Raw genomic sequence first — 60,948 nt, 5'->3', positions numbered from 1 at the left:
GTGCTGGTCAACATCACTTTCATTCCTCCTCCTGGTAGGAGTCATACCTTTCGGTCCTGGGGCCAGAAAATGACACAAGAATTCTAAAGCATAATTTCAAAGAATACTAAAGATCTGGTTCACTTTCTTGCAGTTCTAGTAAGGATTAATGTTAAATCAGAAAAGAAACATAAGAACATCCATATTCTTCCCTCTTGGTCCAAATCCACATAAGAACACAGGCAGGACTGCATGTGAGATTTTCCGACCTTTTATTTATATAATTGTATCAAGAACGTAGCCACTGGTGTCTTCAGGCTTTGCATCTCTAGCACAAGCGGTCTCTTTGCCCTGAGCAGTGATCTTCATTCCCAGGACAGAAAGTATACATTGCCCTGCGTGTCTCCCACTGCGAGCTGCAGGGTAGAGTTAGGACCCAGCCAAGGTTCCAGGCAGCTCACTGCCCCTTCACATCGGAACAGGCCCAGCTACGATGGGAACAAAAACGGGAGATGTGGGCTACAAGCCTAGGGCCTCCTTACTAACTTATTTGTCTCACACCAATGACTTTTGTTTAGAAACAGGTTAGTTGCACATTATTGCAAGAAGGACAGAAGAAAACAATCTTGATCTTTTGCCCTTTCTTACCCCAAGTTTGCTCTATGACATCCCTTTAGCCCTCCTTACACACACACACACACACACACACACACACACACACACACACTTACGAGCTGCATACTGGGTCTCTCCCACAGTTTAACATCTCTGTCCTTTGAAGCTGTCACCAGCAACTCAGGCAGCACGTGGAGGGCTGTGACAGAGCCCGTGTGAATCTTAGGGAGGGAGGGGAAGAGGTGTGGTGAGTTCTCAGTGGACCCTCCTCAGACAAGGAAGCAGAGAAGTCCGCTGGGTCAGACCTAGAGCCTCCTCCCCAACGTCTGTGACCTTTCCCTCAAACTCACCTTTCTACGCTGCCGTGTCTTTAGCTGTGGCACTGCTGGACGGGTATACGTGTCAGCACATACACATGCGTCTGTCTCTGGAGTTCGGGTTTCAGGCATTTCTACTTTTTCCTGCCAGATATTATCTGTGGTCCATTCTCCTTCAACGTTGCATCTAGCTAGGTTCCACAGCGTCCCATCAGAGCTGGCACACAAAAATGAGGACTCTGCCATTTCAAGGGCAGAGTTTGAGCCAGGTCTTAGACTTTGAAGGATCCACCATCCTCCCCTAGGCCACCTCTGGATTCCTTGGGCCCTCCCATCACCACTCACCAGATTCAGGTTTGGCCTGAGTTACCAATATGAGGGTCTTATTAGGATTCTCTAAGCTCAGATCAAATTCCGGGCACTCTTCAAACTCTCCTAATTCCTTTTGGCTCTGTGAAAGGATAGATCATTTTGATTAGCCTACTTGTATCACTTACTGCTGCCCAGACAAAGCAACTCTTTTCTGCTCTGGGCTGGTCAAGATTTTTTAAAATCGTATCCTAAATACAGTAAAGTACTGATACACAAATCTTAAATGGACATCTTGATAAAATTTTACACGTGTATACATCCATGTAATCCCTGCCCAGATCAAGATGTAGAACATTTCCGTCACCCTGGAGAGTTGCCTTGATGCCCCTTCCCAGTCAATACCAGAGTATCACCACCCCCAGAGCTAACAATATTCTGACTTCTGTCACTATAAATTAGTTTTGCTTGTTCTTGAACTTCATTTAGGTGAAATCATGTAATATGTACTCTTTTGTGTCTGGCTTCTCTCGCCCCACATAATGGCTATGAGATATATCCGTACTGTTCCAGACACTGCTAATACTCACAGTGGCAAGACAAGACAGACATGAAGAAAATGCAATTAAAAAAACTAGGTTTATGGTTTCCCACGATTCTTTTAAACACTAGAATCCTTTTTAGTATCAGTGAAATCTTACAGGGAAACCCAATATAAAATGCTCTTAAGTAGAGCTACAGTTGAAGGAAGAGAAGGGGATTTGGAACCAACTGCTTTTCCCTTCCTTCCTCTTATCCTCCATCATGGCCCCAAGGCTTTAAAACATTGGTCCTGGGCAAATGTTTGTTTTAACACATACCCAGACAGAACTTACTGAGAAAGAAAGAACTCTAAGTTTCATTGACTGCAGGACAAACACACCATAGTCCTGGTGGGTGGACAACATTATAGGATCTTCTGAATAGCTTCTCCTGGTTTATAAGAAAGAAAGAGGCTAAGCCCAGGAACACCTCTCCGTTAGACCCCGATGTTTGTTCTAGTTAGACCCAAACTCAGGGTAGCCACTAACCCACTTTTCCTCTTTCTCCAGCCCAAGAGAAAACATTTTGGATCTTACCAGATTACAGAGGGCTCATCACCTGGCTTCATGTGCAGTAACTGCAAATCTGCTTTGGCCAAGATGAGGGAGTGACCGTCAGGGACCAGACTTACACCTGTCAGGAACCCTAAGTCCTCCTGCAGAACTCGGTTCAGGCGAAGACTATAGCGCAGAAAAGGATACATGGACAGAGAAAGATTCTACTTTAGTCCACCTCTCTCAGTTCCCCATGAATTCCTCAGGAGTAAAGTGTAAAACAAAATGCATCACCGTCCCTGCACATTTTGTTCCTCTTTCTGTTTTTGTTATATTAGTATTCATCATGCCATCATCACCTTATCTGCTCAAACCAGGAATCTCTAACATTCCTGTCCTTTCCTTCCCTCCTGACCTCCAACTGACTGATAAGCACTGTGGAGTCTACTGGCAACACATGCCGAAATCTTTATCTCTCCTTTTCATCCCCACTGCCCAGGTCAGGGCTCACGTTCTGTCTTCCCTGGACTAGAGCATCAGCTGTAAATGTGGTCGCCCTACGTTTAGTATCTCTCTACTACTAACCATCCTCCATGTGGCCACTAGAGTTCTCTTTCTAAAATTCAGATAATTATTCTGCTCAAAATTCTTAGCACTGTGCCCTCTACAGCCTGGCCCCAGTTTATTTTTTCAATCCAATTCCCCACCACCACTCGCACCAAGAACCCAAAGACTGAGCTATACTCAGAACACACCATGCACTCTCATGCCTCCATGCCTTTTGTTAATGCTACCTCCTCTTCCTAAAAACACCATTCCCTTCCCTTACTGATTCAGAAAACTCCTACTCATCCTCTAAGCCCAATCTCAAATAGCAACTCTTTTGTAAACAGTAAATTTCTTAAATTCTGCAGCCCCAGGAATTTTACATATATGTATATAAAATATATACATATAAAAATATATATATAAAAATATATATATATCTTTATTATAGCAGTAATCACTCTGCATATTGTTGGCAGTTTACTTATCTGCACATTCCTGTACTTCGAGCTCCCTTAGTTAAAAATTAATTTCAATCTGGTTCATACTGCCTGGCCCAGAGCTTAGCATAAAGTAGGCACTTGATAATTATTACTTAAATTCACATGATAAGGAGCAGAAAACAATTTCCCAGTGACTTTTTCCTGCTTACTAACATCCTATTGACCTAGTTCAGAAGTAGAAGGGAGTGATTTGAGCAAAATCCCAGATGTAACTGTATTCATTAACCCAGCCACCTCATTTCACCTGAAATTTCTGGGTGCTGAACCCTTCTGCAGTTCCACTTGCCACTCGCTGACTTTTTCATCAGCACTGACAACAATCAAGGTGTGTGCTGAGTACCAGATCAGAGCACTGATGCGGCCTGGAGCCTAGTGAATACAAGTTTATTTCAGTATTTCTGAGGAACCAGGATTAACCTTCTTCCCCATCCCAGGCATCTACGCAACCTCTAACCCCGGCACATACCATCAGATATACAGCCAGAGCAGAATTCACATAAACAAAGAACTGAAGTTGACCCAACTCACCTGTGCTGTGGCCACAGCCTTAGCTTCCTGCCACAAGGTGAGTTCCCCAGCTTGATTCCCAGACACTGCTATAGAACCGTCTGGGGCCCAGGCCACAGCAGTGATGGCTGCATGACTCCTGGGTATATATGTGTCATCTGGAGAAGAAAGGAAATGATTCATTAGGAGCTGGACCACTGTTGGGATACAAGAGGAGATAGCAGGCTACCCTTGACCTTCTGCGTCCGACTAACACACCCCCCTTTCACACCTTGCGTCTCTCCACACCTCACTCACCTGCTTCTTCAGGTACCTGCCAGAGCTGTATGGAACCATCCTCTGAGGCGGTCAGCAGGAGGCCTGAGGTTTCTGAAACAGCAGCTGCACTGACTGGGCCACTGTGTCCCAGGAGGGTGTGTGTTTGAAACACCTAGGAGGAAAGGATGGAGATGGAACAGTGGGGAGGTGACACAACAGGATGTGGTTCCATCATACCCTCTCCACTGCCCCCACCCAAGGCCTTTCAGGGAACTCACCAAGAGTGGATGCCACAACCGTGTGGCCCCATCCAATCCCACAGTTACCACCAGAAGCTCTGACCCCAGCTGGCCAGCTGATAAGACACAGAAACTGAGTCAGGAGAAGGGGAGAAGGGAACAGGCAGCGGGGACGGGAAGGTGGCTGACATTTCGTTACCTGCACTGGGCTCCAGGGCAGCTGCACAGTGGCTGATGGGTCCTGAGTGAGCAGCGATGCTGGTCATCTCCACACCCTGATGGTCCCACACTTTCAAGGTCCCATCTCGGCCCACAGATACCACGTGCTCCTCCTGCCCCAGAGCACAGGATCAGAGAAGAGTCACACTGAGCGGGACATGGGAATTACAACTCCCGCCACAGAGGTGTGGGCTCAGCATTAAGAGCCTAGAAGATGTCAAAGAATGAGGACACCCCGGAGAGTGGGGCTGGGAGGCTCACGAGGTCCTGATACTGAGATGCTGTGTTGTCACGCTCTCCCTACCCTCACACCAACCCTCAGCCTCAACACCCTAATCCTGCTCTAATCCAGGCCCAAGCATCTCACTCTTTATACTCCTTTTGCCTTTGGGATTAGATACGCAATGCATCCAGTCTCCCAAAGCCCCCTTAACCTTCCCAGGGACCCCCAGTGAGCTCTCCACTGCCTTCTCACCACGGCCAGCACGGCGCTCACGGCACTCTGGTGACCCAGGAACTGACCAAGCTGCTGTCTCGACTCTGGGTCCCACAGCCCTACAGAGCCATCACTGGAGCAGGAGACCTGCAGAGTCAGAGGGCAGAGGAGTGGAATAATCAGCATCCCTCCAGCATTTCTCTGTACTTGTAACGTAGGGTGGAGGGCTGTAAGCCTGGTGATGAACGGCAAGGGCTGTCCTGGGCTCAAATCCTAGTTCCACCATTCATTGCTTGGTGACCTGGGGCAAGTTCATCTCTCTGGGCCTCAGGCTTCTCATCTTTTCAACTAGGATAATGACAGCGTACCTACTGATATGGGGCTGAAGCATCTACGTAAAGGACTTAGCAGGATACCTGGTACATAGTGAGCATTGAATAAATAGTAGCTATTGTCCTTGTTATTAACATAATGTCAGTCAACAACAACTTTGTGTCACCCCGACAGAGGTGAGACGTCTCCAACGCTCAGGAGAGATCTGGCTGCCTAGAAGTCAGGGGTAGGACAGACTATGACAAGTCTATTCAATTGCTACTCATTTCTTTTTGAGAACAACAGGGACTCTGCGTTGGAAAACTAGGCTTTACCAACGCCGAGTGCATAATTTGAGACCCATTTTTCACTCAGGACCAAAGAAATCATAGCAGTACCTTTACCTGCAGGGACAGGGCATCCTCAGCCCTTGGGGAGACAGTTCTGTGTTCTTGTTAAGAGCATGGGCTTTCTTATCATAAAGTTTACTGGCTCAGCTTCTTCACTTACATGACCTTGGAAATGGTCTTTAATCTAGCTGAGCTCAATATCCTTGTCTATGAAATAGAGAGAATAGTAGTATCTTCTTTATGGGGTGTTGTAAAGACTAAATGAGGCCATATATGCGAAGGGCTTAATCCAATGTCTGGCACATACTAAGTGCTCAATAAACGTGAGCTATTATACTGAGTGTTAGAAAATTATATTAACACTATAATACTATATTATAACTGGGTATTAGGAACAGGATGAGGTGGGACGTGTTGTCTTCCCCCAGGAGCCCTGCTGAGCTTTGTGCCACCGCCCACCCCTTCACTCACCACGAGGTTGTCTTTGGTCCAGGCACAGCCAGTGACCCAGTCTCGGTGACAGGCAGAGAAGGAGCAAATCAGAACAGGGGCTTTGGGTGTCCTCACATCCCAGCAGAGCAGACTCTGGACAGGCCCCAAGAGAGGAAGCCATCAGGACCATAGGACAGAGGTAGGAACACCAGGGCCATCTCAGGCAAAAAATTTCAAGGAAAGGGGGAATATCAAAGGAGGACGGGTGGACAGATCCCATACAGGCCACTGAGCAAAGCAAAAAGCTGGAGGAAGCAGTGGGAAGTGAGCTGCTCAGGAATCCAGGACCAGAGGGGCTGGGGGCCCATGGGGAGGAGGGCCCTGCAGCTCACCCGATCCCTGCCCCCGGTGGCCAGGCTGCATCCATCAGTGCTGAAGCTACAGCAGCTTACGGGGCCCTCGTGTCCCCGGAGCTCAGTGCCACAGGGAAAGTCTTCTGTCTTTTGTGGCAAAGCCAGCAACTGCCTTGGCCACAGCCGTACTGTGAAGTCCTCTGCATTAGAAATGGGAGAGAGGAAGATTTTCTAAAAGAGGAAGTGACACAGGCCTGGGAGGCCAAAGACAAAGGCAATCATGGGGGCTGAAGGTGATGTCTGAGGGCACAGCTCCAAGGGAGGGACGCCGTGAGTCCCACCCAGGCCCTGGACGAGGACCAGTCACCATGTGAGGGCACAGGACAGGAATGCCAGGCACTCCCAGCTCCGGCTCTGCGGCTGTCTCCTTCTAACTCCCGACTGCACCTCCGCAGCCTCCTCTTCTAAAGTGCACAGTGTCACTTTGAACAAGCCTCTTACCTAGAGAGGACTAAGGCCATTTTCACCTTAATGTCTCTCTCTTCTCCTAAGGGAAACCCATCCCTTCTACACAGCAAAATCCCCCACTAGGCAGAAACTCAAAGGGTGACAGGAATTACAAAGAGGTCCCAGAATCAGGGTTAGGGAACAAGAAGAAACAGTCTAGACTGATTATGCAAGATAAATGCATTTAAAAGCACTTTGCAAGTTGTAAAAAAAAGTTAGATAGGTGTGTGTATTTTCATGCATACATATACATACAAATTGAAGAAAGGTGTCAGCATATTTGAAAGGAACAGTGATTCACGACCCTGCCCATTGCCCAGCCGTACCTGAGGCAGCAGCCAAGAGTTCCTGGGACGTGGCCAGTGCCAGCACAGGCTTCCGGTGTCTGGACAAGCGCCAGAGGGACTGAAGGGAGCCTCCCTGGAGCATCCAGCCCTGCAGGGCCCCATCTTCTGCACCGCTCGCCAACACCTTAGGGCTGAGCCAGGCCAGTGCAGACACTGCCACATCTAGCGCTTGACACTGAGCCCCCTGGGAACCTAGAGAATGAGGGACAACAACAGAGTAAGATGCTTGGAAAGGGGGCCAGAGTTGGGGGAGAGGGGCCCTTTCCAGGCTCAGACACTCCAACCCTTCTCCCTCCAGTACCTGAAGAGATTGTGTAGATCCGAATGCCATCTGCTCGGTACCCAACAGCCACCTGATCACCATCTGGGCTGAGGGCCACGGAGAGGGCAGAAGAGAGAGAGGGGGAACCTAGGCGCCCACGGGGACGACCCAGAGACCCGGACCACACCTGAACCTGAGGGCCAAGAAAGGGGCTTAAAGATAACCCACCCCCCATTAAAGTCCTCCTTCCAGAGACTCGTCTCCGAGAGCTACTGTGCACACACCGCACCCCCTCCCTGTAGCACAAGCTCCTCCAGACTCCTCGGCAAAGGCGCCACCCTCCCCCAAATAGTCCCACACCTTTGCACCCCCCTCCTCATAGCCCACCACCAGCCCTCTGTAACCTGACCTTGCCATCCTCTCCAGCCGTCAGTAACTGGCACCCAGCACGCAGGAAAAGGGCAGCAGTAACAAAGCCATGGTGCGCAGGGAAGGCAGCCAGCCGTGTCCCCTCCTGCCAGACCCAGAGCTCCACCATCCCGTCCAGCCGGCCCACAGCTACAGCCCGCCCAGACACACTGAAGGCCAAGGCACGGACAGAGGCTCCTGGGGCCCCCAGTTCCTGCGTGGAGAGGTAGAAACTGGAACGTCAGGGCCCTGCTCTCAAGCCAAACCAAGAGTGACCCAGGATGCAGGTGTCCGCCATTTCCCACCCTCCACTCCCACCCTCCCGCGCTTCCTTCCCCAGGGCCAGCCGGCTCCTCTCACCTTGGTGACTTTGAGCCCATCCACCTGGAAGAAGCTGAAAGTGCCAGCCCAGCTGCCAACGGCTATCACCTGCCCCTCTGGGTGGAAAGCGATGCAGTTGAGGGGCTTGGGACAGGTGTGCTGGGAGGCCAGCTGCCCGCGGACTGTGTCCCACAGCTGGAGGAGAGAGAAGGGGAGGAGGACTCAGGGTGCTGAACACAGATGCCTGAGCTGCTCAGTCCCAGAGCTCCAGGGGCCACCTTGTCCAATCCCCTGCCCTCAGCAGGCCAGGCAGCCAGAGCCTCTGCCGCGCTGAGGAGAACAACCTCACAGGGCTGACTCCGAGTTCAGGGCCGCTTTCACCACCACAGCCCCCTGGTCGTTACCTTCAGGCCTCCCCCCAGGCACACGGTGGCCAGAAGCCGGCCGTCTGGGCCCAGGCAGCAGCCGGTGATCTGGTGCTGGTGAGCCTTGATCTGGAGCACCCTATCCCAGGGAGACAAGGTCAGGGGCCCCGGGCCACAGGCTCCCTCCTCATCCCCCTCCCGCCCTGGGCTTCCAACAAACAGGGACGGCCCTCACGCTGAGACGTGAGGAGCCCCTTACCGACAACCGTGCTGCAGGTCCCAGAGCTCCAGGAGCCCGTCAAAGCCAGTAAGAAAGAGGGCGTTGTCGGAGAGGAACGAACAAGAGGAGACCCCATCACAGCCACTCACCACAGACCTCTCCTCCTGTGACAGTGAGCGGGCAAGCGCCCTCAGGACACTCCCCTGACCACTCCATGTCCAGCCCCTCCGAGCCCCAACCAGGAAGGAGGCAATGGCTAGAAGGGCTGGAGCCCTTAGCTCTCCACACTCCCTGCTAAGTCTCAAACTCTGGCCCTCTGGCCCCACAGCAGGAGCCCCTGTGAAAAGTGCAAAGCTTTGGGCCCTACTCCAGACCTAGGCCAAGCTCGAACAGCTTCAAGTGGGACCTCACGATCCAAGTGAGGTCACATCGTCCCCCTCACTTCAAACCCCATACGTAACCCCGAGTCACAGAAGGTTTGGTGCTTCTGAGGCGGGAATGACGTCACACACACGCCTGTGGGGGGCGGGGGGCACTGACATGGGCGGAAGAGGAGACGGCGGCTGTGGCTGCAGAACCCACCTCTCCAGCCTAACCTACTACCGCCCTGTCTCACACACACTCTGCTGCCACTGCTCTCAGCAACTTAGAGGGAACATCCCCCCAGCGTCTTCGCCCGGGCTCCTCGCTCAACCCGGAACCCCTCCCCCTCTCCATCCTATGTCCTCCAGTAACTGCACAACTCACTTAGCTCTTACCTATGCCACATGGCTATGTTTTGGTTCCCTTTTTACCTTGTATGCCTTGTTTTTCAACAAAACTGACCACCTGGTGGGCAAAGACAATGTCCTAAGCCCTGCGTTCCCTGCAGTGCTTAGTACGGTGCCTTGGAAAGCAGGTATACAGCAAGCATTTGCTGTGGGATTGGTTTTTTTGACCAAGCCCTTGTGATCTGATGTGAGGAAAGTAAAGTTGCTGAAACAAATAGGGTGATAACAGGTGGGTTTGGCTTGCCTCGGGCTTGGGGCGGGACGTGAGGCTTTTCTGAAGGTAAATCCCACCCCGCCTTGCCTGTCGTACCGGCCAGGTTCTCAGGTCCAACAGGTAAACCGTCCCACTGGCAGTGCCCACAGCTGCTCTTTGCCCACTGGGGGAGAAGGCCACAGCTGTGGGGGATGAGGAAACTGCCAGGGACAGGCTGGAGCTAGAGGAAGAACAGCAAGAAAGGGAGGAGATGAGGAATGAGGGGAAGGAAGAGGATGGGAATTCGTTTCTGCATTTCTGGGCCTGAATCCCCCTCTCCATGGTGACTGCGGTCTGTTCTTTACTCTCCAGTTTCAGAGAGGGCTGCAGCTTGCTCTCTGGCAGGTTTGCCAGCATCTGGGGTCAAGGGTTTTACCTTTGCTGGCCCCTCATGGTCTGGGGTTTATTAAGCCAACGTAGCATGTGCTGGAGGTGCCATCGCTGGGAGAGCTGGGGGGCCTGGAGGCAAAGGGGCGAGTCCAGAGGCTGGTTGGCTGCCTGCTGGTGCAGGAGCAGTGGGTACTGGCTGAGGACTGAAGCCTGCTGCCTCAGGAAGGTGTGAAATACAGCAACATCAGCCTCAGGAAGCTTCTGTTCCTCGTCAGGGACTGAGGAAGCTATAGAAGAGATGTGGGGTGTCATTGGAGAGCCAGCCTGGACCCCCATTCACCCCAGCACCAAGTCAATCATATGATGTGTCTAAAATGCTAAGTCTCAAAGTGTGGCCCTCTGGTCCCACATCAGGAACATCTGTTAAAAGGACAAAGCTTTGGGTCCCACTCCAGACCTAGGAAACCAGAATCTGGGGATGCAGGGATCAGCAGTTTCAACAAGTTTCCCAGGTAATTGTAGGCCCACTAAATAAAGTGTGAGAGCCTCTGGTTTAAGAGACCTAAGCAAAAGGTCTCCCAAGAATCACTTGCTTACCCTCTTGGCCTCTTCACCTTGGAACAGAAATTCAACTGTTCTTTCCATTACACCTCCCTCTGAGCAGGCCCTCCCATGAACACACCCAGGAGCCACAGCTTGGAGAAGACTCCACCCAGTAACTCATCTCACCATAGAGGGCATGGGCCTCCAGGAGCTGAGAGATCAGACCCAGTTCCAGGTGTGCGGCCACCACGTGGAGACTGGTAAGGAACTTTGCAAGAAAGCCACGGTTCCCGCTCTGGAGCTGGGAAAAGTCAGACTGGATTCATGAGGGATGTGATGAGGCTGGTGAGGAGGGACAGTCTAGTCTTGGACCCTGCCTGTGCAGCTAAGACCTAGACTTAGGAGCTGGGACAAAGGACCTGAAGGACGAGGGCAGGAAAACTGAAAGGAGAAAGGTACACGGTGTTTGGGAAGGGGGTGGGGGTGATAACGGCAGTGGGGATGATGGTGGCGGTCACGGGGGAGAGGGGTCTCAGAAGAGCCAAAGAAGTTCCTTGGGAGAGGGTGCCTGTAGGGTCTGGGGACTAACCAGGTGATACGGCAGGTCTCCCAGAGCTTCAGGAGGGCAACTTCGGAAGGTACCTGAGGCATCAGGGTCACACGTCTTCCAGAGCTGAGCTGCAGGTGTGGGTCACAGGAACAGACACTGAGACAGGCTTGGCCCTGAAGTATCTCCAAAGATCACATCCCTCAGGCTACAGCAATAGCCATCCACCCCCTGGGGTAGCAGGTGAGAGGGCCAGCCGATGTGGAGCGCCAGGTCCCACGGTCAGTGTCCCGGGGGTTAACTGGGCTACAGTCACCTGCGATGAGGATGTGTGCCGTCTTCTCCAGCTCTGGCCTCTTCCCATAGCGGCATTTAGCGGCTGTTCTCAGGGGCCCATCACGGAGGCAAAGCCGGGCACCAGGGCGCTCCAGGGGTCCCTCCCCTAGCAAACTGATCCCGTGTGAGGGAGAGAAGGCAGGACAAGAGGGAGGAGGCCTGTAAGTGAGTGTCTGGCACAGCTGTGGGTTCCCATTCCCACCTCAAACAGTGGTAACTTGAGTGACAGCCATTCAGCGTCTGGGAGACAAGTGTCAGGGGCTATACGGAGGGAAGGGTAGGATGAAGAGAGGATCACATGGGGCCCTGGCTCAAAGACAGGGAGGTACAGAAGTTAGTGGGAGCTCAGCTGGGGGCACCTATACCTGCGCAGACTCTGGACGAGGTAGGCCAACGAACCCATGGGGTAGGGGTCCCTGCTGTTACCAGCAGCCACTGCTTCTTCCCAGGTCTTGGTCCCCCTGGGAAGTATCCGCCATGCGCTCAACACTCCATGCAACTGGTCCACAGTCAGACCTAAAAACCCAAGCTCTCTGAGGCCCTAAACCACGCAATGTACCCATCCCCATGACACCTAGTCCCTCCTTGCACCGCTTGCTGAGGCCCCAGCTGAACTGAAGGTCATCCGACCCCTGAGCCCACTCCAAGTACTGACCGCTGCGTGTGACCTCAAGAGTGGCCAAGGCCTGGGGAAAGACATCAGGGCCATGCTCTTGTTCCAAGGTGCCCAGGATGTGCTGCAGCAGCAGAGGGACAGTAGCGGGCAGGGTCCGGAGTCTCTCAGACACCTGGGAGGGGACAGGGAGGGGCCTGAGTCAGTCAGGGGAGGGGGAGAAGCAGCTTTGGTTGTGTAGGGGAGGGGACAGCAGAAAAAACCGTGGGAAGGGATGACAAGGAAAGAGCGACACTGGTGGGAGAGAAGCAGGGCTGGGGGGTGTGGACGAGGAATGGGTGATCACACGATGGCAAAGGATGAGGGTGGGAGAAGGGGAGGGATGGGGATGCAAGGGGCTGAGTGGAGACTGGGAAGTGGGATTAGGACTTAGAAGATGAAGAGTGAGCGTTCACATCCTCCACTGACCTGCTCAAAGAGCGTGAAGAGCCTCAGGTGATCAGTGACCAAGCGCAGGTAGAAGGGCAGGGCTGACCCTCGCTTCACCAGCAGCAGCTGCATCTGAAGACTCAGAGGACTCAGCACAAGGACCAGAGAGCCTGCCCACAGCCCGCCCTCCACCCGCTGCCCTCCGTCCTGGCACCAAGCCCAGTGCGGGGCAGCTTCTCCTCTAAGAGCCCCCACCGGGGAAGAGACCCGTGGCATCACCGCAGGACACAGCCATCCCTGCCCTGCACTGCTCTAGCCAGCCAGCTCCACTTTCAGAAAACCCCCCGTGGTTCAGCCTACCCCATTCGACAGCCACAGCTTTCTCCTGCCCTCGCCCGGACAGGCCCTGGAGAGGCCATTCACCAGGAGAAAAGGAATGGGTGACATTATAAGGAATCGCAGTTATCTTACTGACAACTTCCCTCGGCTGAGAAAATGAAGGGGCTGGTCTGCGTGGGCAGCTGCTAGCTTCAGCACCCAGGGTTCTCCCAGCTCCCAGATTCACCCCACACACCCACCCGCCCTGGCCTACACCCAACCTGGTTGTTAAAAGGTGACTCTTCCAGCCGCTTCCCGTACAGGGCCAGCTCCTCTCGCACCAGCCGGGCCCGGGCAGATGGCTCCAGAGGCCCCAGGGCCACCACATGGGCACCTCGGCTCTGCTCGAGTGTCTCCCCCAGGGCGGAATCACTGGACACACTCAGCACCAGGTGCACCCACTGTGGGATTTGGGCAAAGGGGTAAAAGCGTTGAAGGAAAAGGAGGAGAAGGCTGTTGGAGAGGTCCCTCTCCCTACTGCGTCCCACCTCACCTCCTTCTCACACTTACCCGGGGCAGGGTCTTAGGGATCCAGTCCGAGATCAGCCGCCCATGCTTGTCCACCAACCTGTCGGCCCCATCAATGATCAGCACCAGAGGCTGGCCAGTTTTCAGGGACTGAGCAGACTTGGGCAGCAGCCTCTGCTGCAGCTCCCACACCAGGCCCCTGTGTATGGAGGAGGAGGACCAAGGTCGGTAGGGGTGGTGTCACGTGCTATCAACAAGGCTGGGCTAAGTGGGGGAGAAACACACCGGTACGTGCTGGGGAGGGCACTTGGCTCTTGCAGCTGGCTATGCAGATAGGCACAGAGGCGTCTGAGCAAGATGAGGACAAGACCCTGGTCAGGGCGGGCCCCTGCAAAGTGGAAGAAGACTAAGGGGGCCACCGGGGCCCCAGCAGGAGCTTGCAGGGCTGACACAAGGGATGCCTGCATGGGAAGAGACCAGAAAACACGGTCACATTTCACATGCACAAGCTCCCTGTTTCCCACCTCCTTAGCCCTCCTGAGCTCACACAGCCCTCCCTCCTGTCCAGGCCTCTGAGACTCTGTACCAGGAAGGTGGTCTTGCCCTGTCCCGACTGCCCGGTCACCAGGCTCAGCCTCCCCTGGTGCCGCATCAGCTTCTGCACTGTGTCCTGAAGCAGGCGTGGTCGGGCAGGGCTCGGTGGGTTCTGCAGCTGCTGAAAGGCGGCCTGGACCAAGTCATCATCCTGGATGGGCACTGGCTGCTCCGGCTGGGCCGCAGGCTGAGAACACGTGGGGCAGTGACTATCTACACTTCCATGCTCCTCAGGACCCCAGGCCTGAAACTCACTGTGTCCCCACCAAGTTACCTCCCACCCAGGACTACCCGGCCCACCCTACCCCCTCTCCACTCCCCTGGCCACCAGAGCTCCTGCTGACCTGTAGATAAAGCTTCTGGATCACGTTCCACACATCCCGCAGAACCAGCTGCCCAAACTCCTCCAGCTCCCCAACATAGGGCCGGCCAGCCGCTACACCACCCCACTCACAGCGGTATCTGTAGGCAAAGCGAGCACAAGTGGGGTCACAGCAGGCCGGGCCCCCCTCACCACCTCGCTCCGTGCAGGTGCTCCCTACCTCTCCCAGCTCACCTGCGACAGGTGATCCCTTCCTGTCTGCTCAGGTAGCTCTTCAGTTCTGAGAGCCGATGGGCAGCCTCTTCAGACTCAGAAATAAAGTCAGACTTCCAGGCATCTGGCACAGAGCTGACCACCAAAGATACCCCAAGAGTGGGGCTGGATTCAGACCCCAGCCTCTCTCCATCCCCAACCACCAGACCTGGCTGTGGTTCCCTGAAACCCCTCAAGTGGAGATCTCCTGCAAGGCTGCTTTGGTGCTGCAAGGCAAGCCCTCTGGTCCCCGTTTCTCCATTCTAGGTCCCCCTCTTGTACTCTGAATGTTATGGACAGAAGACACGTCCACTGAGCCTGTCTGGCCTTCTTTGGAAACTGAGGCCTGGAGGCAACAGAAGGTACCTGAGGAAGCTAGAATCCCGGAAGTAGATGAGAGGCTGGGCAGAGGGCTGCAGGCGGAGGCCCCGATTCAGGAACTGCATCACCTCCATCTCCGTCACAGAGCGACCTGAAGGGTACTGCCGGGCCTGCAGGCAGAGGTCAGAGAGCAGGAAGGTTCAGTCCTGGTCACACGAACCCCTCCTCTGAGACCTGCCAAGACCCCAGGGCCCCTTCATCTCAGTAATGTTCCTCTCTCCCTCCAGATACAAGCCAATAAAATATAGCTAATAGCTAACGTTGATTGAATGCCTTTCACATGTTGAGCATTTTTTTTGAGCATTTAAAAAATAGATTTCTAATTCTTATAATAACCCTGCAATGTAGACATCACTGTTTCTCTTTAATATATGAAGAAGTTGAGGCTAGATTAAGATAAACCGTTTTCCATAAAGCCGCACAATGACAGAAGGGAGATCAGAACCCAGCTCTGTCTGACGGCAAAGCCTAATCAGCCCTACCACTTACCTCTCGCACCCCATGGCCAACCCAGAGGTATTTCCCAAAGGAATTCCCTCATCTAGGACTTGATCACTCGCAGAACCTCCTACCTGTGTTTCACTTCAAGTCTCAAGGATCTGCCTGTGCAGAGTCCCAGGGTTCTAGACATACCGAGGCTTCTCGCATCCCTGCCCCAACCTTGTCTGCCTTACCCAGAGGAAGTGAGGATGGTCAGGGAGGCTGTAGTTGGGGGGAACATAGCCATAGCGGGAGCCCAGGATGCCCACAAACAGCTGCGAGTTCTCCACCTCCCCCAGGCACACTTCCAGCTGCCTGCAGGATGGTCATGGGGGCGTCGTGTCAGGGAGACGGGGCTCTGGCTCACAACCGATGGCATCCAAAGAGCACCCCGTACCCTTGGCACTCAGCCACCCTGCAGCCCCAGCCCTGCCCAGGTCAGCTCCCCAACTCAAGCCCCTCATCGCCGACCCAGCCCCTCTTCTCTGTGGTCCCCATACCTGTTCCGACGGGTCTCCTCCTCGGTGACGCCCCAGCGCAGGTCGATGGCATGAAGGCTGATGCAGTGGGGGGCCGCTCGGGCCTGCAGTGCTGGCAGCAGGGACCTCAGCAGCAGGTCCCGCTCCCCATTCATGTCCCGGAAAGTGGAGGAAATGAAAAGCCGGACGCTGCGCCATCTGCAGGAAAGCCAGGGATCAGCCCACAGCCCAGCTCCACACACAGGGCTGTGACCTCTCCTCAGCACTGACAAGCCAGTTACAGCAGACTGCAGGGGGGGAGTCCAGCAGGCCTCCAGAGAATAACCTGCTTGTAACCTCAACTGCAGAGCCTAGAAATTAAACCCCACCTGGCGACTGCCAGTGCGAGGGGCGCAGGTTCGGAGAACTAAGATCCCACGTGCCACGCGGCGTGGCCAAACATAAATAAATAAATAAACCCACTTGCCATTTCTCGGGCACCCCTCCCGTGTCAGCAATAATTATTACGCACCTACACTCTGCCCATGAAATGCTCATGACAGCACTGTGAGGTAAGCACAAGCATTACCTCCATTGTACTGATCAAGAAACTACAGCTTAAGACATCAAGCAACTAGCCCAAGTTTCAAGCTACTATGTGGCAAAGCCAGGATGGAAAAGCCAGAGCCTGCGCCCCGAGCCCTCTGCCTGAGCCCTGGTGCCTGCCACGCGCCTCGCATCCTAACCCCTTTCCCTAGTAGAGAAATGGGCATGCTCACCGTCTGTGTTAGAGACACCCCTACCTGGGAAAGAGGAGGCATTCCTCAGCGAATAGAACAAGCAGCATCCCTACAGTCAGAATTTCAGTCACCTGAGTTTCTCTAGGTTTCGACTGAAGCCCCTCCCAATTCACAAAGGCATAAAACACAGACTGACCCAAGCTGGAAAACAGGAGCCAAGGGGCTTGGAGTATTCTCTTCCAGTGGCCGGAGAGACTGGACCTCTGTCTTCCCTGGGGGCGGTGGAATCTTGAATATTTTGTCCATTTGGCCTACATGTTCTAGAAGGCGGGAGGCCCCACGCTCTGCAATGAACCTGACATAAAGAGTGACAAAATAAATGAGAGCGAAATAGCAGAGTGAGAATCAGGAAGATCTTCCAAGGGGGCAGGGGACAAAGATATGGCTAGATTAGGTTCACCCAGTTAACTGGAGCTCCTTAAGAAGATGACCATAAACAGTAAATGTAGACTTAAAATAAGCGAGGCAGCAGAACCACAGGAATGAAAGAACAAAGAAGAAACCCAGTTATAGCCTCTTCTGCTGTGTGCATGGTTATCAGAGGCTTTCTGTTGAGCCAGGGGCGACTGGGCTGAATGAAGATGTAAAGATTAAGGTTATTCCAGTCTGGGCTTGATCAGCTCTGTACCAGCCATGAAAGCTCCCTGGAGAGGGAGGGAAGTGTATGAGGCTTCCTAACAGGAGTAGGGGGCAATGGGTGGCATCCAAAGGAAAAGGCAGGGGAAAAAACCAAATAAATGGGAATCCTAGTAGCGCAGAGAAAAACAAAGTTAAAAGATTTCTGGATCTGGCATAAATAAATAAAGTTAACATGGAATTTCCTCTGAAACGGAATGGAACAGAGGCCACAGAGAATGAATAGAAGTGACGTGACCAACTCTTGAGTTGTTCCCTTAAAAGCAAACAGCACAATCTCCCTTGTCCCCTTTTCTCCTTTCCTGCTAGATGTAATACAAAAATAATGGCTGGAGCTGGAGCAGCCATCATGAACTATGAGGTGGAAGCAGAGTATTTGAGGACGGTAGAGCAACAGATAGAAGATGCCCAGGTCCCTGTAATACTGTGCTGTTGCCATGCCTTTTACAGCTGTAAAAGAGGAATAAACTTTTATCTTGCTTTAAAAAGGAAGTGGGGACTTCCCTGGTGGTGCAGTGGTTACGAATCTGCCTGCCAATGCAGGGGACATGGGTTCGATCCCTGGTCCAGGAATTCCTGATCCCACATGCTGCGGAGCAACTAAGCCCGTGTGCCACAACTACTGAAGCCCATGCGCCTAGAGCCCATGCTCCACAACAAGAGAAGCCACCGCAATGAGAAGCCCGCACACCGCAACGAAGAGTAGCCCCCGCTCGATGCAACTAAAGAAAGCCCGCACGCAGCAATGAAGACCCAACGCAGCCAAAAATAAAATAAATAAATTTATTTTAAAAAAAGGAAGTGAACAGAGCAGAGGCCACAGATAATCTCTAAAAGATGTTCTAACAAAGCCCCCAACCTCTCCAGTGTCCATCCTGTACTCACTTCAGTATCCCGTCAGTGCAGCCTGAGAGTGTCACGTCATTGGGATTCAAATCTGTGTATCTGGTAAAGGAAGAGTAGTCACTACCAGTCAGAAACAGTGCCAAGAACACAGAGTCACTGCCCCTAACATCCTAGGATGGACACCCTACCTGTGCACTTTTAATAGGGTTCTGTGCTAGGCTGGGACTGGGGTGGACCATCACGAAGGGGTATGGAGCCAGCCTGAAGACTTCAGAGAAGGTTCTAGCACTTGAAGTGCGATAGAGGTAAGAGACAGAAATGGGGAGGGGTCTGGTGAGTGGGAGTGTCCCACGCTTTAGTAGAGGTAGACGGGAAATATGGATCTCTATCTGCTGGCACTGGGCAAGGAATGTGAGCGCCCTTACAGGTAACCTGTCCTTCTTAGGAGAACACCAACAAAGAGGCACTTGGGATTCACGTGCTGCCAGAAAAGCTGTTTGGCTGCATTTATCAGTTTCTCATTTGTAGTTTGGCCAAAGACGATGACCCTGTCCACCTGTAAGATGAAAAGGGAGGGGCTAAGATGAGGAACAGAGGGATAGTAGAGGTACTAAAGAGCTCAGGACATCAAGAGACAGGTCTCTGAGGACTGGGGAATTAGGAGAACTCTGAGGTGGGGGGAAAATGGCCTTTTCTGAGAGCACTCAGGGTGGGAAAGCCCACTCCACCCTGACTTGAGGGGCATCAAAGTAGAGTTTGGGGTTGGCAAGACATGGAAGCAACCTAAGTGTCCATCAACAGATAAATGGATAAGGAAAATGTGGTATATGGGATTCCCTGGCGGTCCAGTGGTTAGAATACCGTGCTCTCACTGCTGAGGGGCTGGGTTCAATCCCTGGTTGGGAAACTAAGATCCCACAAGCCACATGGTACAGCCAAAAAAAAAAAGGAAATATGGTGTGTGTATGTGTGTGTGTATATATATATATATATACACATACATTATATATAAATGTGGTGTATGTATATACATTTAGTGTGTATATACATGTATACATACACACATACACACACACACACAATGGAATACTACTCAGCCATAAAAAAGAACAAAATTTTGCCATTTGCAGCAACATGGGTGGACTTGGAGGGCATTATGCTAAGTGAAATAAGTCAGACAGAGAAAGACAAATACTGTATGATATCAGTTATATGTGGAATCTGAAAAATACAACAAACTAGTGAATAAAACAAAACAGAAGCAGAGTCACAGATACAGAGAACAAACTAGAGGTTACCAGTGGCAGGGGGATAATATGGGGTGGGGGGGGGGAGGTACAAACTACTGGGTATAAGATAGCTCAAGGACGTATTGTACAACAGGCGGAATATAGTCAATATTTTGTAATAACTGCACATGGAAAGTAGCCTTAAAAATTGTATTACAATTTTTTTAATTTTTAATAAAAATAATAAAAATTTAACATAAAGTGGAGTTTGGGGTGGGGCAGTGTGTAGCTGGTCATTCAGGCTGACAAGAGCTGACTGTCAAACTTTTAGGAATTCTGTGAGCCAGCTGTTAAACACGAACTGCCATTAAATATTAAATTGTATAAGCTTATAATTGAATAAATTTTTTTAAAAACAAAGGTAATAAATACTAAAAAATCATTACTTCCGAATTATTTTACTACATTTCACTATTATCTACTCTTGACCTTATTTACATTTACTTTATCTCTACTGTGGAAATACTATACAAACTGTGCTACTGAGTACCTCTGAGTACCTCTTCCCCACTCTGTGTTCACTGACACCACGTTGGTAGCTTGAAATCAGCCATGGAAGGAGTATTTACATCATGGAAATTAGCAAATGCTATTAACCAAGACTTATTTTTCCAGATTGCTGGTTGTTAAATATTTACCAGCATGCCACTGAGTAGGGGGTTGCAGCCAGCAGGGTATTGTGCATAGCGTGCAAGGAAGCTTTGAGAAATGAGATACATCAGTGTGGAGGAAAATGTTGGGGAGGGGAGGGTTTCTCAGGGACTGGGCAGTACTCACAGGGACCCTTTGGGTAGCCAGGGACAGCAAGTACTTCCCAAAAGTAGGCAGGGACCATTCACACTTTCCATCCGACTCCTGAAGGAAAGAGACTCGTGTCGTGTGGTTGCATGGGAGATGATCATTAAACAACAAATACTATAGTCTGCTCAAGAAATCTTCAGAACTGAGGGAGTTCCCTGGTGGCGCAGTGGATTAAGATTCTGTGCTCCCCATGCAGGGGACCTGGGTTCCATCCCTGGTCAGGGAACTAGATCCCATGTGCATGACGCAACTAAGAGTTCACATGCCACAACTAAGGAGCCTGTGTGCTGCAACTAAGGAGCTGGTGAGCTGCAACTAAGGGGCCCGGGAGCCACAACTAAGGAGCCCACCTGCCGCAACTAAGACCTGGTGCAACCAAATAAATAAATAAATATTTTTTAAAAAAAGAAAGAGGGCTTCCCTGGTGGCGCAGTGGTTGAGAATCTGCCTGCCAATGCAGGGGACATGGGTTCGAGCCCTGGTATGGTAAGATCCCACATGCCACGGAGCAACTGGGCCTGTGAGCCACAATTACTGAGCCTGCGTGTCTGGAGCCTGTGCTCCACAACAAGAAAGTCCGCGATAGTGAGAGGTCCACGCACCGCAATGAAGAGTGGCCCCCGCTTGCCACAACTAGAGAAAGCCCTCGCACAGAAACGAAGACCCAACACAGCCATAAATAAATAAATAAATAAATAAAAGAAAGGCAAGTAACTTTATAAAAAAAAAAAAAAGAAAGAAAGAAAGAAAGAAATCTTCTAAACTGAGTATAACCAAGCCTTTCGTAGTCAGGCTGTTCCCAGGCCTCTGTCTATTCACATATATTTGCACGGTGGGTGTCTGACCTGGACTTGAGCTTGGAGTTTGGTGGCAGTCTTCAGGATACCTTCCTCTGCCTTAATCACAGCAGTCTTCAAAGTGCCACTTCCACACAGCAAGAGATCCACCTGCTCTGTCCGTGTCATCATCATTGCAATCAACAGCAGCACATAGTTCAGAGGGGGCTGATTGGACAAGCATCAGGGTGAAATAAGACTCCCCTATTTTAGAATCCACCTTTGCCCACCCAGCTCTAGAGGCCAAACGTCTCCACTGGTTGGGGAAAAGTGGACAAAATCCCCAGTTAAGATGGGGCAGCTTCAGCAGCCCAGGAAGAGTTGACCAGGTAGGAAGGTGGAGAAGGGCCAGGATCCCTGCCCAAATTCAACACTGGGATGTAAGGAGGTAAAAGTGACACATATTTTGGTGACAGAAATTTAGAGAGTATTAAGGACCAGCCAAATGTGAAAGGTTAGTGCTATGATCCACGAACATGCTTAAGACCACATTCTAGGAATTATCGCTAGGAACCAAGGTCTGATACTGGGAAGCAAATGCATGTCACTTATTTTAGTTCTGAGTGTTTGCCTGGGAGAACCAGGTCTGGGAACAGGATGCCTCTCAGGATCTCCAGCATCCTACCAACATCACCCCATCTTTTTATTCTTTTACCCCTTGTGGGTTGCTCTTGGGAAGGATCCTGTCTGCATCAGCATCTGTCAGATAGACCAAGAGGGTGCGGCCTGGCAGCGGGGGTAGGCTGTGTTTGACGGAGAGGTTCACAGCTGTCTCCAGGGCCTGTCGATACTGAGCCAGCATCGCACAGTCGTATTTCCACTGTCTGCAGGCAGGAAACAAACAGACAGGGGGGTCACTGTTTGCCACTTTGAGGCAGATGGGAAGATGAGAACTTGCCACTCAAGTATAAAGTCTTCACCCCCTCCACAGCCCATCTCCAATGTCAGTAGAGAAAACAGGGACAGAGCTTCCCTTGGCCCCCATTCTACAAGACTATCCTAATCCATTCTCATGGCAGGAGAGAAGTCATCTTAAGACCCATTCTCTGAAATCGCTTGCCATCAATCCATACTTACTTCATGAGGCAAGATTTAAGGCTACATATTTTTACATTGTAATTTAAAGAACACATGCTAACTTCTTCCTCTAAAAAATGGCAATTAAAGGAGAAAGAATTGAACATTCATCCCACCTTTACAAGACAATCTCTATTTCAAAGTAACTAAATAGCTTTAGTTCATGAGGGAAGTTCTTTTTAGAGTTCCTGCTAATAAATATGGGAATGATAGAAAACCCCCATTCTGCAACTGCTAATGAAACAATTGATTCGGGCATAGACTATCAAGTGGATAAACCATTAACTTTACAGTGGAGAAATCAGGCTACCATAACCTAAAAGCACTGATCAATCATCAACACTATGAGTGGGACCACTAGGCTTCTGGTGCCTCCTGATCCTGTGTCCTACCAGGAGACAAAAATTCTGGTGGTCTTACTCATTGTGTACAAAGGATCACCTACGAAATATTCATGTAAGAAAAAAGTTAAATATGAATCTATTCAAGCTTTTAGAGATAATGCCCAGGGTACACAAAATACAGAAACAAGTGAGATGACACTGGAGAAGTAGACAAATCTAGAATATGGGACATTCTGTGGGGCCCCCTGAACCTGATTTCCACAGCAAGTCAATGGCATGAAAACAATTAAAAGATTTTAAGAGATTTAAGTAAATCTGGGACTTCCCTGGTGGCAGAGTGGTTAAGAAACCGCCTGCCAATGCAGGGGACACGGGTTCAAGCCCTGGTCCGGGAAGATCCCACATGCCACGGAGCAACTAAACCCGTGCGCCACAACTACTGAGTCTGCGCTCTAGAGCCCACGAGCCACAACTACTGGGCCCGCGAGCCACAACTACTGAAGCCCGCGTGCCTAGAGCCCATGCTCCACAACAAGAGAAGCCACCGCCATGAGAAGCCCATGCACTGCAACCAAGAGTAGCCCCCGCTCGCCGCAACTAGAGAAAGCCTGTGTGTGGCAACAAAGACCCAATGCAGCCAAAAATAAAATTAATTAATTAATTAATTTAAAAGAGATTTAAGTAAATCTTAATAACTACATGTAATGTGTGTATGCCTTGTTTGGATCCTGATTTGAATAAACCTGTGAAATGATACTTTTGAGACAACTGGGAAATTTGAATATAGACTAGGTAATAAACGATAATACCAAGGAATTATTTTCAGTTCCGTTAGGTATATTAATGACATTCTGATTATACAAGAAAATGTCTGTTTTAAGAGACACATGTGAAATATGGAGGGGTGAAATAAGATGTATCATATTATTTGGCATTTGTTTTTTTAAAACATCTTCAAAAAAAAAAGAAAAGAAGGGAAGAGAGGGATCAGGAAAGGAAGGCTGATAAAATCTAGATTTTCACTGAAAGTGGCTAACAGTTTCACGGGAGTCCATTATATTATTCTCATTACTTTTGTACATGTTTAAATTTTTTCATAGTTTTTTTAACCTAGAGAATCCAGCAGTCTCTACCAGTGCTATCCAGTAGAAATAAATTACAATTAATGAAATGAAATTAAATTGAAATTACACATGTAAGGTTTTCTAGCAGCCACATTTTAAAAAGTAGAAAGAAACAGGACACATTAATATTACATTTAATTTAGCCTTATATATATATATTTTTTCACTTCAACATGTAATTAATACAAAAATTACAAATGAGATATTTTACATCCTTTTTCACACTGCCCCGAAATCTAGCACATCTCAGTTCCCATTAGCCACATTTCAAGTGCTCAACAGCCACCTGTGGCTAGTGGCTACCAAACTGGCCAGCAAAGACATCCTGTTTGGACTGCATCCTCAGCTTAATTCTTTAATGGCCCCATGTTCTGCCACTGATTCACTGATTCAGGCGAGTCCTGGCCACTGAGTCCTACTAGAAGGTTAGATGAGCCCTGCATTTGTCTTGAATGAAAATGAATGAAGATACTGTGGATGCATCTAAAAGGACAGAGTGCTGGGACTTCATCAAGCTCACAGAACAGGTTTTAAGCCTGACTTTGAGTCTGCTTGATGATAACTATCTTTACATGTGTCAAAAGAAAAAGGAAAGTGAATGGGTCAGAAAATACACAGAGGAGAGAAACAAAAAGAAAAACAAACAGATATCACAGAGAAGAAAAAGAAAGAAAATGTGAACCAGAGCATAAGCAGAGAGGCACTATCATGTACTAATAGGACGGGAAGTGCTACACAGGCTGAAGGAGTCCACAGAAACCAATAAGGCAATCACAGATAATAGAGTGGAGGCCCAAACACAGATTTTGTTTCATGATCTTTCTACAGGACAATGTTAAAGACAAGGTTTGCTGTGCGAGAGAAGGCTGGAAACAGGCAAGTCTCAGCCATTGGGATGACTGACAAGCATGTCTTTGCAGAATAAAAGCTGGGTTTCCAGATGACTCCCAAGCCCTTTCAGGGTGCCTCTTGTTGCCCACCCTTTGCTCCCAGATAGCACACACTCACACACACACCTGGCCTTGCGTATTTTCAGCTTCTTCCGCTTGAGCTGCCCATATATCACGGGGATCATCATTGCTGCCCGAAGTTCCCGACGACTTGGTTTGTAAAACTGCCCCGAATAGGCATACTTCTTGCCATATCTTGTGTTTTTCATTATTATCTGCTTTATCAGTTTTGTGTTGGAAGGAAGTGGCAACTCTGGGTGGCGACAGGTAAGTATGTGAGTCAGGCAGCTTCTATTCCCTCATCTTGTCTTCCCATCAGTGCCTGTCCTGAGTCCTGATCCTGTGGGCTGGCCTGTGTCTGACCTCTGCCCACCCCATACCCTGAGACTGGAAGGCAAGAGGCTGAAAATACCAGTGCTGCTGTCTCATCTATCCTCAGCATGAGAGACAAATAGGAGTTGGAAGAAGAGAGATAATACCGTTCTTTTTGAGTTGAGCCTCAAAGTCATTGATGGAATCATGAGCATTAAGGAATCTGAATGGAAACTGCCGACTGTTGATCACTGACTTCTGCAAAGCAAGAGAGGGGTCATGAGCAGAGGACCAGGAAGCATGGGGAGCATCAGAGGCTCCAGGGACCAGGAAGATGAGATAACCACTCTAGTAGATCTGTGGGAAGGTGAGGAAGACCAAAATAGACGTCAGATAAAGGTGGAGAAGAATAAAGAAAGATGTCATGCGAGAATACGAGGAAAGGAGAGGAAGTAACAGAAGGTTCCCTGTTTCTTTTATATCAGACTCCCTCTGAAGTTAGTTAAATCACAGAAATGATCTCAGAAAATAAAAAGGAAAGTTCTTATACTCTATACTCAAAGGGATGATGAACCCCCAAACCTGTCTCCCTCAACCTATCTGAATCTCCGTATCTGTTTACAGCCCATATGGACAGAGCTTGGTGGCTATGACCTTCCCCAGCCACTAGGAGAAGGCTGGCTCCCTGCCCCTCACGCGTACAGCATGCTGGAGTCTCTGGAGCACAAGCTTGTGGTGGTGGGTGCTGATTCCAACCCGCAGCAGGTTGCGCAGATTCCGAAGCATGGCCATGAAGGGAAGCTTCCCACTGTCTGCGGAAGGTAGGACATAGGGTGAGAAAAGCAAACAAAGGATGAGTGAGAGAGGTCAGAGACCAGAGCCATGCAGAATGTTCTGGTCGGAGCAAATGAGGTACGAACATATGCTCTATCCTACCCAAAATGTTTTAAAGGTCTGGAAAGATAACAACTGGGTTGCCTGGGCTTGGAGCACAACCTAATCAACACTGTTTATGGGATTAGCTATTTCAATAAACAACTTAGGGTATCACTTTTTCTGCTGGCTCCAGCCCTGAGATTGGGCTCAACAGGCAAAATACATTCTCTAATCCACAGTAATGATTTCCAAAGTTTTTAGATGGCTGAAAGAGAAACTTTCTAGTGTAATCTTATAAATTATATACACGTAGTACAATCATTAGTTAATATTTCAAGGCAGGATATACATTTAAAGTAAAGCTTCACCATTAACTGTAAGTGTAAATTGATATTTCAAATAGTCTTCTTGATAATTCTTAAGTTTTTTGGTCAATGTCTTGTATGAGCTGATTAAATAGTCATCATTTTTTATTTAAAGATAGGTGAGGGCTTCCCTGGCGGCACAGTGGTTAAGAATCCGCCTGTCAATGCAGGGGACACGGGTTTGAGCCCTGGTCCGGGAAGATCCCACATGCCGCGGAGCAACTAAGCCCGTGCGCCACAACTACTGAGCCTGTGCTCTAGAGCCTGCGAGCTACAACTACTGAAGCCCGTGCGCCTAGAGCCCGTGTTCCGCAACAAGAGAAGCCACCGCAATGAGAAGCCGCACACCGCAACGAAGGGTAGCCCCCACTCACTGCAACTAGAGAAAGCCCGCGCGCAGCAACGAAGACCCAATGCAGCCAAAAATAAATATAAGTAAAATAAATAAATAAAATAAATTTAAAATTTTTTAAAGTAAATTAAAAAAATAAAGATAGGTGAAAAAGGGACTTCCCTGGCGGTTCAGTGGTTAAGACTCTGCACTTCCACTGCTGGGGGCACGGGTTCGATCCCTGGTCAGGGAACTAAGATCCCGCATGCCACACGGTACAGCCAAAACAATTTTTTTAATTAAAAAAATAATAAAAGAAAAATAAAATAAAGATAGGTGAGAAAGATTCACCCTGAAGCAGAATTTCAATTCTGTCACTTTTTATTGTTCACTTGTCCCTGTGATATTAGTATTACCTTCAAGTCATAGTTTCTTTTTTTTTTTAATTATTTATTTATTTCTGGCTGCCTCGGGTCTTCATTGCTGCGTGCAAGCTTTCTCTAGTTGCGGCGAGCGGGGGCTGCTCTTCATTGCGGTGCACAGGCTTCTCATTGCAGTGGCTTCTCTTGTTGCAGAGCAGGGGTTCTAGGCGTGCGGGCATCTGTAGTTGTGGCACGCGGGCTCAGTAGTTGTGGCTCACGGGCCCTAGAGCACAGGCTCAGTAGTTGTGGCGCACAGGCTTAGTTGCTCTGCGGCATGTGGGATCTTCCCAGACCAGGGACCGTACCCGTGTCCCCTGCATTGGCAGGCAGATTCTTATCCACTGCACCACCAGGGAAGTCCCAAGTCATAGCTTCTTAATAATCTTTTTAAGGCTTATGTCAATTTTAGAGGGTTAGTTTGGTTAATACTGAATAATAATTCTAAATCCATTTACAATTCAGAGATAAGCTGCAACAAGTCTCATTATGCAGAAACCAAAAAAGAGTGAGGGGGCCCCATCAATGCCCTTGTATTGTGGAACGCCTCCTCTTCCTCAATAAGCCTCAACTATCATACATGACACATAACCATGTAACATGAACTAAGTGACTACAGGGGTTCAATATGTATAGTAAACATTGGAAACATTCTTTCTTTTAGATAAAGGTCAACATAAATAGGAGGTGTGATATTTTTCCTGGCTACCACCCAGAGATGCATTCAGACTACATTACAGACCAGGCCTATTAGTCCCCACCCACATCCCAGGCACTAGCCCTACCATCAGCAGCTTTCATTGGGAAAGTGGTGGTACCTTTTTTAAGGTGATGTAAGTCTCATTTGAATTATAGCTAGAAAGCTTTAAGCCTGCTGGAAGTCCTGGGGTTCTCCGATCATAATACTTCTGATTTACAGACTGTGTAGAACAATTATGTTGTATACGCAATGTAAATGATGTGTGACAACTCATGAACTATTTCATCCTCTGTCAACTCATTAGTTTTGCTCAAATGTTGCTATGTATGAAAGATTTTCTAGATCACTTTGATAAGAAATTAAGTCCAATATCATATTTATTGACTAGATGAATAAATGAATGTTCATCCTACAGATTGAGAAATTCACTGATTTCATTCCAAATAATTCATTAATGAGTTGTTAATGAGCCTCTGGTTTCCAAAGAGGGATCTGTACATCTAATTATATTTTATCTTATATTTTATAGTTATATTTATTTTTATTTATATTTATTTTCATATCTATATTTATATAATTATATGTTATATAGTTCCTAAAGTACATGATTGATTAGTACATGTATAAAAATTTTTTAAATATATATATACATATATTCTGGTGTATCCCAAAAATTGTTCCTGCAATAAATGATCTAGTGGTCTGGAGACCACTGGTTTAGATTATGGGCATTGGTCTCAACCAAGATAAATAGCACAGTTTTAATTTTCAGAGGCAGAGGGAGGGAAGGGGAGATGATGCATACTAGAATCACCAACACGTGCTGACTGCCATCCAGGCTCCTCTATCCTACTCTACCCAAAGTTGTATCAAACATTGCAGAATAAGCTGTCAAGCATGTGTGTGTGTGTGTGTGTGTGTGTGTGTGTGTGTGTGTGTTTTAATTCCCATGTGATTCTGATACATACAGCACCAGTGACAACCCCAAAGTGGGAGGAACGATAAGCAGTTAAGCTTTTTGGGCTGCCCTGCGTACAACCTATAAATGGCAGCTTACAGAGCAATAAAAGCCAACTTGGGCTTCTGAAGCTCCAACATATGAAGTCCACAAAACTCAAGCAGTCAAAAGGGCTACAGTCATGTATTTTTCAACAGAAGGAAGTTGACTTCAAAGATGAAAGAGGACATAAAAGAAAAAGTGGAATAGGAAGACCCTTCTACAGTTAAAAATAAACTAGCAAAAAAACAGACAGAAAGAGAAGACTGAAAGTAACTTGGTCTTCCCCATTTGAATTCTTTTTATCAGTGTGGGCAAATTACCTAAAACATCCATGTCCTAAAAAATGGGTTTTGGTGGAGATTCCAGTATGCCATGTACTAGTCCTACCTTGTTTGGATGAGTTACACCGATATTGACACAAGTGAAATCAGATAGAAGGTATTGCTTTTGTCATGTGTTGGTAAAGGCCTGTGTATCACCTAACCACGTCTGGAATTATGACCTACCTATGATGCCAGTGCTATTCAAAGCAGGTGCCACTGTTCACTTTGGTGTGGTCAATGGCAGACCTGATAAATCCAATCATTTTCAGTGATGGAACTGCCAAGTAAGAGAATAACTGCACCATGCCATGGAAAGCTTCTAGTCAGGGTCCAAAATGTAGAGGCATGAAGGAGGAAGAGAGGAAAGGAGTGTGACGGTCAAGGTTACTCTACCGATGAGTTCCTCCCAGACGGAAGCTTTGTTCCCCCACAAGCTCAGCTCTCGCTCCCAGGTCTCTGGCTTAGCAAGCTTCATCCGCTTCCCGGCTCTGCTAGAATCCCAGGGCCCCGGGAGGCGACTTCGAGAAAAGGCCTGTAGGTTGGAGGGGTATCTGGAACAGAGGAGGAAAAACTTATGATTTCAAAGCCAGCTGAAAATAACTGAGAAAAGGAATGGTGAGTCAGTCAAAGCCAGTGAGTCACATTTAAGGCCAGGTCTGCCCAAACTAATGCTGCTGGGGTCCAACTACAGGGATTGGGGCCATGGGTGTTGAAGAATCAGGGCATTACCCGGATGGAGCGTGTGCTCAGGGTGCATCTTCTCACCTGCAGCCCAGCAGGGCCTGGACAAGCTGTGCAGGCTCATGGATGTGCAGTCTCTGTACCAACTTCTTCAGGGTGAAACTTGGCTCATTCTTTTTCTCTGACACTGCACTGCAGGTTGCCTCAAACTGTGGAAATATCCACAAGTCCCACAGGGGTCATTCAATCTATGACCCTGGTCACTTTCTTCAGAAAACAAAAACCAAGACTATCCTATACCTATGGTAATTTCTTTCCCCAAAGTAGCTTTGGGCAAAGAATAGGAATAGAGGGCAAAACTCTCCAACAGCAAGAGCTTCTGTGATGAACATAACAGAGTAGGTCTATGGGGTCACCGTGTTTCATTTACACAAGGTTGAACTATCAATAGTTAACATGGGATGACTGGTTTGTGAAAAGCAAGATGGGGATTGAATAAACAGAAAACACCTTGTTCTTAGAGGGAGGGAGAGGGAAAAGCAGCTCTTATTTAAATCACTGAGACCTGGGGCTTCCCTGGTGGCACAGTGGTTAAGAATCCACCTGCCAATGCAGGGGACACGGGTTCGAGCCCTGGTCCAGGAAGATGCCACATGCCGCAGAGCAACGAAGCCCGTGAGCCACAACTACTGAGCCCACGCACTGCAACTACTGAAGCCCACGCGCCTAGAGCCCGTGCTCCGCAACAAGAGAAGCCACTGCAATGAGAAGCCCGCGTACCGCAACAAAGAGTAGCCCCCGCTCGTCGCAACTAGAGAGAAGCCCGCGCACAGCAACGAAGACCCAACGCGGCCAAAAATAAATAAATAAATAAATTTAAAAATAAATAAATAAGTAAATCACTGAGACCTGAAGCGTGTAAATGGAGGCATCAGCACAATGTAGGCTGTGAGGAGTTAAAAAATGAAAGAAGCTGGCTTTCAGAATCTTCTATGTTAGAAGAGCTAAGTTTGGGTTGTATTAATAGGATGAAGAGAAAAGACCAATGGACCAACTGAGGATGTGTTTTCTTGTAATACTAATATATTTTCCTAAAAATCTATTTTAATGATGATGATGATGAAATCATCACTTACTCAGTGCCAGGTATTGTCAGAAATACTTTAAATACAGTAACTGATTTAATCCTCACAAAAACCCAATGAAGAAGGTACTGCTACTATCCCCATTTTATATGTGAGGAAAATGAGACAAGAGAGGATAAGCCATTCGGCCAAGGTCACATAGCCAGCAACTGGTGGGGGGGCAGGTGGGGAGATTGAAACCCAGATGGTCTGAATCCAGCTTCTATGCTCTTAACCGCTATGACCAATGCCTTGTTATTAAAGTAGAAGAAAAAAACTTTGTTTGGTTTGTTTTTAAAACTTCCTATGGAAGGTGGATATTTCACAATGTTTTTAACTCACTTATCCAGCTGGATGTGCCATCTGTCAGTAAAGTATGACACCAAGGAGAGCAAAATGGAAATAAAAGGAGCCTTTTCCGGGGCTCTCAAAACCCCATAATCACAGCTGAGAATTATCCGGGTAGGACATTGGCATGTGCCTACCATACCCACTAATAGTATTTCTGGACCAAATGGAATTCCATTTCTAAATATTAGTTGAGAAAAGACTGCATGTGTACGTTTAGAACCCCAGAACAAGGCACTCACCATCCTCTGTTCATCTTGAAGAGGCCGAATGAACTTTGGCAAGTATTTCTGTGTCTCAGAAAATGTATGCTCCTTCTGTAGGGACAGGACAAGCCATTTCAAAAGGGGAAGTGGAGGTTGTCCCTAGAGAGACCCATTCCAATAGCCCTGAAGGCCCATCTCTACCACAAAGGAAACTGGCTGGGAAAGAGGCGGGCCCTGCCCTCTCTGCCCTCTGAGCTCTACCCAGCTCCTCTGCATTTCTCTGACTCCTTCTATTCCTGGTGGTAGAAACATGTCAGCTATTTAAGGAGGTCAGCGTGTTCCCTCACCCCTCTCACTTTCCGGGGGAAAAGGGCCTAGGGTGTGAATGACCAGGGTTGAGGCAGGGACTGACTGGAGGGCGGGGTGGCCGGCGGGGGCGCCTCTTGGCCCGGTGCTTCCGAGGGTTATACTTAGCCAGCTGGTACTCATCAAACTGGGCAAATTTGTCCGTCATCGCAGCACGCAGGCAGGCAGGCAGGGGCACCAGCCTGTCCTCCTCTTCTCCAGTCAGGCGCTGTCAGAGAGACGAGAAACCATCAGGAGCGAGACCCTCCAAAACAAAATGAGAGCACTTCCTGGGGTTAAGTGACAGCACAGGATAGGAAGTCCCCAGCCCCAGCTCTACAACGACAATTTCTGTGGTCCTGGACCTGAGGGCAGACTTCTCAGATTCTTATTCTCTTCGCTGTAAACACGAGGTCTGGAATAACACCAAGTTTTCTCAAACTCAGTCCAACCCTTCTCAATTATCTTTTCCCTGTTGGGCAACTCAGCCTGGTACCAGGAGAAGCTGTCCTGTCTGGGCACCAGGGTTGAGGACAGCTGAGGGCAGGCCAAAGTGTCTGAGAATTTTCTCCACAGATGCCGTGAGCAAAGGAGAGGGAACCAAGTGAGGGTCAAAAGTCAGGGAACTGAATGCCATACCTGGTAGAACCTGGCTACCTGGATCCAATCAGAAGGTAGCTGGACAATGGCACAGAAATACCGTCGCAGGTAGGGGCGGCAGACTGGCAAGAAGGCAGCAATGGCCAAGACTTCATTGGCCACATCCCGGACATTCAGCTGCTGCCTGGCGTACAGAGATGCCTAGGGCACAGGGTAGGGAGTGCTGGCCTCTCAGCCACTTCTGCACAGCACCATGCCATAAACGAATTTGCTTATCTAATCTGCCTGCATAAAACCTTTCCTGAGCCCTCCATATTGTCTGTAAATATAAAATCCAAGCCTCTTGGCTTGGCATTCTACATCTTCCATGATCTAGCCCTTATTCACCAGTCTTCTCCTAAGTCTACTTATCCCAATTTAAGGGCCTTTAACCTTGTCCTTTCCTGCTTTGGAAGACCTCCCACCATCAATGTCTATCAAAAACTTACCCAGGGTTCAAACTGCTGATTTATCCTGCCATCTTCCAAAGCTTCATAGGAAACATTTTCCCTCTCTTTTCTGCTTCTGAAACATTCACTATCTACTACTCCATTTGCATTTATTTAATATTTGGGATCGTTTTTGCTTCGCTAATAATACCATACACTCCCTAAGAGCCAGATCCAAGTTTCGTTTTATCTGTTGGTATAACCCTCAAGGCCTAGCATTGTGTACTTACCCTGTGTACCTACTAAATAAACAAACCCTAGGATACACTTTCTCAATCCTATCTTCCCCTACTCCTCAGAGAACCCTAGGGACTGGGCCTCAGGCTCACCCAGAGATCCTACCGCCTTCCTAAGTAAAGTTCCTTCAGCCCCTAGTATAAAGCCGCTCACCATCCCCCTCACACACCACAACCAAACTCCCTTCCTCCTAACTTCCCACTCCCATCCCCTCTTTCATGTCACAATACCTTGAGTATAAATTCAGGCTCCAAGGGGGCAAGTTCACTACAGGCTTTGAGGAGGAAAGCCTGGGTAGAGTAAGCTGCATCATTTGTGTTTACATTTGACACCAGAGTAGAACACAGAAAGCTCATTAGAACCATCTGGGAATTGGGAAAGAGAGGGAAGAAAGGAGAAAAGAGGTAATAAGGACCAACTTAAGCATCCACTCAGGCCAACTTCCAAAGACAGAGAGAATGAACCCAGATTCGGGCAGATGTTTGTCCGGCTGAGAGGTCAGAAAAGGGGATTAGGAAGTAAGAAACCAGAGTTCCTTCCCCTTCCATCTGTGGAGGGGACCAGCCTTTGGTGACCACTCCACCCACCTTCGCTATGCCCTCCCCTCCACCGTCAACCTCTCCCCAGCTCTGGGACTTTTACCTTCTTTTCCTGAAGGGCCTGGTCAGTAGGCTCAGGATGAGAGCCAGAGTCCCCAGGGGTGAGCTTCAGGGTCAACTCTTCCACATCCTCCTCCTCTCCCAAGCTTAGACTATAAAAAGGCATTTGAGCATCTGCCCATTCCTTGTCTTCTGGCTTTTTCTCTCCAGAAGACCATCGCCCCTGGGGATAGTGAGAGTTATTAATCCCATCACTCACCCACAGCCCCTCATACAAGAGAGAGATCTGAAAGCAGCATCCAGGGCTAGGAAGAGTCCACATCTACCTTCTAGCACCTAAACTCTTCTCCCCTCACACCCCAGCATGGATCTGTCCAGTCTGACAAGAGTGATCTCTCAGTATCACACACACGCCCTTTCCCAAATCAACATTCTGAGCCTTTGCTCAGATGCTTCATGATCTTCCGGCTGCTTTCATCTCCTTATTGATGTCACAGCTTAGGAGCCTGGGGCCCTTCACAACACACCTCCCAAGAGGCTATTAAGGTATTTTAGAGTCAGAAGAAAAAGCGCCAAGTCCCAGATCAATCGCCCAGCAATCGTGAGCTTACCCTCTGAGCCTCAGCTTCCTCATTCCCTGCCACCTACCTGATGGGGCTGTTACAAGATTAAATGGGGTCATGTATGTATGACTCTTTTGCAAATTGCAAAGCCCTAAATAAATGTAAGATGGCAGTAGCCGTAATCCTGACAATGACCCTATGAAGTGGATTTTCATTGATCTCATCTTAAAGGTGAGGAAATTAAAGCTTCAAAAGGTTAAGAGTCTTTGGGTAGTATAGGCATTTTCACAGTATTGATTCTTCCAATCCAAGAACATGGTATGTCTCTCCATCTGTTTGTGCTGTCTTTGATTTCTTTCATCAGTATCCTATAGTTTTCTGAGTACAGGTCTTTTGTCTCCTTAGGTAGGTTTATTCCTAGGTATTTTAATCTTTTTGTTGCAATGGTAAATGAGACTGTTTCCCTAATTTCTCCTTCTGATCTTTCGTTGTTAGCATATAGGAATGCAAGAGATTCCTGCGTATTAATTTTGTATCCTGGGACTTTACCAAATTCACTGATAAGCTCTAGTAGTTTTCTGGTGGCCTCTTTAGGATTTTCTATGTATAATATCATGTCATATGCCAACAGTGACAGTTTTACTTCTTCTTTTCCAATCTGGATTCCTTTTATTTCTTTTTCTTCTCTGACTGCCACGGCTAGGACTTCCAAAACTATGTTGAATAATAGTGGCGAGAGTGGACCACTCTGGAGAAGATGTGGAGAAGAGGGAACCCTCCTACACTGTTGGTGGGAATGTAAATTGATACAGCCACTATGGAAAACAGGAAACTAAAAAATATTAATAGAACTACCATATGACCCAACAATCCCACTCCTGGGCATATACCCAGAGAAAACCATAATTCAAAAAAATACATGCACCCTAATGTTCATCACAGCACTATTTACAATAGCCAGGACATGGAAGCAACCAAAATGTCCATCAACAGAGGAATGGATAAAGAAGATGTGGTACATATATACAATAGAATATTACTCAGGCATTAAAAGGAACAAAATAGTGCCATTTGCAGAGACATGGATAGACCTAGAGACTGTCATACAGAGTGAAGTAAGTCAGAAAGAGAAAACCAAATATCATGTGGTGTCGCTAATGTGTGGAGTCTAGAAGGATGGTACAGATGAACTTATTTGCAAGCCAGAGGTAGAGACTCAGATGTGGAGAACAGACTTGTGGATGCCAGAGAGGGGGAAGGGGAGGTGGGATGAATTGGGAGATTGGGATTGACATATATATACACTACTGTGTATAAAATAGATGACTAATGAGAACCTACTGTACAGCACAGGGAACTCTACTTAATACTCTGTGGTGACCTAAATGGGAAGGAAATCTAAAAAAGAGGGGATGTGTATATACGCGTTAACTGGTTCGCTCTGTTGTACAGCAGAGGCTAACACAACATTGTCGAGCAACTATACTCCAATAAAAATTAATTTAGAAAAAAAAAAAAAAGGTTAAGAGTCTTGCCCAAGGTTGAGTGGCTTATAATTGGCAAAAATGGTAGAGGGCTCAGATTTGCCTTTCCCTCAGTCCAAATCTCAAGTCTACATAGAAGGAATGTGTGTTTGTCTACCGATCCTGACCTGTATACTAAACGTGCTTATATAGATGTGTACAAGTGGATGTGTGTCTGCACATGCACACACAGGGAAGTGGTACTGTAGTTGTTTCTCATGCCTTGTAAGATCTCAAAAGCACTTGATTGACTCTGCTAGTGCAATAGTATATCAGCTCTCCTCCCAAGCAGAGGCTTTCCAAGGACAAAACCTACTTATGCTCTATTGTCCAGAGTCTCTGCACTAGATAAGCAATAAGAGTAATGATGCTCATGAAGACAGCCCTCGGGTAAAAGACGCCTCAGGAAGAGGCTCTGAGGAAAGAAGGTACACAGACACAGAGCAGCACAGAGGGACACTGTGGCACTGAAAGCTAGTGACTAGACATTCTAACAGACATGGCTGCAGTGAAGACAACTGTTTGGAGCTATTACCAAAGCTGCTTCCTGAGCTCTCTCTGTGGCAGAGATGGTTTTCAAGACCCTGGGGCAGGTCAGAAGGCCTAGACCCTCAGAGAAGCACTGAGCCCTTGAGGCTGGAGGCTCAGAGAGCAGGTGGTTGCTGGCACTCAGGCTGCACAGGTCAGATTGCACCATGTGAGGTATCTGGAGACTCTGGGTTAAGGGGCTGGTGGACACAGTGCTCTTCAGAATGGGGAGTGTGGCCAGGCACCGGTTCTCCAAGGAGAGGATGTCTGAGTGGGTAGACACATGCCCATGTGGTTTCTCCAAGGTCTTCAGGTCAGGGAGTGTGGCCAGGCACCGGTTCTCCAAGGAGAGGATGTCTGAGTGGGTAGACACATGCCCATGTGGTTTCTCCAAGGTCTTCAGGTCAGGGAGTGTGGCCAGGCACCGGTTCTCCAAGGAGAGGATGTCTGAGTGGGTAGACACATGCCCATGTGGTTTCTCCAAGGTCTTCAGGTCAGCGAGTGTGGCCAGGCACCGGTTCTCCAAGGAGAGGATGTCTGAGTGGGTAGACCCATGCCCATGTGGTTTCTCCAAAGTCTTCAGGTCAGGAAGTGTGCCCAGGCACCGGTTCTCCAAGGAGAGGATGTCCAGGTGGGTAGACACACGCCCATGGAGTTTCTCCATGGCTGGAGCCCAACCAGTATATGCCTAGAAGGAGAGAAAGACAGGTGATGAGCAGCTGGCTGTATTGGGAGTACATGCGTACTGGGACTAAATCTTTCCCATAGTCCTCCTGGTAATGCCAGTGACCTGAAGGCAGAAAACAACCAATATTTGTTTTTCCAGGACTGGGTTCATTCCAAGGATGTATACAGGGAGTATTCTAAGGGAAAGGAGTAGGGAAAAGGTAAGGTAGAAGCTTAAGAGTAAGGAAGTTTAAAAAACAAAAAAAGGGACTTCCCTAGTGGTCCAGTGGGTAAGACTCCATGCTCCCACTGCAGGGGGCCTGGGTTCCATCCCTGGTTGGGGAACTAGATTCCACATTCGTGCCGCAACTAAGAGTTCACATGCCGCAACTAAGAGTCCACATGCTGCAACTAAAAGATCCTGCATGCCGCAACTAAAAGATCCTGCATGCCGCAACGAAGACCCGGCCCAGCCAAAATAAATAAATAAATAAATAAAAAGTAAGAGCTGGAAAGGAAAGGAACATGTCTTCACATGAAGGGGTAAAGGAGAACTCCCAGGGCTATCAGTATGATCCCAACTTAGCACAGGAGCCATACTCGTAATCTGGACTCTGGATTCTTAGCTCCAGAGAAACAAACATTTTGATCAAGTTGTCTATACTCACCACCTCAACTTCCTTGCCTCCTACTCACTCTTAACCAACTAAATGGGATTCTTTTTCCACTATTCCTCCAAGGCTGTCCTCTTAGGTAACTAATGGAATTCTTCTTACTATAAGAATAGACGTATCTTGGAGCTTACCTTACTTCATCTCTCAAGTGGACTATGACCCTGTGATCACTGTCTCACTGAAACTCTCTCCCTTTGACTTCCACGGTGCTGTCCCGGTTTTCCTCTTACAACCCTAATCACAGCTTCTTGGGGGGTTCTTTCTCTACTCTTCCTTGAACGTTGATGCTGCTTAGAGCTCTTTTCTAACGCTTCTATATACTTTCCCAGGGTGGTCTCACCTACTCTGTTGCTCCACATAACACTGCTATGCTGGCAACTCACATATTTATTCCTTGACCTAGATCTCATCTGAGCTTCATACTCATTTATCCATTCCCCTGTTGGACATCTCCACTTGGATGACTCAAAGGTACCCAAAACTCCGTAGATCCCAAATGTATCATCTTTCTACCTCTTCTCCAAATCCATTCCCCCTCATTGCCCCCTATGCTTACAAGAGTTTGGTATAAAATAGGCTTGAGTTTGAATCCTGATGGGACCTTGGGCTAGTTCCTTAAACTCTCTGTGCCGCGGTTTCATCACCTACAAAACTGAAATAAATGCCTACCTGATAGAGTTGTATAGGAATAAATAAGAAAAAATATATCAAGTACTTAGAGTTAGTAAGTGTGCAATAAGTGGAAGCTATTATTATTTATTATTGTTATCATCCAATAAATTACCAAATCCTATTGATTCTACTCCCTCAGTGTCTCCCAGATCTATCCATTTCTCTCTGTTCTGCCTGCCACCATCATCGCTGAAACCCTCCAATCCACGTGGCACACAGTATGTAGATCTGCCTAAAGGAGCTCCCAATACATACCCCAGCCACCATTTACAACACCTTGTTTATTTCATCATAATAAAAATTTATCTTGTTAGCCGATTTGCCTACTTGTTCACGGTTTCTCCTAAATAAAATAAAACTCCCTGAGGGTCAGGGCTCCTGTGTCTTGTTCACCTCTGCATGCCCAGCATCACACACATAACCTGGCTTCTGACCTCCCAGCCTCACCTCTTACTGCTACTTCCATCTAACGTTAAACTTGAACCATACAAATTGTTTTCAGCTTATGAATTGCCAAGGTATCTCTTGACTCTGGACTTTGCATAGGCAGAGGCCTAGAACATTCTTCCTTCTACCAAGACCACCCCCCTTCCCCAGCCCCTCCTTTACTAGGCCAAATTCTACTTCCCTCTCACTCTGAAGGACTCAGTTTAATAGTCAGTTCCTCCAAGGAGCCTCAGGTGACACCCAGCCCCCAGTCTGGTACAGGTGGTCCTTCTATGTTCCCACACTGTACTTCCTCTAGCATAGAACACATCCTCTATATCGTAATTGCCTGTTCATTTGTCTTTCATCCCCCCAGACTATAAGTTCCTGAGCACAGAGACTCTTTAGCCTTGTTCACCATTGTTGCAACAATGTCTAGTCAGTGGGATTCAGAAGCTTTTGAGAATCTGGTGAAAGCCATGGAGCTTTTTCACAGAAAAACATGAGTATATACTACTTTGCATTCAATTTTCAGGGAGCACACCCATGGATCTCCTAGAATCTCCACTAACTGCAAATTAAGAACCTCTGCCTGAGAGGATGCTTGAATTTATATCATTAGGAATGTACATACTCTCTTATTTGGACAAATGCTTATCTCCTATTTACATTTATGTATTTTAGGAATAAGTATGTTGTTAAGTCAATTGCTTAATCCTTAATATGCAAGAGCTTATGGACAGGAATGTAGAATACTTCCAAGAAGACTTGAATGGACTGACAATCCAGAACCAGAAAGGACAATGGATATCTCACTGGACATCAGTGCAGGCAAAGTGCATCAAGAATGATGGCCTATATAGGCTTGTACATTTCCCGCATGTCTTTGCACTATATAAGCCCCCAGCGAAAGGACTGGGGAATCTCAGAATCGACTCAAGATTTTCAAAAGAATGAGTCTCATAACAAAAATTAAGTTAACAGGGCTTCCCTGGTGGCAGAGAGGTTAAGGATCCGCCTGCCAATGCAGGGGACACGGGTTCGAGCCCTGGTCTGGGAAGATCCCACGTGCCACGGAGCAACCAAGCCCGTGTGCCACAACTAAGCCCGTGTGCCACAACTAAGCCCGTGTGCCACAACTACTGAGCTGCGCTCTAGAGCCCACGAGCCACAACTACTGAAACCCGTGTGCCTAGAGCCCATGCTCCGCAACAAGAGAAGCCACTGCAAGGAGAAGCCCGTGCACCGCAACAAAGAGTAGCCCCCGCTCTCTGCAACTAGAGAAAGCCCTCGTGCAGCAACAAAGATCCAACTCAGCCAAAAATAAATAAATTTTTAAAAAAGAAAAAAAAATTAAGTTAACAGAAAAATAGTTACATGTTTTTCACACCCTGGTGTTTGTGAAGGGAGATTCAGCTGACCTACAAATGAAAAGTAAAAGTCTCTACAAATTAAAATTAAAAATCCCCATCTCTAATTCCATTCTCCAGGGATAACCACTGCTAAGTTTTATATGAAGAGTTTCAGACACTTTCTATGCATATACAAATATATGTATAGGTCTGTACCTTCCCTTCCCCCATATCCAGCACCACCCCCCTTTTTGTTTTGTTTTGTTTCGTTTTCTGCACTTAGTATGCCTTGGAGACCTTGCCGTGTTAACACATTAATAGCCACCACACTTTTAAGTTGGCTGTGTGACAGCCTACCCTGCTTAAGCACAGCCCGGGTTTCCGTTCCAAGCAGCACACAGCGCAAGGAAGAGCGACCCATTCTCACTTGGTCTCTTCCACCTTCTTCCTGCGTCCTTCTATCCCCGGGCCCTCCCTTTCCCTCATCCTTCCCACTCCCCCTTTCACACACCACACCCGCTCCCGGAGCTGCCGGAGGTGCAGGGCCGAGGCACCCCTCCCGGCGCCCGCCCCGCCGAGTCCCGGGAGGTCACTACCTGGCCGCGCTAGGCCTTCCCCACCGGCCCCGGCGGCCGAGGCCACGCCTAGACCCGGGGCCAGGGCCAGCTGCTGCCGGCGCTCGACCGTCCCCGGAGCCACCCGGGCCTGGAGCAGCTGGCTGTCACGCGGGGCCGCTCGGTCCTCGGCAGCAGGAAAAAGACCGATCTCCCGACACCGCGGCTGGGTGGAGTGGAAGCCGGAGGTGGGGCCGGGCCGGGAGCGGGGAGGAGACGGCGCGCCGCCGAAGACGCGGGGCGGGGCTGTCGCGGCCTGCGGGGAGGAGAGATGCGCGGCTGGCGACGCCTCTGCAGAGAGGGCGTTGCAGCCTTTTCTGGGGCCAGAGGTTAGTCCCACTCCCTCCCGCCGCCTTTCCCCTCCCTCCCCACTTCCTCGTCCTCTTTTCTCCTGTCCCTCAGGTTTCCTCTTGTACCAAATTCCGCTCTTTTGCTAAATTTCCTCTCTTTTGTAATATCTTCCAACACCATTTCTTGAAAAAGATTTTGGCATGTTCGCTGCCGATCTGGACACCTTTTGTCCTGGTATCAAATAGTATAGTGGGACTCTTAATTCATGCGAAAGTTACTTGGTGAAAATAGAAATAAAAGGAGACGGAAAGCCTAAAGCAATGGCCTGTAACCGGGTGTAAATATCAAATAATTAAGGCAGAGTGAACTAAGAGCAGCTTATGTCCATCTGGGATAGGTCCCTGGACAAAGAATTTTTTGGAGCCATCCTGAATGGCTAATGCGGAACTGTTTTCAGAAAGTGGGACCAGGCTCAGGAAAGGGACAAGTGACCTTTAGGATGGTAATGCTGGTGCTGTTTCATAAAGAGCAGGGCCAAACAGATATTAGCAGGAGAAACATGCTTACCTCATGTAAGACAGATGATCTGTCTTCTGGAAAATATCCCTTTCCTAAGGGTAGCGGGTACCTGCATTCTCAGGTAACAGCTGAAGCTTCAGCTCAGGATCAGGGGCATCCTTTATTCTCAATTTGTTGAGCCAGATCCCACCTAACGTCCTTAGATGCCTCTCTTACCACCTACCCCATTAGTCCCTACACTCTTTTTATAAGAAATATTTTTCTGTCCCCTTTATGATCCTGAACTACAACTTATAAATAATGTATTTTAGCATCACACTGGTGGTACAGGAAGAATAACAACTGGTGACCATTGCTTCCTGGTTGACTAGGAGGATCTAGAGTGTCCTTTCTGGTTAGCTGCAAGAGCAAAGAAATTCAAAGCCAGCACATTGGAACCACTGGAAATCTTTTTTAAAAATCCCCAAACCCAGGCCACACCCCAGACTGATTAAATCACAATCTTCAGAGGAGGACCCGGGCATTAGAAGTTTTTGAAACTCCCCAGATAATACTAATGTGCAGACAAGTTTGGGAATCTCTGCCCTAGGGTCTTGCTAATCAAGGTATGGGCTGTGGACCAGCAACATCAGCATCACCTTGTTAGAAATGCAAATTTTCGGGCTTCCCTGGTGGCGCAGTGGTTGAGAATCTGCCTGCTAATGCAGGGCACACGGGTTCGAGCCCTGGTCTGGGAAGATCCCACATGCCACGGAGCAACTAGGCCCGTGAGCCTGCGCGTCTGGAGCTTGTGCTCCGCAACAAGAGAGGCCGCGAAAGTGAGAGGCCTGCACACCGCGATGAAGAGTGGCCCCCCGGCTCTCCGCAACTGGAGAAAGCCCTCGAACAGAAACGAAGACCCAACACAGCCAAAAAAAATAATAATTAATTAATTAATAAGAAATGCAGACTCTCAGGCCCCACCTCAGACCTACTGAATCAGAATCTGTAATTTCACAAGATTCCCAGATTATTCCCACTTACGTTAAACTTTGAGAAGCACTGATCTAGACAGTCGGAGTGGGGTCTGGAGTCTGCATTTTCAAGCCCTAGGGGCCAGGCCCGGCAATTTGTATTTTACAAGCTCTCCAGGCAATTTTGATACATGCTAAAGGTTAAGAACCCCTGATTAAAACTAGGGCTGTTGCTCACCCCCCTTGAAAATTTCTGATTTGGTAGGTTTAGGATAGGACCTGAGAATCTGCATTTCTAGGAAACTCTTGGGTATTGGTGATTCTGACCTCTGATTCAGGAACCACATTTTGAAAATCACCAGTCTAGAATGATTCTCTAGGCAGAGGGACAGTAACTGACTGATCGATCTCTAAAGGATATTTCAGTTGGATTTTGAGACAGCCAGATGAACTGTCTCTGCCTTGCAACAGAGGAGATCTCTCAATTCACAAGATGTTTACAAAGTCCAAACTCAGCTTTTCTTTTCAGTGGACAGTGCTAAATGCACCCTGTATTATTTGTTCCTTTGAGTGCTGCTTTTCTAAACTAGCCACTCCCTTGAGTTGAAGCAATCTTTCTTCAGATTACTGTCATTCTGCCAACTGAACAACTACCAGAGCTGAGGAGGCACTCCATTCCCCACTGGGTTAACTCTCATAGAGCTTATTTCCAGGTTCTTAGAGGATGACTCACTTTCTCCTCCATAGACAGCCTACACCCATAATTGTTGATCAATGGTATTAAGCTGCAATATCCAACTGATGAATGCAGTGTCCAGACTTACTACTTTCTGGGGTGAAGTTGTGCCATCTCCTCAGCCCTTAGAAGCCCCTTTATTAAGGACTCTACCACCTATTAAAATTGCTCACCTTTAGACATACAGATGGCCAACAAGCACATGAAAGGATGCTCAGCATCGCTAGTTATTAGAGAAATGCAAGTCAAAACTACAATGAGGTACCACCTCACACGGGTCAGAATGGCCATCGTCAAAAAGTCTACAAATAATAAACGCTGGAGAGGGTGTGGAGAAAAGGGAACCCTCCTACACTGTTGGTGGGAGTGTAAGTTGGTGCAGCCACTATGGAGAACTGTATGGAGGTTCCTTAAAAAACTAAAAATAGAACTACCATATGATCCAGCAATCTCACTCCTGGACATACATCCAGAAAAGATGAAAACTCTAATTTGACAAGATACATGGACACCTATATTCATAGCAGCACTGTTCACAATAGCCAAGACATGGAAACAACCTAAATGTCCACCCACATATGAGTGAATAAAGAAGATGTGATTGAGATATATATATATATATATATATATATATATATATATAATGGAATACTACTCAGCCATAAAAAAAGAATGAAATATTGCCATTTGCAGCAACATGTATGGACCTAGAGATGATTATACTAAGTGAAGTAAGTCAGAGACAAGTAATATATGATATTGCTTATATGTGGAATCTAAAAAAAAAAATACAAATCAACTTATTTACAAAACAGAAACAGACCCACAGACTTCAAAAACAAACTTATGCTTACCAAAGGGGAAAGGGGTGGGGGGATAAATTAGGAGTATGAGATTAACAGGTCCGCACCACTATATATAAAACAGATAAACAACAAGGATTTACTGTATAGCACAGGGAAATATATTCAGTATCTTGTAACAATCTATAATAGAAAAGAATCTGAAGTTGTACACCTGAAATTGTACATCAATTGTAGTTAAATTTTTAAAAATTTCTCACCTCTTCTAGTCAATATTTTTGCACACTTCTTATCCTCCCCCATTTTGGGTCAATCTTATTGCACACTTTTTATCCTCCCCCATTTTGAGTCAATAAATATCTGTTAAGCACCTATGAAGTGCAAAGACAGTATGTAAAATGTATAAAACGTGCCTTCTTCTCAAGGGTTCACGGTCTCATAAAGGAGACAGACATATGCAGGAGACACAATAATACAAGGCAAATTATGAGAAGTGTTATATTCTACTAAGGAACAAACTCAGGATTCTGTGGAGGAGGGACCGTGAGCAACTTCCTGGAGGGAGTAGACTTTGAACTGGGAAGGGTAGATCTCTGATAAGAAGCTGAGAGGGCAGTGAGTGCCTGGGGGTTATAAAGACCCTTGGTTTCACCAGATTTTTCTTTTCCCTTTTGTGAATATTTACCTTTAGATTCACAGCTTGTGCTTCTATTCAGTCTATCCACTGCCAGCTTCAAAGAATCACCCAAGCAGTGATTTATGGACAGGCACCTATTCGGTTGCACTTGGCATCCCAGAGGAGCTTCAGATTCTTTTCCATTATAGATTGTTAAAAGATATTAATACCCTTTAACTGCTCCCACTTGTAGAGTCTAAGTATGAGTTTCGTGAATAAAGCCTACCACTCCATGGAGGTGAATCTACATTGGAGATGTGGCATAATAAAGACAGCAGGCTTGGAAGTCCTTCTACCTATGTTTAAATACATGCTCAACATTTATAAACTGTGTGACCTTTGGTGAGTAAATTCACTCCTCTAAGGTTCAGTTTTCCTGTCTGTAAAATGGGGATAATAATAGCATCCACTTTTTATGGGTTGTTCGGCATTTAAATGAGATAATGCATGTAAAGCAGTTAACACACTACCTGGCACATAGCAAGCACTTAAACAATCTTAGCTATATTCTAAAATTTTTTTTTTATTTTTGGCTGTGTTGGATCTTCATTGCTGCGTGCAGGTTTTCTCTTGTTGCAGCGGTGCACGGGCTTCTCATTGCGGTGGCTTTTCTTGTTGTGGAGCACAGTCTCTAGGTGCATGGGCTCAGTAGTTGTGGTGGCTCGCGGGCTCAAGAGAGCAGGCTCAGTAGTTATGGCACATGGGCTTAGGTGCTCCATGGCCTGTGGGATCTTCCCAGACCAGGGCTCGAACCCATGTTCCCTGCATTGGCAGGCGGATTCTTAACCACTGCGCCACCAGGGAAGCCCTGAAACAAGCAGTTCTTCCTCCGTTATGAGAGAGTTGGCTTTAATCAGTGACAGTTCGCTTGAAAACTATGCAATGCATTGAGGCTCAGATTACCTGTCTGGTAATGAGTCAAGCTGGTATACAACTAGAAGACCTCTAGCTCCCTAAATGCCTTAGCCTGAGCTGGAGTCCAGATGAATCCATATCCCTATCTCAGGAGCAGTGTTAGTCTGGAGTAGCTGGGGATAAACCTGTAACCCTCTGTATGGCACTCATGGTCTCAGGGGTGCTACAGCACACTGGCCACCCTGTTTGGCGTCATCTAGCTTGCTAATCTAAAAGGGTGTAGCCTGGAACTTTAATTTCAGAGTACCAGGGTACCCTTTTTGAAATGTGTGTAGAGATCCTTAGGACTATCCCAAGCTCTGGAGCTCATGACTATAATAACACTATGATGTTGATAGTACAGGTATTATCTCTATTTTATGGATTAAGACACTGGCATTCAGACGTTGAGAACGGACTTGAGGACACAGAGGGGGAAGGGGAGCCTGGGACATAGAGAGTAGCACTGACCTATATACACTACCAAATGGAAAATGGATGGCTAGTGGGAAGCTGCTGCATAGCACAGGGAGATCAGCTCGGTGCTTTGTGACAACCTGGGGTTGGGGGGATAGGGAGGGTGGGAGGGAGGCTCAAGAGGGAGGGGACATGGGGATATATGTATGCATATAGCTGATTCACTTTGTTGTACAGCAGAAACTAACACAACATTGTAGAGCAATTATACTCCAATAAAGATGTATATTAAAAAAAAAAAGACACTGGTATTCAAAGTGATTAAAGGACTTACTCATGATTACCAAAAGAGCAATTGATTTGGGGCTTGAACCCAAGATACTGATTCTAATTCACTCTAATTCACACTCTCAAGCTATCCTTTTTTCATAATTCTAAATCAGAAATACAGCTTATTGTATCTTGAATCGTCAGCCATAATAATAATACCGTAAACCTCTATCTCTCAGAGAAAAAAAGACTATAATCTCACCACTAATGACATATACATGTATTCATGCATGTATTTATGCATAGGCATGTATATATATGTAATGTATGTATATTTTTGTAGTTGTATTAGCAGAAGTTGTGATAAATTCACACTTTTCCACCTATGATCCCTTGATCCCAAGAGTTAGCTAGGATTTGGAATGTAGTCTGTGGCCCTGACAGAGTAATTATGTCCTAATTACTGTTCTGCCTGTAGACCTAACCTGTGGTGCTTGTCCCAGTGAGTCTCTTGGTCCTGATGTTATAAGTATGTCACCTGGAGACTGCTCTCATTGAAAAGCCTTCCTCTTCATTATCCAGACTATGCCACCTGCCTTGGCTTCCTACACTGTGTAAAGAAGGGTTTGAATTGCACTATCCAAAACCTCTTCATTCCATGGTTCTATTAAACAATCTTTCTATGCAGGTTTTCACTCTTTTGGTTGGACATTGTTGCTTCTACCTCCTGGACTGTCAGTCTGGATAAATAATAACGCTTAGTTTTGCAGCTAGTAGGATTTTTATGTGATTTTTACCCCCCTTTTTTTTTTCATTTTTTAACCTTTTCTGTTATCGATTTTCCAGATGTCCAGGGCATAATATATATATATATATATATATATATATATATATATATATATATAGTATATTTGACAGGGAAAATATCTGGAGAAGAGACCAGTAAGGTTTCTATTTCAGTAGTTCAAAATTACATGATGAGTCGAGTGAAGAAAAAGATAAGAGGAGAGCAAGCTCAAGATGATTACAAAGTTTTGTGTCTAGGAAAAAGGAAAAATGATAGCGCCAACAAAGCATGATGAGTCTGAACCGATGATAGTGGTAAATCCAAGTAGAGATGAGGGCTGCTAAAATAACATAATAATAATACGACTAGAACCCAGTTGAGTCATTAAGGCTTGGGATAGAGGAGAGGTGAGCTTTCTGAAGAGGATCATGAAGCAAAGAGAAGAACATGGGCAACCCAGAATTAGGCATAGGAGACTCATATAGTCCAACACACTTATTGGTATTGAACCTACACCCCCAGTTCTATCCAGTTCCTGAGTTAACCTTGAAAAGATGAACGCAGGTGTGTAAATTCCACCCTCACCCACAAAGGAGGTTGAAGGAAGAGTGGGGGCAGGTAGTAGGGGAGTACCTACAACACCTTGGTTCATTATCTGATTTACCAAAGATAAGAATCCTACATCTCTAGGAACTCACCAGACTGTAGCCTAATCCCTGGATTGCCATGATTGCCTGCTCTGTAGGAATGATTTCTGTCCCAATTCCCGATCCTAACTCTACTTCCCTTCTGGGGTCGAAATACTACCCTGAATCTCAGTGCACTTGCCCAGGGCCCCAGCTCATTGCCTTGCCTGTATCAGGCCCCTCTCACTGAAGAGTGGTCCAAGAGCAAGACCAGTGTCCTGCTTCACATCAGAAACCTCCTCCTGTCTTCTCATTCTAACCACAATTTCAAAAATGGACTTCCCTCGTGGTCCAGTGGTGAAGACTCCGTGCTTCCCCTGCAGGGGGCACGGGTTTCGCATGCCGTGGGGTGCAGCTGAAAAACAAAAAACAAACAAAAAAACTAAGTAATGAAAGCTAGGGCCTTCTGCAGCTAACTACCCCCATCTACATAATTTTGGACCCTTGGCTGTCAGCTCTGCCTGGGATGGCACCACACCCTCTTGGACACTATGATTTGACTTTCTGCCACCTCTTTGGATTGGAGAAGTAAGAAGAGTAGGAGAGTGTGCTATCTCTGGAGCCAGGGAAGGAGAAATTTTTAGGGTAAAAGCCAGTTTTCAAGCCAGCCAATTCCTGCAGAAAGATGAAGGAAAATGAGGACAGCCTTAGATTGTTTGATTTGGTGAGAAGTAGGTCATGGTGACAACGAAGGAGGATGGTTTCAGTAGTGTGGTGGAGACAGAAACCAAATTACAAGGGATAGTGAATGTTTTTTACAATAGAGAAACTCAGACAAGAATGATTCAGTCATGGTGAAACCTTTATTTAAGCCTGTCTTTGCATACAAATCACAGAGCGTGTTCACAGAAGTTCACCCTAAAGACTCAATCCTTGTAGTTTCTCAGTGCTTCTGATTTCCTTCTTCCCTGTCTTCTTCAATCTTTCTTCTCTGTTCTCTTATATAGCCTACTTACCCCTCCTCATTTTCAACTATGTTCCTAAACAGAGATATAGAAAAAAACCTTAATAAAATAATGAAATCTCAAAACAATAAACAAAAACATGTCAAGTCTCTCCTGGCCAGGATGAAGAAAGATGCGAGGGAGGCTCCCTCATCTCACCCTTAGCAGCATGAGAATCTACATAAGCAAGGGTAAGAGAAAATTGACCTGTACAAAGAACTGACCCTTCTTTGCCTTAAGCTGCTCAGGGGTCAGAAGTGGAAATACCAGACAGGAAAGACGTAGGGGAGTTGTGGAGGAAGAGAACATACAATTAGGTGAAAGCCACTGTCTTCAGGAAGGCTCCAGGGAAGAGAGTAGGCTGGAACAGCAGGAGAATTCTGTGAAGAATCCCTGGAATACTGACTTCCCCTTTGCTCTGGAGACACAGGGCACCACATGCCCCATTTGCTTCTTTCCTCTGACTGGAATGCCTCCCTCCTTCTCTGACTGGTGAGTTTCCAGGAAGCCTTCAAGATCCAGTTCAATCTACACCCATCTGATGATGCCTTCCTAACAGAGGTCTTCCCTGGACAGAGTTCCCTCCTCCATCCTCTGGGCTCTCATACCTTCAACTACGAGGCATGTGAGGTACGCAGCTCTCATGAGAGGTATGAGGCAAGTGTCCATACCTCTAAGTCCACTGTAAAACTTGTATTTGCTTACAAATCTGTGTGCTGGTCGGAAGCTCCCTGACCTTGGGATGCTTAGTGCCTCACATCGTACCCGGCACACGGTAGATAATTAATAACTGTGAGGGAGAAAGGATAAAAGATAGAAGAGAGCAAAAAAAGGGAAGGAAAAGCAGGGTGGAGGAAGAGAGAGAGGAAACATCTGACTCAACTTTCCCTGGCCAAGAAAAAGGGAAGTGGATTCCAAAAACTCTGGAAGAAAGGGACAGAGGAAGAAACCACTTTTCTGGGCCTCCTCTGCCTCTCACTCTTCTCTCTGCCACTTCCTCTCACAACTTAGCACCTCACACCACACTGTACTGTTTTCTCTGCTGATCCCTCGATTCACCCCAAAGGGAAGGAAAGAAGCCAGCCAGGCTCCTGACTTCTCCCACCCCATGCCCTCAAATCCTGTTTCATCCCTTTGCCGCCATGGGCACCTCCCTCCTTCCCCTCCTCGTCTTCCCCGCCTGCAGCACTCCCACCTCGTCGCCCTGGCATCTCCGTCCCCTGTGCTGTGCCGGGTCCAGACAGGAGCGTCCTCCTCAGATTGAAAACCAAGAGGCTCTTAGGGGCAGCCTGTGGTGTATGGCTGAGGAAACGCTAGACTGGGTCTACAAGTTTACCTGAGAAAGAACATTGTCAAGAGGGTCTGGGTTTCCCAGGGATTGGAGAGTAAAGAGAAGCAGCAATCGCAGTCCTTCCCCCACACTCCTCAACTCTTTCACGGATGGCCTCTCCACGTTTTTCTCCTTCATCCACTGATCAGAATATCATTTTCCCAACTGACCTCACATGGCCCCTACACCTTGGCTATTGACGCTTCCTGTCTGCCCAGCCAGATGCACTTTCCCCACCAAGAATCTAAACCTTGTACAGTTGCCCCTGGGTCTCCTCTCCTTACCTAGGTATTCAGCTGCCTCTCCTTCCCCAACGCTCTTCCCCTAGGGATTCCAGAACCACCTTTTCCTCAGTGCAGATCATATATACAAAAGCGCTGTGTGAGTTGTAAAGCACTGTGCTAGAATGAAATACGATCATGAATAAAGCCTTCTCTTTATCCCTGCCCCCATCATTTCTATCCTCTCAAAATGTTTCTTATCCCTTCCTCACGCCATCCACCGCCGCTGCCCCTTCACCTGCCAGGTTTAGTTTTGTGTCCTGTGGGAACCAAAGCTATTTGCTGCACGGTGGGCTGTGTCAGGATGCAGGCGGGCATCTCAGCCCGAGGCCTCGGCAGAGTTCCCAGGCACAACCATCGGCCCAGGCCGGGACAGAAGGCGTGGATAAGGTGGGAGGGGGCGTAAGTACGGTGGCTGTAGCCCCCCAGCACCAGTAGCTCCCCCTGCAGCACAGCGCCTGCAGCCCCGACATGGGGCGAGGGCAGGGGGGTCAGGTGAGTCCAGCTATCAGTCCTTGGTTCATAGGCCTCAAAGCTCAGCAGGTCCCCAGTCTCACCTAGCCCACCCGCTACATACAGCCGCCCACCCAGAGCAGCCATGACGTGGCCAGCCCGAGGTACCCCCATAGGGCTCAGAAGTGTCCCCGGCTTCTCAAGTCTGGGGTCATAGTGCAGCAACGAGGCCAGGTACTGGCCAGTCCCGCTGCAGCCGCCGCTCATGTACAGCTGGCCCTCCAATACAGCAGCTGCGTGGGCAAAGCGTGGTGCTGGAAGCGCAGGTGCCGGCCTGTGGGAGAACAGGGCAGGTGATCAGGCAACAGTCAACTTCAGTTCTCCTCTTCCAAGACTCCTAGCCTCTCCCTGATGCCTGAAACACCCCCTTCCCTGCTCACCTCCACATATTGAGCTTGGGGCTATAAGTCTCCACAGAGCTGAGGGCCGCACCACTGTCTCGTCCACCCAGGGCATAAAGCAGTCCATCCAGCGCCACCAGGGGGAAAAAGCTCCGAGCCTGGCACAAAGGTGCCATCTCCTCCCAGTCCCCTTGACTGGGGTCCCACCTGGACACAGTGGGACAAGAGATGGGAAGAGTGACCCTGGGAGTCTGCGGTTGGCTGAGCTGCCAACCTCCCGCAGCTGCCCGCCTTGGGACCGGCCGCTCTCAGGGGCCCATACCTGAGAGTCGAAGCCAGGGTGTTAGAGTGGCCGTAGAAATCCTGTCCGCCACACACGTAGAGCTCACTTCCGGCTAGGCTCGCAGCCCCGTGCCGAAAGCGCCCGGGGGCAGGCAGGGCAGGCAGCTGTCCCCACTCCACGGTTCGCACCAGTCCTACGCCACAGCGAAAGGCCCGGGCCCACCACACTCCTCGGGACGGCTGTCTCATGGCCATGTCTGATCTGAGCCCGTCCCCGCCAATCACTACTAGTGCCTGGTCAGGCTCCCTCCGCCTCTCTTGTCCTGGAACCTCAGCCTCCACCATCAGCTGACGCAGCAAGTCCGGGCTCAAGGGTGGAGGCAGCCCGGCGGCCCGTACCCTCCGCAGCTCCCTGGTGGACATACGGCCAAAGCGGACGCATCGAAGCAGGGCCTTGGCCTCTGACTCCTGGGTGTCAGGGTTGGCAGCTAGCCAACGCCGTGCAGCCGCAAAGGCCTCGAACTCCTCCAGCAAGTGTAGCTCGTCGCTGTCCAGGAGCTCAGCCAGGCAGGCGAGCGGTAAAGACGGGAAAGTGGAGCACAAAGCCACAGCAGGCAGGTGAGTGAGGAGGTAGTGACGGGCTTTGCTCCAGAGACTCTCCAGCCCAGGGGCTTCAGCCATGGGGATCAGGGCCAGGCAACGGGCAGGGTTGAGGCCTTGTGCCAAGGCTCTCTGGCACAGAGCCAGGCAGGAAGAGCTCTGGTACCGCAGAGCAGCCTGGGCGGCTCTCAGCAGTCCTGGCCACCTTGCCCGCACAACCCCAGAGTAGGCAAAGGAGACAAGGAGTTGCAGGTCCTGGGCAGAGATGGTATGCAGAGACACCTCTGTGCCCTGGGATTCCCTCATCCCACTCAGGAGCATGGCCCCAAAGAACTCACTGCCACAGGCGAGGGCTGCTCGGTGCACTGCAAGAGGGAGAAGCAGAGGGGGACTCAGAGTGTTGCAAACTGCGAGGCACTCTTCTGACTTCACAGCCCCAACTTTGGGCCAACCACCCAAGACCACAGGCCAAACCACGGTATATGCACCAGAACCACGTGGAGTGCTTGTTACGTGAAGGTTTCACGGACCCACCTCCAGAGATTCTGATTCAGTAGCTCTAGACGGAGACCCTAGGAATTTGTGTTTTAACATATTCAAGCACCCTGCATGATTCTCATGTTAGTGGCCTGAAGACACTTTGAAAAACATTGCTTTAGTCTTTTTGATGCAGGCCAATTAGAGAAAGGGTCTTGATCAGTCAAGTGAAGATGCTACAGAGAACATTTGCTAAGAGGGGGTACAAAATAAACTGCAAAGACCAATGTGCAACTTATATAGGTCTTTCTATATTGTACACAGAATAAAGTTCTTTCCTCTACAATTATAAGAGCCACTGACATCAGCCATTCTTGCTAGTCAGATTTTACTCAGAAAGTGGTACAACCCTCAGCAATGGCTGTGACCCACACTCATCTAACTGCCATCTTCTCTTACCCAAGATTTACTGCTTGTAAACTGGAAACCTTCAAAATCACCTACTTCAATTGCTCCTTTTAAGATATGGAAACTGAGTGAAAGGGAGTGATTTATTTTCTATCTCCATGCAGTGGCTGTCTGGGCAGATCACTGTAACTGATGTCAGGCTGCAATGAGCATACTTGTGTATCAGTTCCCTGCTTATCTGCATGGCCCTTGTGACTCTGAAAATGTCCCATTCAAAAATGCTATTAAATAACTAGACCTTATATGCTCCCTAATGTAACTCAATTTGAGGCAGTTGGCATCAAGTATGGAGTATCCTGACCAAAATATTTAACTGAAATCTAATCAAACCTTCAGATCTAAATTCAAGTTTATAGGAAACTGAGAGGCTAAAAGAATGAGTTAAACAAAACCATGAGGGAAAATGCTTACAAATCTAGAACATGGAGCATTCTATAGGACAACTAATCTTGTTTCTTCAATAAGTCATAAAAAAAGGGAGAGAGGACTGTACGAGAGTAAAGGAAGCTTAAGAGACATATATCTGAGTTCAGTGCAAACCTTGATTGGCTCCTGGGTTGAACAGAGCAGCTCTAAAAGACACTTTTTCGGACATGTGGGAAAATTTCAATGTGGACTAGGTGATATTAAGAAATAATTGTTAATTTTGTTAGATATGATAAAGAAATTGTGGTTACATGAGAAAATATCCTCTTTTAGAGAGACACATACCCAAGTATTTGTGAGTGAAATGTCTGAGATTTACTTTAAACTTCAGCAAAAAATAAAGAAAGAAATGAAAGAAATATAGTAAAATGTTAATTGTTAAGTCTGGGTGATGGGTGTTTGAGTGTTCATCTTAATATTCTCTTTTCTTTGCTATGTTTGAAAATGCTTCATAACAGAAAAGAGGGGAGGACTTCCCTGGTGGCACAGTAGTTAAGAATCTGCCTGCCAACGCAGGAGACACGGGTTCGATGCCTGGTCCAGGAAGATCCCACATGCCATGGAGCAGCTAAGCCCACATGCCACGGAGCAGCTAAGCCCGTGTGCCACAACTACTGAGCCCACGTGCCACAACTACTGAAGCCCGTGCACCTAGAGCCCGTGCTTCACAACACGAGAAGCCACCGCAATGAAAAGCCCGTGTACCGCAACAAAGAGTAGCCCCACCCGCTGCAACTAGAGAAAGCCTGCGCACAGCAACGAAGACCCAACACAGCCAAACATTAATTAATTAATTAATTAATTAATTTTAAAAAAGAAAAAGAGGGGAAATGCTGCTAGAAGTCCTCTCAGGCAGGTCACACAGACCCAAGCTCCCAGTGAGGCTTATGAACCTCAGGCTGCTTTGATCAGTTGCAGCATGTTCACCTCTCTCAAAGGGCAGGTGATATTGGCGTGGCTTTCCACTGTCTTTTTGAGCAGTAGGTAGTAGGTTGGTGCTTCCCAAGCAGTAAACATTAGTGACAGCTTTCACGTACATATTGCCTGAGAAAATCTGCATTCCGTAAAGCAGGTAAGCCATCTCATCTTCCATACCATCAATCAGCCTATAGCTCAGAGCCAATGACAAAGGATTCACAGCCACTTGTATTTTGTGCCCCTTCTCACTCATCATTATTCCTTAGAATTTTAAGTGACAGGTTCCCACCACTAAGTTGGAATGTTTCTTAAAGGAAGTGAAAGCAGTGATATTGAATACAAGGATGTTTAAATTCCAAACCCTAGTGAGAATTTTATAACTATGAAATTTTAAATTCCCCCTCCATCTAGTGCTATTGGAAATGATAACATACACTTTAGAAGTCTGTTATGGACTGAATGTTTGTGTTCCCCGCCCCCACCAAATTCATATGTTGAAGCCCTGATCTCCAACGTGATAGTATCTGTAGCTGGGGCCTTTGGGAGGTAATTATGTATGAGAGTAGAAACCCTCATGAATGGGATTAGTGCCCTTATAAGAGGAGACATGAGAGAGATGATCTCCCTCTCTCTCTGCCATGTGAAGATACAGTGAGAAGGTGGCCATCTACAAACCAGAAAGAGGGCCCTAACCAGAACCTGACCTTGCTGACACCCTGATGCAGCCTCCAGAGCCATGAGAAATAAATTTCTATTGTTAAACCACCCAGTCTATGGCATTTTTGTTATAGCAGCCCAAGCCGACTAAGATAGGATCCTTTTCCTTTGGGGAGTCCCAGAAGCACTTTGGGTCCCAGTCATTCCTCCAATGAGCAGTAGCTATGTGACTTTGGACTTGTCTTAAAGACTGATTTCCTTAGCAATAAAGTGTAAGAGCTGAACTAGATAATATCTAAACGAATCCCTTTTAGTGTTAAACTTTTATGTGTCTGCACTCTGGCTCCATTTGCCAGGTGCTATGTGTCTTTGACTTGACTGCATAGGAGGCAATGCATGGCCTAGTGAGAGCAGACTGGGTTAGTGGATGTGGGCCTGTATCCTGGTTTTCACCTGTTAACATCTCTGAATTTAATATTCTTTATCTGCACCCAGGGATAATGATATCTAACTCACTGGTTTTCAGTGAGATGAAAAGAGATGGCATGTGTAAAAGAAATTCCTGGTACCCAGTACCTCACTAAATGTTAGTAGAATCTGAATAAATCTCAACTTATTCAACCCTCTTCAGCTTTCCTGGTGATGAGCAGAGTTAACTTCAAAGTGCCATGAACTGGTAGCCTTAAGATTCTGGCCAAACAGTACCAGACCTTGCTCACTAGCTGTAGGGTCCACGTCTGCCATGGTGTCAAGCTCACTTAGGGGAGAGGACACACTGAATTTTTCCACTGTGTTCCTCAGGCTTTTCCTGTGTCCTAACTAGAAGATGCCAAGAAGGGCCCTTGGTTAATCTTTGTTTGAGTCCATCACCTCCTGCTTGTTCTACTGGCGTGGACTATATACCCTTAGCTCCAGCCAGCTGACTGTAAATTTCTTGTTTCTGGGCACAGGAAAAGCCACAGCATAAATCTGTCAGTGCTCTTAAGAAAACAACTCAACTGCGCATGCCCCATTCTCAGTGGGTCAGGAGAGGTGCCAAAGGTCACCCCGGGGAAATTCTGACTGCAGCAGGGATCAAAACCACTATGGTAGGGACCGAACCACCCGCTGCTTGCACACACCATTCCAGGTGGCATATGCGCCTGCATTAATGTAATGCCCCACAGACCCTCACCCCGCAGCCGGCAGCCGCCTGCCTCCAGCTCCAGGTCACACCCGATGCCTTCTTGGTACAGGAGCTCCATGGTGCGCAGGTTCTCTCTCAGTTCCTCTGCCTGGCTGGGCTGCTTTTCATCTTCCCGGGTGCTTCCAGCGCCCTCGCGTCCCCACTGGGCCGCAGCCTTCACCCGGGGTGCTCCCAGGGCTTCAGCCGCGACCAGCACATCCCCCCGTGGGGCGGGTCCCAGCACCCCCTCATAGGCAAAGGTCAGCATGGCTTCCCAGGCCCCAGGGGTTACATCCAGGCTGAGGGGGCGTTGCAGACCTCTGCTGCCCAGCAGCCTGCCTCTGAAGAGGCTGCTGACTGCGGCCAAGATCACCCGATGCACCCCGTATACTCGCCCCCCGACTGACACGTCTTCATCCAGCAACAACCTCTGCTCTCGCAGCCGCTGTGCCTCCGCGAAAAACTGGCTGGGATGCTCCTCGCTGCGCAGCTCCTCGGGCTCCTCTGCGTCTTCTCCGTCTTCATCCTCTTCCTCCTCCTCTTTCTCTAGGGACAAGGCTGGAGAGGGAAGGCTCCCCGGGGCCATGGGCCTGGGGCCAGGCTCTTCCAGAGGAAAGGGGGCAAACCAGGATCCTCGTCCGGGGACGGAGGCCAGGAGGGGGTTCTCCTGGTGGGCAAAGGGAGCCCAAGGCCGTCCTTCTGGACCGGAAGAGAGACTTGTTCAAGGTCTGAGGGACGATGTGCCGAGTCCGAGACGCTCATGGCCCAAGCTCACTGGATTGCTGCAGGTAAGCAGAGGAAAGAGAAGAAAGGGGAAAGAGCTGGACCCACAGAGGCCAGAGGAAGCCCTGCCTCCAGTCCGGCGACATGTCAGTCCCTCTTCCTACTTCAATCCCCTCCCCCCATCCCAGGGCTCGAGCATGTAGGCTACACCGCGTGACTCGGAGGTTCCCCAGGTGCAGCAAAGCACGCAAGATCTATGTGTAAAAATCCAGTACCTGGAACTGTACCCTGCCCGTCTTGCCCCCATGCCAGTAGTCACCCTCCTAAGACACCAGTGTTCCGCTTGCCCTCTCACTTGAGCCTGCTCTACTCCTGACAGTGTGGCAGAGGGAACGCGCGCCCGGGGCCCTGTCCCTGACCGAACCCAGATAATTATAGCCAGTGCTGGGAGGCTGGGGGCTGGTCTCCAGGTGCCCAAACTCTGACACCCAATCCCTTGGGCCTGACCTGAGATGACCTCCTCCCCCCTTCCACTTGTAGGCCATGCCCTGGTGCTGAGCGAGGCAAATTCGGAAGCCAAGTAGGATGCAGGGATCTGGTGGAGTGAGCCAGGCCAGACAGGCTTCCTTCACTGGACTGGGCTGGAGGGGGTGCGTGAAGAAAGTCTGGACTCTGCACACCAACAGGAAAGTGGGGAGAAAGAGTGAAGCGTGTGTTTGGGGTCAGTCCTGGCCTTTGATTTTTCTGTGCATGATAAAGCTGGGACCCTGGAGCGAACAATCCTGACGTGAAACTCAAATAAAACCCATCCATCTGGTCCAACAAGGGCACAGGGGTGTGGGAGGTGAAGGGGCATGGGTCAGGGCTACCGACCGTGGGTGACCCACCCTTAGCGAGGGGTTTCCTCCCTGTGCCAACGTGGAGTTGGTGGTGAGAGAGCCAAACCCAACCCTCGGGCTGCACTCCTCCAAATGGGTCAACAGAGAGGCAGCCCGTGGTTGTCCTGGCTTGTGAAATGGGCGATAGTGACCAGCCTCTGCGTGGATCCTCTTATGGTCTCCCCTTTGCAAGACAAGGTGGCCAACACCTTGGGCCCCCACCAGGAAGAGGAGGAACCGCTATCTGGCAGAGACAAACCCCAGGTCAGCCTCTGCCCTCCCTCTGCCAACAAGGACAAGGACACTGGACCCTGATCTGAGTTCTCTGCCAACCCTGTGGCTCCACCACAGCCACGTGTCTGTCTCTGGAGGCTCTGCTCGGCTCCACCGTGGCGAGGCCCATACTCCACAGCGAATCCCTGAAGCTTGGATGAAACCTGCTCTTCTGTGCAATCATCCACCCTCCATTAAATGCGTTATGACTGACCTCCCCCCATAGCACCTCCAGGTCTGTTAGCCATCCTTCTTGTTGCTGGCCTCCTGACTGGGGCAGGGTCTTGGCATCTCAGCCAGGGGACAGTATCACTTCCACTTCTGCTCAGGAGCCCCATGTGGAGCCACACTCCCCAAAAGATGATGTGGAGAATTCGGGGGCCAGGCCTGGCAAGGCCCCATGGCGCTTTATCTGGGTCATGGGAGTCATGGTAACGGATTGGTGCTCAGGGTTCCCAAAGGTTCGGGATGGAAGCAGGGAAAGCGAACTTCGCTCCAGAGGACAGTCTCAAGGGTCCCTCTGAGGGTGAGAGGAAAGGGCTGAGGGTGACCTTGACTCCTCCCTCCCTGATGATCAGGGGCATCATCCTCTACCTGCAGCTGCCTTGGATCACTGCTCAGGCCGGCACAGGTGTGGGCTCAGCACTCTGCTAGACAGTAGGAAGGGATTTGGGACTCGGCCTCAGTGAATCAAAGGAGCCCCATTCCCATCCCACTCCAGGGCTCAGATAGCTCGTTACCTTGCTCTCGGCTTCAGTCACTACTATCACCAGCCTATCTCAGCCATCTCCGCCAATGGCAAAGTCAAGGCTGGTGAGTCTGTTGTGACTCCATGACCTCTTAGGGCCCCCGGTCCTGTTGGGAGTTGGTGAGACCGATTGACTCTTCTTTCCTCTCCTCTCAGGTGGTACCTACTTCCTTGTCTTGCACAGCCTGGGTCTGGAGCTTGGCAGTTCCATTGGAATATTTGCTTTCTCCTGTGCAGTAGCTGTGGCTGTGCATACAGTGGGCTTCACAGAGACCCTTTTGGACCTGTTCTGGGTAATGCCCATTCCCTTCCTTCATGCATCCTTTTCTCAAGTCAGCTGACCACCCAGCGTGCATTTTCGTGGCTCCAGCCTGGGCAAGTCATTTTAAGAATCAGATGGACCAATTAAAAATCTCTGTGACCCCCTACCTCTGTGTTCTGCCCTTCCAGGAGCATGGGGTGCAGCTACCAAACATGGATCCTGAAAATGAGTTTCCGGTGGTGGGCCTGGTGACCTGACTATCCTTGTGGGCATTGGCACTGGCAGGCGTGGAGTGGAAGTCCAAGGCAGGTGAGGGGGAATTGAGTTGGGGGTGAAAAGACTAAGGGGATGGCGGTGAGAGCTGGACAGATCAGGAAGGGGCGGAATGTGGGGAGATGTGGGATTGTGTGTGCGCGTAGTTGACAGAGCAGATTTCCAGGGACCCGGACCTGAAACTAGCCGGTTTTGCTGGGAGAGACTCCACATGCCAGTTTTTGAGGGGGAAAGTAAGGAGGACGCCTTCTGAGGATCTGTTGGGATGAGCACTGGACATGACTACCAGATGAGAAACGCCCTGGTTCTTGCTCCCAGTATTTACAATCTTGATATTCACCCCTCTGGCATGGGAAGGGATGCTTTGTAGTTTGAGGCAAGAAGGAAAGACACCCATTTAGCCACATTCCTTTATGGGAGGAGGTTGGTAGGAAACACAACGAGAGGATTGGAGAGAAGAGTGAAGATGAGACACGGAAAGTGAGGAGGAGGAGGAGGAACTACTCCTTCCCTTCCACTCACCTCTCTGTCTCTTCTTCCCTCCCTCTTTCTCCCTCTCTCTATGGAGGGGGGTGGTGTCACCCATGGTATTACAGGCCCAGATTATCTTCTTCCTGATCTTCCTTTCTCTTATCAACTACCTGCTGGGGACTTCCTCCCCATAAACCCCAGCCAACAAGCCACTGGCTTCTTTGGGTACCAAGGTGAGGCAGTGGGAAACTGACTGAGAAATGTGTCCTCCTCAGAAAAGAACCCTCAACTTCTGATTCTGTATGTCATTCACAAGTTGGCCATCAGACCACTCAGAGTCCTGTAAGTCCCTGGGCCAAAAATCCCTTATGCTTCCCAGCCTGACCTAAGTCACTGACACTAAACTGGGCAGAGGGGTAATAATTTGGGCTGAACAAAGGAAGCCAGGAGGTGCTCCTCGAAACCTCATCTTTTCTCTCTGTTCCTTTATATAGAAAGCATTTTCTTTCACAACATTGTCCCGCAGTGGTGGGCATGGTCCAGAGGGCAGTTTCCTTGGTATGTTTTCCATCTTCTTCTCCTCAGTCACTGGGGTACTCACCAGGACCAGTATCTCTAGGGACCTCAAGGCGACAAGGATGTCCAGGCTTGGAGCACACTATCACCCCTCTTCTCTCTCCACTGATGGTTCAACTTTTGTTCCCAGGACCCTGCTACAGCTGTCCCCAAAGGAACCATCCTTGCCATCACGTGGACCATACTTTCCTACCTGGGCATCTCTGCCACAATTGGTAAGGGCCTCCACTCCTGCCTTCAGTGCAGAATGACCTGGAAGCCTGGTTTCTGCTTCTCTGAGGGGCTAGGTGATGAAATGAGCCAGAGGTATTCATCAATTATATTAAAAGTAGTTTATATGCAGGTAGGCCCCCATCCCCTCCTTCACCGGTTCTCTCCATCCCCCGTTTCATTAATGAATTGTATGGTGCTCTTTGATTATCAAATTTGGTCGTCCCCCCAACCCCATGCACACACACTTCCATCACCTGCTTTGGCACTGGTGGTACCTAGACAGTCCTACTGCTTTGGGTTGGGGTTCTCTTCCCATGAAGGAGTGTGTGTCCTAAATCTCACTTCCAGGCTCCTGTACGATTTGAGATGTTTTAGGAAATAGGACCG

General features: G+C 48.5%; 2 protein-coding genes across 7 annotated transcripts; both read right to left on the bottom strand.

The window, feature by feature from the left end:
• Window positions 1-234: 234 nt before the first annotated feature.
• On the bottom strand, window positions 235-40,917 carry TEP1 (telomerase associated protein 1). Of its 6 annotated transcripts, XM_082452328.1 has the most exons (55): window positions 40,693-40,912; window positions 36,314-36,994; window positions 33,736-33,915; window positions 33,324-33,458; window positions 32,408-32,569; window positions 31,836-31,997; window positions 31,460-31,534; window positions 29,830-29,954; window positions 29,458-29,615; window positions 25,753-25,862; window positions 25,218-25,308; window positions 24,805-24,991; window positions 21,899-22,067; window positions 21,253-21,411; window positions 20,384-20,461; window positions 18,743-18,873; window positions 18,357-18,416; window positions 16,972-17,130; window positions 16,078-16,254; window positions 15,772-15,892; window positions 15,083-15,207; window positions 14,699-14,812; window positions 14,487-14,604; window positions 14,135-14,329; window positions 13,834-14,009; window positions 13,591-13,747; window positions 13,302-13,481; window positions 12,742-12,834; window positions 12,316-12,448; window positions 12,026-12,176; window positions 11,641-11,774; window positions 11,367-11,455; window positions 10,964-11,078; window positions 10,281-10,521; window positions 9,962-10,085; window positions 8,921-9,045; window positions 8,701-8,800; window positions 8,336-8,491; window positions 7,977-8,189; window positions 7,607-7,760; window positions 7,285-7,497; window positions 6,491-6,651; window positions 6,138-6,251; window positions 5,044-5,151; window positions 4,549-4,681; window positions 4,389-4,465; window positions 4,150-4,282; window positions 3,874-4,010; window positions 3,590-3,714; window positions 2,339-2,482; window positions 2,096-2,192; window positions 1,257-1,362; window positions 945-1,150; window positions 711-815; window positions 235-467 (listed from the first exon to the last, which is right to left on the bottom strand). In XM_082452328.1, the coding sequence occupies exons 2-55, from the start codon at window positions 36,968-36,970 to the stop codon at window positions 345-347; spliced, it is 7,971 nt and encodes a 2,656-aa protein (XP_082308454.1). In that variant the 5' UTR covers window positions 36,971-36,994; window positions 40,693-40,912; the 3' UTR covers window positions 235-344. The 6 variants fall into 6 exon arrangements, 5 of the variants coding, with proteins under 5 accessions (XP_082308454.1, XP_082308455.1, XP_082308456.1 ...); XM_082452329.1 differs by lacking the exon at window positions 5,044-5,151 and having other exon boundaries at window positions 40,693-40,913; XM_082452330.1 differs by lacking the exon at window positions 14,699-14,812.
• Window positions 40,918-48,526: 7,609 nt separating this feature from the next.
• KLHL33 (kelch like family member 33) lies at window positions 48,527-57,367 on the bottom strand. The gene is given in 6 exon segments (XM_082452376.1): window positions 48,527-51,084; window positions 51,191-51,358; window positions 51,474-52,398; window positions 56,154-56,762; window positions 56,765-56,926; window positions 57,187-57,367. Coding segments are annotated over 5 exon segments (2,397 nt in total). The 5' UTR covers window positions 56,907-56,926; window positions 57,187-57,367; the 3' UTR covers window positions 48,527-50,531.
• Window positions 57,368-60,948: the final 3,581 nt, after the last annotated feature.

The sequence above is a fragment of the Balaenoptera physalus genome (genome assembly GCF_965194825.1).
Source record: "Balaenoptera physalus genome assembly, chromosome: 2".
In the NCBI taxonomy this organism is placed as follows: domain Eukaryota; kingdom Metazoa; phylum Chordata; class Mammalia; order Artiodactyla; family Balaenopteridae; genus Balaenoptera; species Balaenoptera physalus.
This window is presented reverse-complemented; position numbering and strand designations above follow the sequence as displayed.

Bases quoted from the DNA above. Each gene is read 5' to 3' on its own strand.
- TEP1 (XM_082452328.1), bottom strand. From the start codon at position 36,970: ATGGAGAAACTCCATGGGCGTGTGTCTACCCACCTGGACATCCTCTCC. The intron at 33,459-33,735 runs GTAAAAGTCCCA...CCCAATTCCCAG, and splicing joins AGGCCCTTCAGGAAAAGAAG to ATGGTTCTAATGAGCTTTCT. The intron at 4,011-4,149 runs GTGAGTGAGGTG...TTTCTTCTCCAG, and splicing joins GCAGGTACCTGAAGAAGCAG to ATGACACATATATACCCAGG.